Raw genomic sequence first — 72,089 nt, 5'->3', positions numbered from 1 at the left:
GAGGCACGAGTCTTTATGCATAGAGAAATGGAGCGATGGGTGAAAAGGACCGTAACTTATAACAAACTGATACCAGTGTTGGGGATGCAGGATTATTGATCGGGTTTGAATTTTTACTGGGTTTGGAGAGAATTTAAATTTCCATTAGTTATACATTGATAATCAAAAGTTTCAATAACATTGGCAAATTGGTGGAGAGTTTCCGATGCGTTTGATATATAAATCTCAAAAATCCATCAAAAGATAAAGATTAACGTTTAAAATCTTACATGACTACGTGACGGTTCCTCGAGAATCTTCACAATCAGTGGTGACGATATTTTCCTGACCGGGACCAACACGGTCCATTTCGAAAACAAATCGAGCATAACGAATAAGTGCATATTTCCAGATTTTGATCGCGGTAAAGATTGAATAAAATCCACCGCAAGAATTTGGAACGGCTTCGTTGCCAACCTTTGGTTCCCCATGGCTGGGTGTTGTGAGATGGAGCCGGGCTTGCACTCCTTGCATATTCTGCATTTAGCCACATATTTTCTAGCATAATCTGCCATCCTAGGCCAGAAATAGCGAGATTTGAGCCTATCGAGTAGCTTCTCATAGCCGTTATATAAAGACCCATCGTGCTCCTGTTGAAGTATTTGCTCTCTCTTGCTTTCTGGAATACAGAGCTTCCATTCTTGGCGATAGTCGAGCACTTCGGTTTTTTTTTAGTACTAGTTTGAGCAATTGTTGATTCTCAGTATGAAATCCAACTGTTCTTCAGGTGAATTTTTCACCTGTCTGAACATATTGGAGTACCATGCGTCTCCATTGGCAAGGACCTCTGCAACTTCCAGAGAACGGGACAGGGCGTCTGGAATGACGTTATCCTTCCCACGCCTGTGACGTATCTCTAAGTCGTAACCTTGTAACGGGATGCTCCATCTATTCAATCTAGACGACGTGCGCCACTTGCCTCTCATGATGTGAGTGAGAGCAGACGCATCCGTGATCACGGTGAAATGAGCCCTTTCTATGTACGGCCGAAATTTTTCAATGGCACATATAACGGCCAACCCTTCTTTTTCTGAAGCTGCGTAGGCTTTTTGAGCTGGCGAAAGCTTTTGAGAAAAATAAGCGATTATTTTCTCACCTTCTCCATGCAGCTGAGTCAGGATAGCAGCGATGGCACTATCGCTTGCGTCCGATTGTATTTGAAAGGGAAGGTCATTGGGATTGGCTAATACGGACGATGCGATTAAGCTTTCCATCAAGCTCATGAACGCTTGTTCTGCTCTCGGATTCCAGACGATAGTTTTCGGTTTTTTCTTATAGAGATCAGTAAGGGGCGCTGATATCTCACTAAATCCTAGAATAAACCGTCTATAATAATTTGTCATCCCGAGAAACCGGCGTAGTGCTTTCAGAGATGACGGTCTCTCGAAATTAACTATGGCCTCGATCCGGTCCAGGTTTGGCTTCAGTCCTTCGGTTGAGAGGATGTTACCTACCCAAATAACATTTTTGGTTTTATAACGGTGTTGAAAACCATTTTTTGCTCTACAAGAGTCTTATAAAACCAGTATAAGACCCAAATGTTACTGGGGTAGATAGGGTAATTCTCTTAAACAAAAGCGAGACTTGTCTAAATTAATTGACAGATTTGTTGCCTTAAACCGGCGAGCGACTTCTGATAATGTTTGGATATGGGCTTCGAATGTGTCGTTTACCACGACAATGTCGTCGGGGTACACGAACACATTCGGTTCCAATTCACCATATCCCAGAACATCATCCATTAGCCTAGCCAATGTGGCTGGACTGTTTACTAGGCCGAAGGGAAGTCTGGTGAACTGGAACAATCCTCTCCCCAACACCGAGAAAGCAGTGTATTTGCGAGATTCTGGATGCAGCGGTATTTGTAAGAACGCTTTCGTCAAATCGATCGTAGTTAAATACTTGCTTGCACCCAGTCTGCCCAATATTCTGTCTTGGTGTGGGAGAGGATAAGCGTCGCGTTTGGTTCTTTCATTTAGACGCCTGGCGTCTAAACACAACCGTACATCCCCAGTTGGTTTAATTACTGGGGCGGTGCTTTGTGACCATTCACTTTTGCTGGGCTCAATGACTTGTTGTTGTAGCATTTTGTCGAGTTCCTTATTATTGATGCGTTTTTGCATCTCAGGTGATGTCGGATAGGGGTTTATTCGGATGGGGGCCGAAAGTTTGAACTCATCCTTCAGCTCAATCTTATCAGTTGCAAGAGATGTTACATCCAACATTTGCCCCTCAATGGCAATTTTAAATTTAAGTTTAACCTTATCTAATTGAGCTTTTTGTGTCTCGCTCAAGTTTCCCTCTTCTTTCTCACTCACTTCCCATTCTAATTCCTCTATTCTTAAATTTTCTTCCATCTCTTTCTCCCTTCGAGACTCTCGACTCAGAACCACTGGCTAAATCTGGAAAGCTCTCCAAAAATCATTAAAACCTAGAATTAATCTTTTTTTTTAATTTGAACGCCACGAGAGTCTTGATTATTCGGTTTTCGTTATTGAAGGTGATGGGCAAATACACAAAACCTTTAACTTCGACAGTTGATCATGATGCAGTCTCAACATGCACGTCTGATGGGACTATTTTCAATTTCAAAAGTCTTATGAGTCTTATGTCCCCCAAAACTGATCGATGTGTTCCACTGTCTAAAAGGCCGATTATTTCTACACTCACTTTTACAAACGGCCGGGTGTCTCCATCAACGCGAACAAAAAGCTCGTTCACGCTGGACACGGGGGAATAATCGTTATCAGAGACCGGTTCAAACCCACTCATTGAAAGCTTCTCAGTGACATGTTCATTAGTTGAAGGATTTCGATGATCTATTTCAGCTTGCCTCCTCATGCTGAATCCACCACGTTTTTTTGACACACTGGACAAGCTGGTGTTATGACATCACCAAATCCGCAAATCCTACAAAATTTGCCTTTCGGTTTCGTACAATCTGCGTAATGGTGCGCTCTTAATCTGCAATTGTAGCATACGCCCAGGGGAGGTCGTCTGTATTTTTCAGCCATCGCTAAAAGCGTGCTCTTGACAGAGCCCTCCATCACATTATTATTCTCATTCGTGTTCCTGAAGCTTTTTTGAGTTTCTCTTAACGGTTTGAATTTCTCTGTGAACTCATTTTTAGGTTTGCTTCGAGTGAATATGCATGATGCCGTAGGGTAAATCACTACTTGGGCCTATGGACCCCATTCCCGGCTCACTGCACAGAAAGCTAATGATTTATACTGTTTAGTAGCCGTAGGTTTATGATTTATCATTTTAAAAAGTCTCCTATTTATCTCGCACAATACTCAATATTTTTCAACCATTTCTTTCACTCCTAATCGATCCAATTATAGAAAATAAAATGTAGATTTCAAACTTTTTGCTCTTCGTTGCAACACCACTGAGCCGGAGTAAATCATTCCACTTTTACAAAACGGTATCATCAAATAAACACCTACCTGAAAATTGTCACAGTGCTCGATACAACCATTGCTTCAGGCTGTTTATCACCACACAATAATGCTTAACTCACGCACTTCAATCTTTTGTAATTGTTCGTATCACTAGATTTTATATAAACATATTGGAATACATTTAAAAATGTATCCTCAAACCGAATAAAAAATCACCTCGGCCCAAGAACTTCTAGCTGTACAGTGCTGCCAAAAGGCCATAAGTCTTATTTTAGTATGAAGATAATCCTTCATCGTTAATAGGAAAACTGTCTAATACGTTGACGCTATCATGTTATTTATAATTCTCTCGATTTCAAAAGGTGGAAAAGATATTGTTTTTAAGTGTTTGGAAGAAATTTGGATGAGTAAATATATCTTCTTAACCAAATAAAAATGATTATGAATAATACCATCTGGCATCTTGTTGTCGTGGAACGTGCATATTTTTGTTTACATCGCATTTTCTACCATCCTGAAAGAGAATGAGAGTAAGATGTTGAGAGATTGAGTAAAATATTGCGTATGCCGAGGAGATTTGGGGTATGCCGGATAAGCAATCGCCTATGACTGAAATGGGTGCTGCACCATGTCAATTTAAATCAAATAAAAGCTTTTTCAAGCGGTGTTTATCAAGAATAATTATTTTTGAAGCAGAGGTGAACCCCATCGCAATATTACACGGCCCACAAAATTTAGAAAAGTTGCCCCTAGTCATAAATATCAATTAAATAATGCAGTCGTGCGCATGTTAGGCCGGGAATGGGGTGAGAAACCCTATTCGAATTTTGTTACGTGCTTTTGGACTTCGTCTAATCCGTTTCAGCAATTTCATTGACCTGGGCATTCTTACCACGGGCCACACTGTCGTGAGATTTTTGGCACATTGTCCAATTGTTCTCGTCAATAATTCTTCCATACTTTTTCAGTTTGGATAGAGATCTTACTCCGGCACCGCTCATGGCGTTCTTATAGTCAAACCGGAGATTACGCCAGATGATATTGAACTTCCTGCGGTCCGAGATTGAACGAGTCATCGAATGGAAAATTTTCATCATATCGTGAAGATAATCAGTAAATTTTTCCCCCCTAGACTGACGTCTCTCAGTTGCTTGTACTTCCAGCTGAAAGTCCAAATCGGGTGGCAAAAATTCCCGTTTTAATTCTTTTTTCAGCTCATGCCAATTCCGAAAATCCCTATTCTCGGTTCCCTCAATGAACCAGTCTTTTGCGCGCCCCGCAAAAAGATGAATGGCACTCCTGTATAACTCTTTCTCTGAGATGTCCTCAGAGATGCATCTCATTTTAACTTCCTTTAGGAACTCAGTTAGCTTTCTTCCCTGATCTTTTCCATCATACTTTAATCTCCATTCAGCTACCGGAATTCTCTTCAATTCCCTCTTTCTTCTACCTTCTCTCCTCCCTCTCTCCCTTTTATGTCCTTTATTGGACTCTGAGCTACTATCCGAACTAGAGTGATCGGAGCTTTCGGTTACTGATGTAACCTCCGATGCAGATGAGAAGCTTTGTCTGCGATGTATTTTTTTGACCCTCTTTTGGACGACTTTTTCCCTATTTTTGATGGAGCTTTGTCCTTTTTAGATTTCAATTTTGATTTTCCTACGTCACTACTATTATCGGAGCTATCCCCCTTTGAGTCTAGCTTTGAACTATTCAAATTGAAATCAAAGCCTATCAAAGCTATACAACTCTTTTTTCTCTTCTTCCTCTTTAAAAATTCCCCCTATCTGTATAAACGTCTCTGGTTCATTCTCCAGAGACGTATCCGGCTCTTTTTGACGTAGGACTTACGTCTTTCTTCACTATACTGGGTGTCATTTAGATTTTTGGAAATCGAGAGCGTTACGCTGGAAGGGAAGATTTTGAACGTTTCTAGCGCCTTTATCTTTCGATTTATTTTTAAGAATTATATATCAATCGACTTGGACGCTCTCCACCATTTTACCTATTTTATTGAAACTTAAGATTATTAACGATTAGCTACTGAGAATTTCAATTCTTGTCAAAGCCAGTCAAAATTTCATATGTAACCAATCCCGTGCATTCCTAACACGGACATCAGAATGTGGTATGTCACGGTATGTTCGGGTCTACCGGAAGATTTTCTTTGTGTATAAAAGCAGCAGTGCCTACCGTGTGCGTGTCATTATAATTTGTGACAGCAGCCCGTACTGACGTGCTTTTTGCTCCCACATTTTTCGTTTCGTTAGTTCGTTTGCTGTGTTTACCAACACAGCGACAGCATACAGTCACCAGCGATAGAACAGCCGGTGGGTGGGTCTGCGAATATGCATTAAAGAAGTGGGCGCATTTTTTTGTCATTCTGTGCTTGATGATGGTCGGATGCAGTGGTGTCGGTTGCGATGGATGCAATCGCCCATCGCATCGCTCGGGGTTTACGGCTACAGACCGATGATAGCTGTGGCAGCGAGGGCAGCGGTGGTGGATGAGGAAGAAGAGAATTAGAGAGATTTGGTCTGCTCATCCAGGTGATGGGTTTCAAAATCCATATGATCCCGGGATGGGTATGAGTCATGTCATATGACTGACCACATGTTAAGTTGTGCTTGGTACTGAACCACACGTACATTGAAACATGGTTATTAGACTGGCCCAGGAAACAAAAAGTTGTCTAATTCCACGGGGCACCCCCCAGGATTGTGTCTTTGGGTGAGAAAAACAATCTCTGAAAATTTCAGCTCAATCGCTTGTTGCATAAGCTGGCGCATTTGATTTCAAGTTTGTATGGGGATTTCAGCCAAAATGTATAGGAAAATACACCTCCGTCACTCATTCGATCTGGAAATTGGTTCTGATTGCTCGATTGACCTCAGAATTGCAAAAACGGCAGTTGGTATGCTACAGAACAATTTCACAGAACATTGTATGATGATTAAATGAACTTTTATATAGGTTTCGGCTGCTGCGATTCGATCAAAAAACCCAAAAATACACAAATCAGCTCCTAATAAATCAGCCGAAAATTATATGAAAGTTCATTTAATCATCATGCAATGTTCTGTGAAATTGTTCTGTAGCATACCAACTGCCGTTTTTGCAATTCTGAGGTCAATCGAGTAATCAGAACCAGAATATACATCGAATGAGTGACGGAGGTGTATTTTCCTATACATTTTGGCTGAAATCCCCACACAAACTTGAAATCAAATGCGCCAGCTTATGCAACAAGCGATTGAGCTGAAATTTTCAGAGATTGATTTTCTCACCCAAAGACACAATTCTGGGGGGTGCCCCTTGGAATTCGACAAAAAAAATTTCTCTCCATAGTAATCTGGGCCAGTCTAATGGTTATACTATAACAGTTCTCATTCCTTAGAAAAAAAAGTACGCTGATGAAAATAAAAATTCGATTAAAATAATTACTTTCATTTATTTTCAAAAGGCATTAGCAATTAAAGATGCACAATCAGCAATAGTGTTAATATCCATTTTAGATTATAAAATTTCGCTGTCTTACATGTAAATGTTTTAAAGTCCGTAAAAAATAATTTCCAGAAGAATATTTAAATAAACTTTGTTTTATTTTTTGTTTTTCATTTTCTGAGAAATTGTATTATTAAACTTGACGTAGACTCGGAGTGTGGGATCAAAACATTAAATATTTTTTGTGACGTATTAGCAGTACCTCCTCTATTTTAGTAGGGTTACTGCTCCTTGACTTGTTTCTTATTGTTGAGATTTTTTCAGCAGTAAGCACGCATGTTAGCAAAAAGAAGCAACGAAATTGGTGCTGTATTTCTTTGTTTGGAAAACGGGACAGTTCCCCTAAAATAGCACATTTTGCCCAAGTCTGGAAGTTTTATAAATAAATTTTTTAAACTTCAAATACTATCATCAATAAGAAATCTATAGATGCCCTACATTTGCTTGAGTAAATAAGGGCTTAATAGTTAGAAACAAAGCAATTCTAATTATGTATTTAATTATTAGTTTTATTTCCAGAAGTTTTGAATAAACAAATTGCTAATAATTCTACACAGCATGGAAGTTGTCGTTTCCAATCAATACCTATATCCAATCAATACATCAAACTCTATAGATCCAAAAGTTAGAAGTTAAATGTAAATACGTTACGTTTATACAAGTCCTACGTCCTATGTTGAAAACATTACCTATTGCTCGTTTTTCAACCGATCAAACTTATCAACACTTTCTCCAATCTCTTTTTCCGTTCTACACTATCTTTTGCTTCTCTCATTTTTCTTTCCTCTTCGGCAATCTGAATTTCTCGCATGTGCTTTTGCTGTTCTGTGGTTTGTTGAACAAACTTTTTGAAAACCGAAATGAGTTCCTTTGGATTTTCCTTCTTTCCTTCCTCATACTCAGACAGTACTCTCAAAATTTCTTCTGATCTTCTAACCGACTCATTAATTTCCTTTCTTTTAGAAGCTATCATTTGATTCGTCGCTCCTTCCTGCTCTAACTGCTCTTCTATCTCTCTACCTGACATAGTTGTTTCATTCAATGTTTCTATTTCACTTCTGACCTCTTCTAGCACATTGTTCAAATCCGATTCAAGTCGTTCAGTATCTTTTGAATGATTGTCCGTCTCGTTAACTTCCGGATAGAATTTCACGAATAGTTCGGTAGTCAACCTCCCTACTCTCAAGATTTCTTCCTTGATTCTATCTGCACCTGTAGCTTTGGACAGGATATAGTTTCGAACTCGATAATGAACTAATAGCGTTTTTAACTTCTGACGTTGTCGAGCATCTGTCTTCGGATTTTCGAGCAAGCCTCCTATTACCTATATTTTCGCACTGATAGTAACTAATTCTTCATTGACATTCATTGGGAAAAGGCAAACGTTTTCGACTCTTTCTCGCTTTTCAGTCTATCTTTAAGTTTTCTTCGTTTGATACTTTCGTGTTCATCGAAGTGAAACAAAATGTTCCTGATCAGTAGTTCGTATTCAACTTCATCGATCGAGAGATGGGAGACATCCATCGAAGCGTACATTGTTTGTAGAACCATCATTGTTCCACTGCTCGGTGGCTATTTCGGGATTGAAAGCAAGCTATTGTGTGTACGATTGTAATTGATTCGAACACAAGCAAACTTTTTCCGTGAATCATTCACTGTATAGGGTAGTTAATCGACAAAATTGCTGAACTGAAATTTAATACCGTTTCCTAATTTTCGCTATTTGGTGCAAACACTGCAACACTGTAAGGTTTTGAGAGTGTTCGCGCACTAGTAGTATGCTATCTAGAAATTTATCACTTTATGGATGAGAACAAATTGGTGATACCGGATAGAACTACACCATTGATATAATTTTTGGTGAATTTGATAACCTAATTTTTGCATGTGTTAATTTCACTAATTTGATATCCTAATTTTCTTGATCACTCCGATAGAGATTTTCCTTGAATCCTTGACCAGAGCTATTTTAGTTGGGCGTCAATTCTTACTGAGCGGCTCGGAAGGACCTGGCCCAGGGCATGGAACTCTTATGGTCGGCTTACAGGGCTGGTCAAGGACACAAGTAAAACACGTTCTTGTTCTTTTTGATATATGTATATTCTTTTCGACTTACGGTTGTGTGTGTGTGTCTGTGTGGCGTGTAGTTGCGGCCGGCCGATGCTGGAGCTCTTCGGGATCCCGGAGTGGTTTCTTAGGGGAACGGGCCACCGATCGGATGGATGATTCGACGGCAGCTCAGAATGCCCTACAGGCAGCGAAAACGGGTGAATTACCCGATTGTGCCCTTTTGACGTCGATTGTCTGGACGGAATCGACGGTGAGGTCCCAACAATGTCCTCGGAGTCTCTCCCTGGACTTTCGGGAGTCCCACAATTATGAAAGGCTTTCCGGGGGGAGGGTCTCACCAGTATTTCTCAGGCAAACGTTAACGGGTCCTGGTAGTAGGATTATGGGTTAGGTATAAAATTGGATTCTGGGGTTTGATTGCTTATTTCGGCCTCAGTTTATAGCATACCTGATTCTGAATAATGGGTCAAATCCCCGATATGGGATTATACTTGAGCTATAAGCTTTAGATTGTGCTGGGTGGGTTACGAATAACTTTTAAAAACTTTTCTACCTTCTCACTTGGCGCTCTAGATCAGAAAAGACTTTAGCTAAATGCAACCCAGTAGCTCATACCTACTTTTCCCTTTTCCTTTCATATACCGTAGTCGTCGTATCGAGTGTGGCAATCCTTTTTATTCCCTTTGGCTCATTATTTTCATATGTAACGTCTAGTTGTGTTCAGTGTAAATGTATTGTGTTTAACAAATTTTGTTCTTTTTTTAGCTTATGAGTGATTTTTAAATTAATTATATCAACAATACTAACATAACAATTTTAACAAATAATTTTACTAACATTTAGAATAAATATAAGAATTAACAAACTAACAAAATTAACACTTTTTTAATTTTTATTATTTAAATTAGCAATAGTTACGTAACGGTAACAGATGATTGAGGTGTTACACGATCTATTTTGACTCAATTTAGGAAATGGTTATTCTGGAGGTCCCTCGGATCGTGGCTGAAGTTTGAAGTGTCACAAGACCTTTTTTGACTTGAATTTGGCCACATGAGTCTTTCACTATGCCCAGGGTGTCGAGAAAGTTTCCAATCAGAAATCGAACTCCCCATCTCCGGATTGGCAATCTTACGCCTTTGCTAACAAGGCTACTGGAGACTGGATACCCATGTGATTTTTACAGCAGTTTCAATTTTTGAAAAAAAAAAAAAAAAAAAAAATGGGAAGGGTAACAATATCCTGATCGATGTCCATTGGCGTAAATAAGGGGGGGGGGGCAGGGGGGGCCTGGCCCTCCCCAGACCCACTTGTGGCCCCCCCAGAAAATTTTAAAATCGGATCCCAAAATATTAAATTTTTATGTACCACATGTTCCTCATTCCGCCTTGCATCATATGTCTTCTTTGATAAATTTTTCGGCAAAGTATCAAACTTGGCGTTGCAAAATGCCATGTCCAAATAATATGGATTTTTCAGAATTTTAATGCCAATCACTTCCATTGCCATTAATTAATTAAGAGTTTGCAAAGCGTTTAAAAAGTAAAATAAACAAGATTGTTTAAAAAAAAATATTCCTGTTCGACCAGAATAAAAAAAAAACAATAAATGTGACTGTTGATGTATATTATTGATCCCATACTTGTATGCTCTTAAATCCAGTCAATGAGCGTTCAAATGATAATTCTTTTGTAAGCTTTTCGAAAATAGAAATTGGATATTATTCAAGTATACCGCAAAACAGTTGATCTAATTATTTTTAGTAGAATGTCCTTACAAATCCAGATGAACAGTTTTCACTGTCGGTCTCTTGTAACTTAACAGATACTTTTCTAGTCTTATTGTTGAGATCGGAGAAAAGTTCTTTCATGGACCGAATGAGTAGTACCAAACTTATACAACAATAAAAAATAAAATTACTCTAATCTAATAGTTGAATGATTCCAATATTTCTCGCGCTTAAAATCATAGGGGAGAAACTGCATTAATCGATTTCTTTTCTTCGATGTTTTCTTTTTATTAATGTGGCGAATTGCGGTAATTTTCCAAAGATTTTATTGTATGTTGTGATAAAGGTTGATTGCATCTTGCACCGGTTGTAGCTTTTGAAACAATTGAGTAATTAGCAAAATATAAAATCGATTAGGGGAAATCGATAAATACTGTTACGCCAATATTTTTCTAAGCGCGAGTTTTGTTCATTTTAGGGTCTTTTCGAATTACTAACTAACTCACAAAACTTATATTTCCAGAATTATGACAAATGACAAAACTCGAACAACATCTCAAAAATTAGTGCAAATATTAGGATTTTTTTGATGGTCGCTCAGTTATGTATGTCGCTTTGCGAAGCCGCAACTCTTTAGTATTAAAATATTAGAATTATTAAACTCTCACAATGATAGAGTCTGTATTATTTTTTTTATTAATTATCAACAAATCATCTTTGTTTCTACTTCTATTAAATGAGGAATTTTCCTATAGGCCTATAGGCATTCAATCTCACCGTCTCACAGTTTTTTTTATGGAGTGTGAGAAAATAACCGACTTCCTCCTTTCCCTTACCTTCAAAGTACTTTTAAAAATCGGAATATCATACAATTATCATTAAGTTGGGATGAAAGTACGACCCTTTTATTTAAACGTTTTCGAAGCATTCCGCATATCATACAAACGTAAATAAAGAGATCCAAAAACTGCAAAGCTTATTAAGAAAACCTTGTGCATAATTTATTAATGAAAATGCGATTAACATGGTTATACAACAAAGCCACACATCGTCCATTTTGGAAGCCACGTGCTTTTTACGGTAATTTTTCAAGAGCAAGAGCTGAGAGAGCCACGAAGCGCATAAGGGCGAAACACTGGTAGATCATTTGCTTACTTATGCTGAACAATCCACTTTAATGTTAACACTGTACACACATTGTACACACTAAGTTTTTCTTTCTCGAGCTCGGCAAAATCGGGCACCGCTGTACCTCAGTAAATTTCAGAACTGAAAATCGGCAGAAAAATTGGTTTATTACTGATTTTCGGGAAAATATTTACCGTATCTCAGTAACTGAAACGTCACTTTTACTGAGATCTCGGCAAAAATCATGTTTGCTGAAAATCGGCGGTGCCCACCTCGGGAAAATAAACAAAGAATGCTGAGATCTCGGCGAAAAAAATTAAGTGTGTAACGTCAGATTTGGGTTTTTGGAAATGGGAATAGGAAAGCATGTGATAAATTAAAAGACATCGCGATTCAGAATCCCCACCACACATTTATCTATAATTAGTACAATGAATATGAAAAATAGTGAATGTTAACAACAAGAAAAATTAGCGGCAAAGGCATAAAAAACTCCTGGCAACCCGTGCAAGCAGTGCTCTCTATCGCCTAAGAATATTATCTCTTACCAGCTGGGGCCATGCCCCCCCTAGACCGGGACTCTAGTTACGCCTATGTCGATGTCCAACGCTAGATTTGATTCAACCATCGCACAAAACGCATCATTAGCTACATCCTGTCTTATTTTCGAAAGATACAACCAAAACTTCTTTTTGTTGGCTTTGTATTGCCCAGGCACTTTTTAAAATCCATTTTTCACGACTTTTCAAAAAAGCTTTATTACGTGTTCTCAGTAATATTTTTATATGACACTCACAGGCAATGCATTTGCGACTTCTTGGACTACCAAAATAACACAAAGTTTGCATAAATTGCGATGAAATTTTCTCTACTAAAGACTGCGTGTGAATACAGCTTGTAGTCTGAATAGAATACTTAATCAAGTAAAAAGATCGTAATCTGAATAGTCTATAATAATACTCTGTTCGCACTACGCACTGCATAACATACCTAGTAAACAAATTTGATTACAGAAATGCCGTCAAGATACCTAAAACATATGTCCGCAGTACGTGCCCAATATAAAACTGTTGGCATCCTCGAAAAAGACTAATATGATGTAGGAGTTGTGTGCTTTTTCATTCATCTATTTACCTTGTTTTGCTATCGTCCTAATGTTGAGATGCTGATGGATAGTAGGAGTCAGTCTATGGAAGGAGACTTGACAAAAAGTAGAAACGCTAATTAAGTGGTCGTTCGCGAGTTAACTCCAGCCTAGCGGGCAATGCAATTAAACCGGGCGAAGATTTGTTTCTGTCTGCCCCAAGGATAGATCTATTTCCACCTTCGAGTCGGTGTCTGATTCAATCAGCAGGGCAATTAGGAGGAATAAATTAGAAATAAATTAAATTTCTTCTTCGAAGAATCTATGGCTATTTTTAGAGAAATAAGGTGGTGCAGAATAACTATGGGATAACCTGAATTGGATTTATAAAGAAAGAGTGCCTCTGCGGCAAAACGTTTTTGCCTTTCTCGTACAACAAAATTGTACCGACAGGGTATATATTTTTAATTTATTCCTTTCTTTCAGGGACATGTACTCGAGATCAAGGCCCGACAACACTTCCCTAATAGGCTTTGGTTGTTTTCCTCGGACCCGGAGATGTTCAGTTAGCGCATGTTCTCCTCGCACGCCCACACGACATGATCGATGTCCTGATAATCCTCGCCGCAAACAAAGAGATTTCCTTCCGAGAGCCCCACTCTGAAAAGATGTGCATTTAAAGTGTAATGATTGGACATTAGACGACACATAGTTCGAATGAAGTCTCGTCCCATATTCAATTTTTTGAACCATGGACACTTCGGCACCTGCGGGCGAATTGAATACAGCCATCTACCCAACTCCCCATTTGTCCATTTCTGTTGCCAGCTGTTCAAGGTTTCCTGACGAACTAATGTGAAAAATTCATCTAAGGTGATTTTCCGATCGTAAATATCACCTTCCTTAGCCAAAAAGTCCGCTTTCTCATTTCCCGGGATCGAGCAATGAGAAGGGACCCAAGCCATGGTGATTGTGTAGGACCGTTGTGATAAGGCACTCAAAGCTTTCCGTATCCCATCCAGAAGATACGCTGAGTGCCTAACCGCTTTCATTGACCGAACAGCCTCCAAGAAACTTAGACTGTCGGTGAAAATGAAAAAGTGGTTAGGAGGTAGGGATGCGATTTGCTCGAGTGAAAAGTGTATAGCTGCTAGCTCAGCAGTATATGTACACGGAACAAGGCTCTTTGAGCTTGAAGTAGGCGCTATGTAAAACGTCGAAAACACCGAAACCAGTGGAGTCATCCATTTTTGACCCGTCTGTGAAAAAGCTTCTCTCCTCACTGGCGTGCCCGTATTTGCTTGCAAATAATGACCTCCGCACAAAGGAAGTCTGGTATTCCATGAACCTCCTGCTTCATGGACAGATCAAAAGTAACAAAGGAACTGTAAGAGTCTAAGCAGTTAGCACGATTGTTGTCAACAGAAGATGGGCTTACCTCCAGCGTTATATACCAGTGGTAAATACTCATAAATCGAGATTGAGGGTTCGAGGAGCTTCTCGAAGTTGTCAATTACCAATGGATTGAGAACCTCACAGCGGATGAGGAACCGGAGCGATAATTCTGTGAAACTATCTGTTAGTGGCACTACTTCCACAAGTACTTCCAAGTATGATCGTATGTGTCGAATTCATACATCCTATCGCGATACGGAGACAGCCTCCCGAAGGTACATTTCGTGTCGAACCAGACCCCGAGGTATTTAAAAGACATGCTATGAGTGATCTTACTCATCAGTTCAAGCGGGAACTTTGCCGGCTTATGTTTTTTTGAAAAGACAACCATCTCAGTTTTCTCCGGAGAGATTTCGATACCCAGCTTCGTAGCCCAAGTGGACACATCGTCCAGAGTATCTTGCAACGGTCCTTGCAGATCCACTGCGGTTGGCACCGAAACGGACACAACACAATCATTTACAAGCTGCCTTAACGAGCAATTTGGCATGAGACATTCATCAATGTCTCTGACGTAAAAATTGCAAAGAAGGAGGCTTAAACATGAGCCCTAGAGGGGAGACCCATGTAGCTAATTCGTGAAGTTGCCGAGTCACCATGAGAAAAACTCATACGCTTCTCTGACAACAAATTGTACAAATAGTTGTTTAAAATTGGTGAAAGACCACACGAGTGGAGTTTTTCGGATAAGACATCAACGCAAGCTGAATCAAAAGCCCCCTTAATGTCCAAAAAAGGGGCCCTCCTTAGCCGTGCGGTAAGATGCGCGGCTACAAAGCAAGACCATACTGAGGGCGGCTGGATTCGATTCCCGGTGCCGGTCTAGGCAATTTTTTGGATTGGAAATTGTTTCGACTTTCCTGGGAAATGCCAATAAGAAGAAGAAGAAGAATGTAAAAAAAAACTGAGCCCATTTGCTCTTTTTTAGCGAAAGTAAGCTTAATTTCTGAAGAAAGCACCGCAAGACAGTCGTTCGTTCCCTTGCCCCCGCGGAAACCAAATTGTGTATCTGACAAAAAACTATTCGATTCAACCCATTTGTCTAGCCGGAAGAGAATCATCTTCTCCAACAACTTCCGAAGACATGACAGCATTGCGATGGGGCGATACGAATTATAATCCGACGCGGGTTTTCCGGGCTTCTGGATGGCTTTCACCCTCACTTGCCTCCAATTGCTAATCATCCGGAACAATGTTGCACTCCAGTAACTGGTTGAACAGGCTCAATAAGTGCCTCTTCGCGAGGTCTGGAAGGTTTTTAAGCAAATTGAACCTGATTCTATCCATCTCTGGAGCGGAATTGTTACATGAAAGGAGAGCAAGCGAGAATTCAATTATCGAAAAGGGGCGATCCATGTCATCCCTGTCAGCAAAAGCATCACGTAGCTCTTGTTTCACCGGCACCGAATCCGGACAAACTTTCTTTGCGAAATCAAGTATCCACCGCGACGAGCTTTCACGATCTTCATTTACGGACGACGCGTTGCGCATTCTTCTCCCGACGGTCCACAGAGTTTTCATTGAAGTCTCGCGCAATAAACCTTCAACAAAAGTGCGCCAATATCCACGTTTCTTCACTTTGACCAGCTTCTTGAACTGGATCTCGAGTGCGATGTACCGTTTGTGAAAAACGATCGATCCGTGTTTCCGAAATTCCTTAAACGCGTTGGATTTCTCACGATCGAGCTGTGTGCACGCGATGTCCCACCACGGACTATGTGTTTCCTATTAACCGAAGCTCATGGCACCGGGTGGCGTTGTGCATGGAGAGCGCTGTCAATAACCAACTGAGATAGAAACTGGTACTTTTCCCGCGGTGTAAGTGTTTCTATCGACTGTATGCCATCAATGATGGCCTCCCCATATTTCCCCCAATCGATGTGCTTTGTGAGGTCATATGAGAGGTCGATAGAAGCGGATTAATTATGTCCATTGGAAATTAAAACTTCGATCGGCAAATGATCACTGCCATGGGGATCTTGGACCACCTTTCAAGTACAGTCCAACGATAACGAGCTCGAACAAATTGAAAGATCTAGACGGCTATCTCTTACTGGAGGAGCCACTCGTGTAACTTCTCCTGTATTCAAAATTGACATATTAAAGTCGTCGCAGAGGTCGTATATCATTGTTGAACGGTTGTTGTCGTACAGTTCCCCCCAGCCTGTTCCGTGGGAGTTAAAATCTCCCAAGAGCAATCGTGGTTCGGGCATAATCGAGCAGATTTGCGAGATCTCTACGAGATATCGCGGTGTTTGGAGGAAGATATATCGAGGCGATACTGAGGTCTTTTCCTCGAATAGTCACCTGACAAGCGACAGCTTCGGTGCCAGACATCGGCACAAGATCGACTCTATAGAATGAGAGCTGTTTTTTTTTATCCCTAAAAGCACCCCTCCATATCGATTTGCCCGATCGCGGCGGATTAGGAAAATGAAGCTTCACATCTGATGTTAGCCAAGTTTCACATAAAGCAAAAGCATCGCATTGTAATTTGTTAACTAAAAATTTGGAAAATATCTAATTTTGGAAGAATATTTCGATAGTTCCACTGTAGAATTGAAATCATGTTACCCTTATTGACTAAGTTAGCCATCGAAGGACTCGAGGAGGGGCATTTCAGGAGAGAAGGATGATAGATGAGAATAGGTTGAACAGTTTTGACTATGTTCTTCACGGGGTCGGAAGCATCGGTTTAGGGTCATTTGGCCGAATGCCGTTTGGCCGAATGTCATTTGGCCGAAAGGGTCATTTGGCTGAACGCCATTTGGCCGAATAGTCGAAATACGTTTCCTTATGAAGGAAGAAGAAAGAAGGGAGAAGAAAGAAGGAAGAAGGAAGAAAAAAGAAGGAAGAAAAAAGAAGGAAGAAGAAAGAAGGAAGAAGGAAGACGGAAGAAGGAAGAAAGAAGAAGGAAGAAGGAAGAAGGAAGAAGGAAGAAGGAAGAAGGAAGAAGGTAAAAGGAGGAAGGAAGAAGGTAAGGGGAAGAAGGAAGAAGGAAGAAGGAAGAAAGAAGAAGGAAAAGGAAGAAAGAAGAAGGAAGAAGGAAGAAGGAAGAAGGAAGAAGGAAGAAGGAAGAAGGAAGAAGGAAGAAGGAAGAAGGAAGAAGGAAGAAGGAAGAAGGAAGAAGGAAGAAGGAATAAGGAAGAAGGAAGAAGGAAGAAGGAAGAAGGAAGAAGGAAGAAAGAAGAAGGAAGAAGGAAGAAGGAAGAAGGAAGAAGGAAGAAGGAAGAAGGAAGAAGGAAGAAGGAAGAAGGAAGAAGGAAGAAGGAATAAGGAAGAAGGAAGAAGGAAGAAGGAAGAAGGAAGAAGGAAGAAGGAAGAAGGAAGAAGGAAGAAGGAAGAAGGAAGAAGGAAGAAGGAAGAAGGAAGTAGGTAAAAGGAAGAAGGAAGAAGGAAGAAGAAAGAAGGTCAAAGGAAGAAGGAAGAAGGTAAAAGGAAGAAGGTAAGGGGAAGAAGGAAAAGGAAGAAAGAAGAAGGAAGAAGAAAAAAGGATGAAGAAAAAAGGATGAAGGAAAAAGAAAGAAGGAAGAGAGAAGAAAGAAAGAAGAAGGAAGAAGGAAGAAGGAAGAAAGAAGAAGGAAGAAGAAACAAGGAAGAAGAAACAAGGAAGAAAGAAGAAGGAAGAAGGAAGAAGGAAGAAGAAGGAAGAAGGAAGTAGAAAGGAGGAAGAAGGAAGTAGAAAGAAGGAAGAAGGAAGAAGGAAGAAGGAAGAAGGAAGAAGGAAGAAGGAAGAAGGAAGAAGGAAGAAGGAAGAAGGAAGAAGGAAGAAGGAAGAAGGAAGAAGGAAGAAGGAAGAAGGAAGAAGGAAGAAGAAAAAAGGAAGAAAGAAGAAGGAAGAAGGAAGAAAGAAGAAGGAAGAAGGAAGAAGGAAGAAGGAAGAAGGAAGAAGGAAGAAGGAAAAAGGAAGGAAGGAAGAAGATAGAAGGAAGAAGGAAGAAGAAAAAGAAGAAGGAAGAAGGAAGAAGGAAGGAAGGAAGGAAGGAAGAAGGAAGAAGTAAGAAGGAAGAAGGAGGAAAATGAAGAAGGAAGAAGAAAGAAGGAAGAAGGAAGAAGGAGGAAAAAGAAGAAGGAAGAAGGAAGAAGGAAGAAGGAACAATGAAGAAGGAAGAAGGAAGAAGGAAGAAGGAAGAAGGAAGAAGGAAGAAGGAAGAAGGAAGAAGGAAGAAGGAAGAAGGAAGAAGGAAGAAGGAAGAAGGAAGAAGGAAGAAGGAAGAAGGAAGAAGGAAGAAGGGAGAGGGAAGCAAGAAGAAGGAAGTAGGAAGAAGGAAGAAGGAAGAAGGAAGAAGGAAGAAGGCAGTAGGAAGATGGAAGAGGAAGAAGGAACAAAGAAGAAAGAAGAAGAAGGAAGAAGGAAGAAAGAAGAAAGAAGAAGGAAGAAGGAAGAAGGAAGAAAGAAGAAGGAAGAAGGAAGAAGGAAGAAGGAAGAAAGAAGAAAGAAGGAAGAAGGAAGAATAAGGAAGAAGAAAGAAGAAGGAAGAAATAAGAAAGAAGAAAGACAGAAGGAAGAAAGTAGAAAGAAGATAGAGCATGGAAAAAAGAAGAAAGAAAAAAGAAGGAAGAAGGAAAAGGGAGGAAGGAAGAAAGAAGAAGAAAGTGAAAGGAAGTAAAGAAGGACCACTCGTAAAAGGAGGTCATTTTTTTGACTATTCGGCCAAACGACCCGTTCGGCCAAACGCATTCGGCCAAATGGCCTGACACCGTATTTTCCTATACATTTTGACTGAAATCCCCATACAAACTTTAAATCAATTGCGCCAGCTTATGCAACAAGCGATTAAGCTGAAATTTTGAGAGATTGATTTTCTCACCCAAAGACACAATCCTGGGGGGTGCGCCGTGGAATACGACAACATTTTTTTCTCCCCATATGTAAGTGTTGGTTATATTATGCCGAGAGTGTTACCGAGAAATCCGTGTTTAGTGTAGTGTATTTCGTGGAATAAAGTAGGCTAGATCCTAAATTAAGTTCTACCACCACCCTACGCAGCCAACCACCCTCCGAACTACAGTGTCCCACCACCAGAGGACCGATTAAAAGCCTTTTGAACGGCCATTAAGGGTAGCGTAATGTGGCCATTGGGTTACATGGGAGGTCACTGACTGAGGGACGAGGCTATATGAAGCTATATAAACATTTCCCTGTCCAGAATTCTCGACTAAAAAAAAGTATTCGATCGAAAAAGGTGAAAATCCAGAACTAGTAAAGTTATTTGAGGTGGAAGATAAAGTGGACAGTGGAAGAGAGAAGGTGTAGTGGACATCAGAACCCCGCCGTTTTGAGTTTTTGAAATAAGAATCCCGAAGCAACCCGTTTCGAATTTGGGAGCCATACGTAAGCCGTCGTGCACCATCCTCGACTAAAACCGGCATCGTACCCGCCGAAGGCCAATTCGTCACCATATTGGCAGGTCGAGTGTGCGCGTGTTCGTCCCGAAAGCTACGACGGACTCCCAAGCCACCCCGGAAAACATTGTGTCGCCAGCTTGGCGCCGGCTTTCTGGAATTAGCCGCCATTAAAGCTTTGGAAGCAGATTGGAGCAGAAGAAGCAGTGGTGGAGCTGTGGAAGGAAGTAGGGGCCCCGAAGTAAAGGTTAGAGTAGCGAATAAGGAAGTGGGACGAAGGGATAAGAAGAAAGAGAAGCCAGAATAAAGTGTCCTGTTGTAGAAATACTGTGGTTTTCCTACTATTTGAGTGCGAGAAGTACCTGTCCGCGAGTTTCTTGAGGTTAGCGTGCCGACCCTGAGGCCGTTTGATTCAGGGAGTCTCTGTACTGCTTAAGGGATACTTACCCATTAATTACACTTCTAATCTAATCTAATCTAATCGAACACAAACGCAGCCAGTACAAAGAAAGCATCCTGGAAAATCATTGAGTTAGATGACGCCCAATAATTTTTCTTGTCAATATTGAGGCTCACCAGTATACCAGTGGTATGACATAAACTTCAAAGCGGTCAGGCCCACTGCGTTGTGTTTGCCGCAGAGATGATTCTTATGGGCCAAACACAACTGACACGTTTGCGTGCGTTTTGACAGTTTTGCCATGGGAAACCACGCAAACGTATCTATTGTGTCTGGCCCATTAGAGATGTATCGTGTTCAAGTATTCACTTCAACATGATACATATCACGAATCTACAGGGGTTGAAGGATGCGTGGACATACTGTACCATACGCACCGTGTTCTTTTTAAGTTCTTATTTTGGTAGTTGTATATAAATATGCAGTGAAATGAATAACATTATGCTAAGAAATTATATCAAATTTTATATATATTTGAAGAATATAACGTCAACTAGGAGCCGAAGTTTACTTGGGATGTACATTTCTTGTAGATGAAGCTGGAAATTATATAGAATTTTTTAGTTATGAGTATCAGATAGCAGTTTATGTATAAATGTTACATGGCAGGTTGTGAAGCTTTCATTTCTGGGATGTTTTGTAGTGGGCTATAAAAATGTTAAATCATGAAAATATGAAGGTACATAATACTATAATATAAAAATAAAAAGCTTGTAATTATGAAAATTTTATAATAAAAAAATAAGAAACATAAAAATATAATGTAATAAAAGAATAAAAATTGCTATATGAAAATAAAAAATATGAAAACATGAAATGGAAAAATGAAGATACAAAAATATGAGTACTTACTTACTTGATACTTGATGGGCTACAGCTCTTCGATGAACCTACGCCGAATGGAGTATCCTCCACTGGACTCGATCCTGGGCCAATCGCTTCCAGTCACCCTGAACATTGAGCGCCCTCAGGTCCTCTTCAACTGCAAAAAGCCATCGTGTACGCGGCCTTCCACGAAGCCTGCGGCCTCTTCCGGGTTCTCTACTAAATATTATCTTCGCTTGACGTTCTTCCGGCATACGAACAACGTGACCAGCCCACCGTAGTCTGCCGTGTTGTATAAGCTTAATAATATCCAGCCCTTTATACACCTGGTACAATTCGTGATTCATGCGACGCCGCCAGATACCGTTCTCCTGTTTACCGCCGAGTATTGTCCGCAGCACCCTACGCTCAAACACTCCGAGAGCTCTCCGATCAGCCTCCTTTAACGTCCATGTCTCATGGCCGTATAAAGCCACCGGAAGAATCTAGAAGAATATAGCGCGAGTTTTGTTTTCGTTTGCAGACTACGGGACTTAAGCTGGTTACGAAGTCCGTAATAAGCCCTATTTGCATACGCCTTTTCATCTCGCGGGTAACATCATTATCGCACGTCACTAATGTTCCAAGATACACAAATTCTTCTACCACTTCAAATTTTTCACCATCCAGCACTATTTCGCTACCACCACCACTAATGAACCCACGTTGATTGCCAGCGACCATGTACTTCGTTTTGCTGGTATTGATCGTGAGTCCAATCCTCGCTGTCTCCCTCTTAAAAGGCGCAAAAGCCTCTTCCACGGCACGGCGATCAATTCCGATAATATCGATATCGTCCGGAAATCCCAGGAGCATATGCGATTTTGTGATAATGGTACCGCTTCTTTGCACACCAGCTTTCCTAATCGCTCCCTCGAGCGCTATATTGAACAGTAGATTCGAGAGTGCATCACCCTGCTTTAATCCATCTAAGGTAACAAATGACGTCGATATTTCATCCGCAACCCTTACACTTGATTTCGATCCGTCCAACGTTATACGAATCAGCCGTATCAGTTTCGCCGGAAAACCATGTTCAAGCATAATTTGCCATAATTCATTCCGTTTCACTGAATCGTACGCCGCCTTGAAATCAATAAACAGATGATGTGTCTGCAAGTTGTACTCCCGGAATTTATCAAGGATTTGTCTCAGGGTAAACATTTGATCCGTCGTTGATCGGCCCTCACGAAAACCTGCTTGGTATTCGCCGACGAAGGACTTTTCAAGCGGTCTCAATCTGTTGAACCGAATACGGGACATAATTTTGTACGCCGAATTAAGGAGGGTTATTCCTCGGTAATTGGCGCACTCCAGTCTGTGCCCTTTCTTAAAGAGAGGGCAAATGAGGCCGTCCAACCAGCTAGCAGGCATTTCCTCGTCTTCCCATATGTTCGACATAATATGGTGCAGAACTTCATAAAGCTGCTCACTGCCATGTTTGAGAAGTTCAGCCGGGAGCTGGTCCTTCCCCGCAGCCGCATGAATACACAAAAGCACAAAAACATGAGAATATGAAAAAATTGAAAATTTTATATTTTAAAATTTTCAATATTTCCACAATCGCTTCTATGCATATTTTTTTAACTTGTAATTGATGTTAAAGTATAAAATTTAGAAAATATGACAATATGAAGATCTGAAAAAAGATAATATAAAAATATTAAAACACAAAAATATATAACATGGAAATATGAAAGTATAAAAAATTAAATCATAAAAATATAAAAATACAAAAATATGAAAACGGAAACCTGAAAATATAGAAATATATAAATATGCAAATTAAATTATAACAACATGAAAGTATAAATATATAAGAAAGACAAAAAAATATGAAAATTAAATATTAGAAATTATAACAATATGAAAATATGATAGCATGAAAAAAGAAAATACACATATATGAAAATACAAAGGATTTAAATATGGAATTTGAAATTTAAAAATACAAAAGTATAAAAATATGAACATATACAGGTATAAAAATGTGAAAGCATGAAAATATAAAAATATAAAAGCGTTATAATGTGATATAAGCATAAAAATAGGAAAAATATAAAAATATGGAAAATATGACAATATAAAAATATTATAATATGAAAATGTAATAACAAAAATATGAAATATAATAGTTTAAAAATATTAAAACATTGAATATTAAATGTGAAATATTAAATATTAAAATGTAAAAATATGAAATTATAAAAATATGGAAATTTTAAAAATAAAATGTAAAAATATGAAAAAGAAATAAAATGAAACATGAAAAATAAGTATAATGAAATATGGAAAATAAATATAATATGAATATATGAAAATACGAAACCATGGCATTGCTACGGTATATTTCGTGGACTGGAAACTAGTGATACTCATGTTTCCTTTGACATCTCTGTCCAGATTGCTATCAGAAATCAAGGTGGGTGTAGTCCTTAATTTCAATCTATGACAAAAATGACAAAAGCATTAGAATTTCTATTCCTGGCCACGCTTATCTGTACCGTTACTAGGGAGAGAAGGAATAAGTACCACGGAGTTGGATATTGGGAAGGTATTCGTTGGGTCAGGATGTGCCTGTAGCTGGCAATGTGACCATGGTAGAACTTACCCTGTAACACACCACGAAGAGGTATCTACCCAGCATTACGGGTAATTAAGGGATACTGACCCATTACTTTGGCGCCAAACATAAAATTGACTTACCATCACTTTCTTGTTGGCAGCTCGGAAAATCGCCCTTGAAATAGCTGGTCACTACAGAGGTCTCTGGGAAAACATCCAGGCCTTCACAAAACAGTTGACATTAGATAGTATTTAGGAGGTGAATCTGTGACTTAACTGGTTCGGAATCGCGAATTGCGAATTGCAAACATGGGCTAGTCTAGTTAAAGAATTGAAGAGTGAATTCCTACCTGTTGATATCGATTACCAATACGAACGCTTAGCCAACGCGCGAAGACAAGGTCCGCGGGAGAAATTTCAGGACTACTATCTGGAAATGGTTCGAATCTTTCGTAGTATGTCCAGACAGTGGAATGATGACAGAAAATTCGACGTCTTGTTCCGAAACACCAGGATCGATTGTAGAACAGCAATGTTAGCTGCGAACGTAGCTACCATTCCTAGAATGAGAGAGTTTGGTAAAAAGTTTGACTCTATTAACTGGCAAATGTACGCTAGAAAAGACACTCGATTTGAAAGGCCCAACAGAAATAGAAGAAGTTAGTCAACAATCACAATATAGAGGGCGAAATGAGTCAGAAAATAGGCTTCAATCTAATTACAAAGAGATTATGAGAGAGTTTGGTAAAAAGTTTGACTCTATTAACTGGCAAATGTACGCTAGAAAAGACACTCGATTTGAAAAACCCAAAAGAAATAGAAGAAGTTAGTCAACAATCACAGTACAGAGTGCGAAATAAGTCAGAAAATAGGTTTCAATTTAATTACAAAGGAGGGTATCAAGGACGTAATTTTAATTCTAATTATAAAAAAATAGGCAACCAGTATGATGTCACAAAACATAGGAAAGAAGGAGACAGCATTCAGCAAAAATTCCAACCCGAACCTAAACCAACTCCAATGAATTTTCAACCGCAAGATAGAAGGCAAGACGAACAAAAACCAAGTTCCATTGGAATTAGCGCGTTACAGAGGATTGTTAAGGCATATACTCCTATCAAGCGTGGTTTATGTTTGAATTGCCATGATAAAGGACATAGCTTTAGGGAATGTCCTGAGCAAAGACACGATTTTTGCGAAAAATGTAGATTCCCTGGTTTTCCCACATACCAATGCCCGTTCTGTCAGTCAAAAAACCTGAAAAAGACTGGTCAGTGAGGCAGAACAGTCTTTTAAACTCAGAAAGTCCTCAGTCTAAATTGTCAAATGATCCAACTGCTATTCTGCGTCAGTTAGGCTATTCAGTATTGATGGCATTCCCGAAAAGCAAGACGAGATTGTCACGTTGCTTGTCAAACTAAGTGGAGACGCCAGGCCATTTACAAGAATAGATATGATGGGAATTGAGCTAATTGGTCTTCTTGACAGTGGAGCTGCACGGACTGTTCTAGGGATAGGCGCGAAGAGAATAACACGGACAGAAAACTGGTTACATTTAGCCAAAAATCTGATTGTTGTTTTTAAATCGTCACATTTTATAGAAAGTATGACAAAGCTTATTGTTTCAATAAGGTTAGTTGAGATAATATCAATGACGAAGTATTATTATTTCTACAATACTTCTGAAACGAGCTTTTTGATGAAAGCTTGAAAGAAATTGTTTATACATTTGAAAATAACCTCAGTATGATTTTGTAAACAAAATTTAATTATAAAAATGATTAGGTGGATATGAAGTTAAACTTGCTGTTCATTGAATGCACCATGCTTACTTTGCGAATGCCGTATGATAAATGCCACGCACTTTTATGTCAAACCGCTGTTAGCTGACGAAGTATAAAATTGTTTTGGCGTTTACGTTTTGACAAGGCAAGTGAATTGAGCAAATTGTTAAATACAAATTGTACGTTTACAAACCTTCATTCCACTCACTCGAACGAAATGAAATTTTAGCATGTTCAACCTTCAGCAAGTCGATTGAGTTGCCGAATTACTCACCCTGTCGAGAAGTAGCATTAATATAAATAAATGGTATAGTTATAACACGTGTATTGTAATTCTTTTTCCCAACTAGGACATTGCTGACTTGAAGCATTTCCTCTTTGTTCACTACAAAAAATTTACAGGGATTCCAATATGTCGCAAAATCGCTTAATCAGCATTATCTAGGAATTATCCTGGTTAAAATATATAAATATGTACATTCAAATACTATGTTAATAATTCAAATTTGTGCGGTTTGTTTTAATTCATTTCTACAGATTTGATGTAAATACATGAAGGTACCATCAGATGCCAAAACATTCTCGGTTTTTTGAAATGTTCAGCTTGTTTTTAGTGTAAATAATCGGACTTGAAAAAACACCAGTTTTGTGAAATATGCATATTTGTTTAGAAATACTACCAGTGATTACAGGAGTGAGTTAACTTTGTTATTCATTTAGGTACGTATTATACACTTTTCTTATTACTTATTTTAAATACGGTTAATAATACAGTACCTATTTGGATTTAATTATTTCAGAAATGTCCCGACCGGAAAATCTAAAGAAGCTGAATCATTTAGCGGCTATGGCTGCACAAAATATCTGGACGATCTGGACAATCGCAGCAATGTCGCCTGATAGAAATATTTCCAATTAGGTAAGTGAATCGAATTAATTCCGAATTTCCAATACCAACACTATCTTGTTTCAGATCGACAGATTATTGATTCCCCTACTACCATCTAACTACGGCGCTAGTTGAAATTTTATTGAAATCAAAACCTCAATCAAAAATACCAACAATAAATAAACAGAAAATAAAAATACAGTAAAAAAATGAAATTCAGCAAAATATTTTGAAAAGAAGAGCCCTTTAATTTGAAAATAATTATTATTGAAAGAAAAATATTTCTCTTGTTAAAACAACAATATTATTTTTATCGGTCGAAGCTTTCGAAAAAAGCTTTTCAAAGTTCATGCTTTTCAAGCTTGTATATAAACAACAATATTGGATTGTTGAAACAATAATAAATCTTATTACCGCCAAAACAATGTGAAATTCTTTTTGAATTTATGTAAGTTATTATTGTTTTTAAAACAGTTTTTTCTGTGTGAATAAAACAATTAAATCTTAAAATGGAACCCACTTCGGTCACTCTGCAGACAGCCTCTGGAGATGACTTAGAAGTCCTCGGATGTGCTTATATACCAATCACATTCAATGGTACTACAAAAATCTTGCCGGTAATACCGGTAATAATTATAATATAATATAACCTCCGCGACATAACCGTCGGTGTGTACTTGGGTACGATTTTTGGCAAAAGTTTGGCATTAGACCAACAATCCATGACCTACCAATTGATGCTCTAGACAAAACGAGTTGGATATTGAGAAAGAATTAACAGACAATCAAAAGGAGGAATTAGAAAAGGTTAAAAAGGAGTTTCTAGTAGCGATACCAGGCGATTTTGAAAAACGAACTTACTAGAACACACGATAGAGATGAAAGAAGAGTTTGAGAAGGCAGATCCAATTAGGAAGAACCCGTATCCCTGGAGTCCAGAGATCCAACGGAAGATACATCTGGCGTTAGACAACATGATTCGTGACGGTATTGTAGAGGAATCAGATTCTGACTGGGCGCTACCTGTGGTTCCAGTCAAGAAAAGGGAAAGCGAAGACGTTAGGCTGTGCTTAGATAGAAAAGAAAATTGAATGAACGCTCAAAAAGGGACGCGTACCCGTTGCCACATCAGAACAGAATACTGAGTCAATTGGGAAGAGTTAGGTTTCTTACTACCATTGACCAAATTCCTTTGTGTCGTGGGTCAAGAAGGTACACAGCATTCTTAATCCCAGGTAGAGGGCTATTCCAATTCACTCGGCTACCATTTGGATTGGTAAATAGTCCTGCTACGCTGAGCAAATTGATGAATCGTGCCACGGTGCGCTCGAACCTGCAATATTCGTGTATTTGGACGATATTGTAATCGTGAGCCAAACATTCGAAGAGCACATACAAAAACTGAGAGACCTAGCGAAGCATTTGAGGGAAGCCAATCTGTGCATTAATTTACACAAATCAAAATTTTGCTGCCATGAATTGCCGTACCTTGAGTACATTTTGTCCCAACAAGGATTGCGGCCTAATCCAGATCGCGTTCAAGCGATCCTAGATATCAGGTTCCTAAATCGGTAAGACAGCTTCGTCGATTCCTCGGTATGATAAATTATTACCGTAGGTTCATCGCAAACTACAGCGAAATCACGGCACCTCTCACTGACTTATTGAAAAATAAGCCAAAGAGGGTGCAGCCGAAAATGTATTCCAGGTCATCAACGAGAAACTTATCTCTGCTCCTGTGATGACCAACCCAAATTTTATGCTCCCTTTCGCGGTCCAAACGGACGTGAGCGACAACGCTACACGCTTAAAATCAATAACACAGAGATATGTTTGCATCACACAAAACGGACCTAATGCGGAACATCCTCTAGATGAGCGATAGTTACACAGCCACAAAAATAGCTCGTGTGGTTTTATTGAAGCTTGGATTTCAATATTTTCAACAGTATTTGGTTCCTCATGAAACAAGGAATCTGTACAAACGTTAACATGTTGAAAAGAACCGTTATCACGACCGTACGAGGCATTTTTGTGCCTGTGTAGCTGTCGCTCATCTAGAGGATGTTCCGCATTAGGTCCGTTTTGTGTGATGCAAACACATCTCTGTGTTATTGATTTTAAGCGTGTATCGCTGGTGTGCTCACCCAAATACACGACGGAGAGGAAAAGGTCATAGGTTACCACTCCGAGAAGCTCAAAGGAGCTGAACTAAACTACCATGCACGCTTAAAATCAATAACACAGAGATATGTTTGCATCACACAAAACGGACCTAATGCGGAACATCCTCTAGATGAGCGACAGCTACACAGGCACAAAAATGCCTCGTACGGTCGTGATAACGGTTCTTTTCAACATGTTAACGTTTGTACAGATTCCTTGTTTCATGAGGAACCAAATACTGTTGAAAATATTGAAATCCAAGCTTCAATAAAACCACACGAGCTATTTTTGTGGCTGTGTAACTATCGCTCATCTAGAGGATGTTCCGCATTAGGTCCGTTTTGTGTGATGCAAACATATCTCTGTGTTATTGATTTTAAGCGTGTGGAGATTCGCCATCGTAAGGGGAAAGAGAACATAGTGGCAGATGCGCTCTCCCGATCGATCGAATCGCTTGATGAGGAGCCCGAAGACGGGTGGTACAAAAACTTATTTGATGCTGTAGAAGAGAATCCTGAAAACTATATGGACTTTAAAATAGTAGACGGTGTACTCTACAAGTTTGTAGCGTCCATATCCGACCTACTAGACTACCATTTCGAATGGAAACAATGTGTGCCCGCTTCTAAACGAACCCACATTATGAAGCAAGAACACGACCAAAACCTCTACATTGGATTTGTTAAATGTGTCGCAAAAATCAAACTCCGATATTATTGGCCTCGCATGAGTGCCGATATAAAAAAAACATATTTCTAAATGCGTATCATGTAAGAGGCAAAGAATTACTTCTCGACCATTCCAGCTAATTTGCATGGATTACATTCAATCACTTCCCAGGAGCAAGATGGGAAACACTCACTTATTAAGTAGTGGTCCTGGACCTGTTTTCTACGTATTGCCTACTTGCACCTGTGAAAAAGATTTCGAGTGTATTTCTATGCCAAATACTGGAAGAGCAGTGGTTCAGAAAGTTCTCTACTCCGCAAATCGTTATCACCGATAACGCGACCACATTTTTGTCGAAGGAATTCGAAAAATTTACTCGAACGATATGAAGTTCAGCACTGGGCCAATGCGCGGCATAGAAGCCAAGCAAACCCTGCTGAACGACTAAACCGAACGATCAATGCTATGATACGATCGTATGTAAAGCAAGATCAAAAGCTTTGGGACACCAGGATCTCTGAGATGGAATATGTGCTGAATAACACATACCACTCGACAATAAAATTCAGTCCACATTGTGTTGTGTTCGGTAACGAAATAATCAGCAAAGGTTCTGAGCATAAGCTACATAGAACCACTGATCTATCAGTAGAGCAGAGAGTGGATAAGCTGAGAGGAGTGAGCAAAAGGATTAGTGAGTTGGTAAAAGATCATCTCCAAAAAGCTCACATAGATACAAAAAGACGATACGATCTCCGACATAAACGTTACTCACCGTCGTTCGACGTGGGTCAACGTGTATTCAAGCGAAGTTTCCACCAATCGTCGGCAGGCAATCAGTTTAATGCCAAGCAAGGGCCGCAATACTCGCCTTGCGACATTATAAGTTTATGGAGCATTTCATTTTTTTACGGAGCACTGTTTTTCGTTTAAGGAGCATTTCCTCAAATTAAGGAACATTTTTCGTTGGTTTAAGGAGCATTTCTTTATTTTAGGGAGCATTTTTCATAGTTTAAGGAGCATTTTTTATTTGTTTATGGAGCATTTTATTCATCCTAAGGAGCATTTTTCTTAGTTTTCGGTTGAATAGGGTTACCAAGCAAAACAATCAGCAATAAACTCTAGGGGCTATACAATTGTGCATAAGATTCTAATTTATGATAGCCAATTTCAAGGTACCTTTTGAACTATTTTATAATAATTCTTTTGTCAATATACTGCGCAATTATCATTAATTACATAGCAAATCTTTGCTTTTTCTAGGAGCATTTTTAATTGTTTATGGTAATTTTTTTTCGTTTCTACGGTACGCTTTTCGAATATCTACGGAGCATTTTATATATTTCAAGGTAATTTGTTAGATAATTTAAGAAAAAATGATCACTTTTTAAGAAGCATTTTTCAATTTTTAAGGTCAATTTCATCTGTTTAATTGGGATTTTTTGGGCTGCCCCTGTGAATGCGATGTGCTTACATTAGGTAAGCCAACTTTCCAAAGGTTGTGGCTGATTTGATATTCATGCCTACCACAATTAATCAACTAAGCAGCACGTTATTTACCACATTTGAGAATAATATGTTCGGGAATGTTGCATGGAATTGACAGATACAAAGCATACAGTAACAATACTGACGTAATACTGTCATCATTTTACATCACTTCAGTGGGCTTCGTAATCATCATTTTATTTTTCCTTTCTCTTTTATCTGGCGGAGGTTTTGCATGGGACTGTTGATTTGGCCCGATTCGCATAAGAATCCCAAGTTGATTTTCGATTTTGATTTTGGAAAAAAGCCTAAAACTGTCCATCTTGAAGAAAAACTTCGTTCGACAGAATTCTGTTGCGTCCTTTCGTAGCTCAGTGGTAAGAAGCCGGGATATAAAGGTAGATTGGGTTCCAATTTTGGTTTGGTTCACTCGATTGCTATGATTCAGCACATCAACAGCGTTGTTACCTGCGTTCCAATCGGGGGATATCCTATGCCAGGAGAGCCGGAAAGCGTCGGTCTGTTTACTGTGGTCAGCAAAAAGTTTGGAATCTATCAATCAGTCCAGAAGGGCGTAATCGAAACCAATCATTGTTTACGCCTCAAATGTACAAATGGCCATTGTGGGACATCGCACACATTGCGTGTTATCGTTAATCCATTTTTACGCATTGAGCAGCATTGAACCGGAAAATCCCCAGCGCCAGCCAGCAACAACTGGGGATCGGATTTAGCTGACCGGCAAAAGAGTCAAATGTAGTTAGGCGTAGTTGACCGAGTGAAATGGTATTGCGGTTCCATCTAGCCCGGAACAGCGAATCTATAAATTTCTAATTCACACATCAATTATGGAAATTGAATTTACTTATCCCAAAATCAGATCCGTTAATCTCGCATTTTAGCTTCTACCAACACTTCCTATTACGGCTTCGTGGTTACCCGGACTGGATTCAGTTTCAATACTGATGTATTTTAGCTCCCGTTTGCTCATTGACACTTGTCTTTTTCTTCTTTTTTACTCGGATTTCATTCCTCAACTGTGACATTGCTGTCTCATTGCCTATTTAGCACTGAGCATAACCACGGATATCAAGGGCGAGGTTTCTGAGCCAATTAACGCAAGTAACAAATAACGGCATACTTCGATGGATTTTCTCAAACTTTCCCACCAAAGGAGGGTCTGCATTGCAGTCGTGCACCTTCCCACTGAGCTGCAGGAAGCCACACATGGCGGGTGTTGGATTTGGTGATAATAGCACAATCTGATTAAAAATTGGGTTCGCGTTTCAATCCGCTCCGAGAGCGACGGGGGCTTATCAGGCACACCAAGGGTCACCCGTTCTAGCTGTACAGGAGTGCGTTGGCATGATGATATCGTAGCGATATCGCGCCAACGTGAACTATGATCGGTCATGGCAGCTAAACGTGTTTTGATTTTGTATTTTTGGATGCGAACTGGGTTGGACATGCTTCTTAATCCTGCCCCAGTAAACTACCTGCACATTGTTTTTATATGGGATGACCCGGATAAGGATTCATAATCATTATATTATAGCTGATAACCACTAACAAAAGTGCGAACTGTGCAATGTTCAACGGGATGACGTGTGAAGCTTCTACCCGGTCAACCTTCCCTCCTGATGACCCCTTCGTTCCGTCTGATTGGTGGAAAAAGAAGCTGTAAAATAGCACTCTAGCTCTTATCGCTATCAGTTTGACTATATTGACTGATTGGTACTAGTAGTGTGCAAACACAAACAGGAGTGTCTTACTCACTGAACGGATCGCTGAAAGTGCCCATTCGTTCGCAGAATGACCGAATCTGGATGGTAAAGCTTTAATCCCCACAACGATTAGTTGAGTGTGAGCCAGCTGATCGGAAGGACCTTCGCAGAGATCCCTGTTTGCTGCGGCCAACATTTCTAGTTCGCAAGACTATCTTCACAACAAAACTCCATCGCTTTGGTTATAATGCTGTGATTTTGCTGGAGTGTATCCATCAAGTGCCAGAAAGTTTCCAGGAAAGCCAACCGAAGTTGTAAATCAGTGGTTACCGTTTGTTTCTATTTTCTTGAAAAAATGTCGTCATGTCTGCGTGGTTTGGGCCTGTGCCGTGGTGCACATTTGCTGAGAAGCAGATACCAGCAACCGTTGCTGAAAAATAGCCGAAGTTTTTCGGTTGTTGGCAATCCAGGACTGCAATCTTACCTGGCGGAGCAAGTAAGTAGTTTTTTTATTTCGCATAACAAGTGGCCATGTTAGTGGATTTTTGGTTAAGTCAAGAAAGTTATATTTCGTGAGATAAATCTTGACATGCTGCAGTGCTACTTTTTCATTCTACATCAAGTAGTCAGTGTTTTTATTAAATTTGACTATAATCTTATATATAAAAATGAAATGGTCTGTGTTCGTATCCGCATAACTCGAAAACGGCTGGATGGATTTTTTTCATTTCTTCAGCAGAAACATTCGTTATAGTTTCCGACGGGTTTATATGATATTTCCTAATACGAAAATTACGAGTAAAGTTGAGCAAATCGTGAAAAACTAAAATTGTGATTCCTATGCGAACTTTGCATGGGCAGTTCGGAACGCACATTCTCGCCTACTATGCAGGACAACGTCTGCCGGGTCAACTAGTGTTTAATAAAAATAATTTAACGTTTTTTTTATTTCTCGAAAACTTAATACAGTCAAACCTCCATGAGTCGATGTTCCATGACTCGATATCGACTCATGGAAGCAAATTATTCCACACTAAAAAATATTTTCTTGGTTACTGTGATGGTCCCTCCAAAGAGCTTTCCAAGGTTTTGCTACTCCACATCTCGATTTTTCCATGAGTCGATGGTCCCTTCAATATCGACTCATGGAGGTTTGACTGTATGCTTAGAAGTGCTGGGCAGATTTAATGAATAATTATATTTTTGTAAAAATAAAAGATCAAATTTAACAGCTTATGAAGTTTTTGTGTTACATTTTGTAAATATTATTTTTAAGTGTTGCGACCAATGTAGAGTTTTGAAATATTTTTCAAATTGTGCGAAATGATGAATTTCAATTGTTTTAAACCGTATACGTAATATAAAATACATTTCAAGCTAGACTACGGTTTTAATTAGATGATACAAAGTATCTTGATGTGAAAGTTAATACACCTAATTTCAATTGGAATTAATGTTAATGACGTGTTATACGAAGATGCTTTTAATATAGTGATGAAGCTCGTAATCTGAGGCTATTTCATATGTTCGAAATAGGAAAGTTGGGGGAATATGTTCGGTTGGAAGCACCATTTTGTTTTTGGTCCATAGCTTTGGTCTTTGTTGAAATTGTGTTGGCTTATGTACATCAATGAAAAGGCGTACTGATTTTTCGTTGATTTGAATGGTAAAATGTTTACAATTTTGTTAATTGATCATATTTTGACATTTTTAGGGTTTGGTTGTGGGAACATCAGATAACTCGGGCATCAATAAAAAAAATAGGGAAAACCGCCAAATGTTGGACGGCCAAATCGAATTAACCGAAAAATATCTAAATAGCCTTTTTGCGCATAATAATAGTCTGAATAGCAGATTAGGGATGATGTGTGACTGGTGATTCTTAAATAACTTCGAAACGCAATATCCAATCGAGGGAAATTTCAATGGCAAAAAAGTGTTTCTAGAATGAATAAATCCAGCTCACCCTAACAGCGGACGCTATAAAAAGTAAGACAAGAACTGTGTTCACACAATAAAGAAATAGAGATAATAAAAAAATAGTAATACATTAACCAATAAATAATTTGAATCAGTTATAATCTAAAAGAAATGAAAAATCCAAAATAATCCACCTAGCGGTGATGGTGCCTTTCTCGTGTACTATAAACCAAGAAAATTCATAATATTAACAAGAAAAGCACATAAGAGAGGTTTGCACTTTAGGGGGATAGATTCAGTTATTTCCATCAATTCTCATTTATTTGCGTTTATTTGAATGCATTGCAGCAGTTTTTTGAAAAAAAAAATCGATTTTGAATTTTTTTTTCCAAGGGCCCTTGGGAAAAATGGGGAAAAAATCAATGTTTTTTTAATAACTCCGGAACGCAATGGCCGATTGGGCCAATTTTTAATAGCGAAAAATTAGGAAGGATTCTGCGTCGGATGCAACCTGTTGCATGCCATTTTGATAAAGCTAAGTATAAAAAAGTGTGTCTCACATTTTTTGTACACACACACACACGCACATACATACATACATACACACATACAGACATCACCTCAATTCTTCGAGCTGAGTCGATAACATTGGTATGCGACGCCGCCAGATACCGTTCTCCTGTTTACCGCCGAGTATTGTCCGCATCTTACGCTCAAACACTCCGAGAGCTCTCCGATCAGCCTCCTTTAACGTCCATGTCTCATGGCCGTATAAAGCCACCGGAAGAATCAGAGTAGTATACAGCGCGAGTTTTGTTTTCGTTTGCAGACTACGGGACTTAAGCTGGTTACGAAAGGGGCAGCAGGGACTATGTCCAAGGGCATGACGACCCCTCCCCATGGCCACTGCGAGTTAGGGGGCCTGTCTAGGATGTGGTGGAGTTTGACAGTGGGTCACGGCAAGCGACAAACACACGCGCGAAAGTAATGCAAAATTCACCTCGCGGGTAACATCATTATCGCACGTCACTAATGTTCCAAGATACACAAATTCTTCTACCACTTCAAATTTTTCACCATCCAGCACCATTTCGCTACCATCACCACTAATGAACCCACGTTGATTGCCAGCGACCATGTACTTCGTTTTGCTGGTATTGATCGTGAGTCCAATCCTCGCTGTCTCCCTCTTAAAAGGCACAAAAGCCTCTTCCACGGCACGGCGATCAATCCCGATAATATCGATATCGTCCGCAAATCCCAGGAGCATATGCGATTTTGTGATAATGGTACCGCTTCTTTGCACACCAGCTCTCCTAATCGCTCCCTCGAGCGCTATATTGAACAGTAGATTCGAGAGTGCATCACCCTGCTTTAATCCATCTAAGGTAACAAATGACGTCGATATTTCATCCGCAACCCTTACACTTGATTTCGATCCGTCCAACGTTATACGAATCAGCCGTATCAGTTTCGCCGGAAAACCATAATTCAAGCATAATTTGCCATAATTCATTCCGTTTCACTGAATCGTACGCCGCCTTGAAATCAATAAACAGATGATGTGTCTGCAAGTTGTACTCCCGGAATTTATCAAGGATTTGTCTCAGGGTTAACATTTGATCCGTCGTTGATCGGCCCTCACGAAAACCTGCTTGGTATTCGCCGACGAAGGACTCTTCAAGCGGTCTCAATCTGTTGAACAGAATACAGGACATAATTTTGTACACCGAATTAAGGAGTTTTATTCCTCGGTGATTGGCGCACTCCAGTCTGTACCCTTTCTTAAAGAGAGGGCAAATGAGGCCGTCCAACCAGCTAGCAGGCATTTCCTCGTCTTCCCATATTTTCGACATAATATGGTGCAGAACTTCATAAAGCTGCTCACTGCCATGTTTGAGAAGTTCAGCCGGGAGCTGGTCCTTCCCCGCAGCCTTATTGTTTTTCAGCTCTTTAACAGCTTTTTTAACCTCATTTAGTGTAGGTGACTCCACAGCTTGTTCATCGTCGCTAATATTTATTCTGTTCACAGATGCACCGTCACTTCCTCCATTCAACAAAGTCTCGAAGTGTTGCTTCCACTTCAGTTTTATCTGTCAGCAAATTCCCTTGTTGGCCGTTGCACATGACGGGAGATGGCGCTGTCTTTCTCCGCACGCCATTGACAGACTCATAAAACCTCCGCATATCGTTCTGCTCCATTTTTTCCTGCTCCTCACTAATAACTTGTTCTTCGTACTCTTTTTTCTTCCTGCGGTGGGTTCGTTTTTCGGCTGCTCTTGCTTCCTTGTACCGATCTCTATTCGATCGGGTACCCGACACCAACATCCGGCTTCTGGCAACGTTCTTCTCGTCTGTCACTCTCTGACACTCCACATCGAACCAACCCGTCCTGGATCGCCTCTGTGCAGTGCCTACCACTTCTCGTGCTGTTGTGCTCACCGCTCCATGGATCAACTCCCATAGATCGTTGATGTTGTCGTTCGTCTCATCCGTTCGTCGAGCTTCTGGCGGTACTCAGCCGATACTCCTTCCGCCGACAATCGCTGGATATTGTAACGCATCGTTCGCTGTGATCTTTCGTTCGATACAGTTGACAAACGTGATCGAATTTTACTGACAATGAGATAGTGATCAGAGTCAATGTTCGGACCTGTGAATGTCCGCACATCGATAACATCCGAGAAATGGCGCTCATCCACCAGAACATGGTCTATCTGGTTGCAAGTTTCACCATTTGGGTGTCTCCAAGTGTGCTTTCGGATGTTCTTTCGTGCAAAGTAGGTGCTACTGATGGCCATCCCTCTGGCAGCAGCAAAATTTACTAGCCGTAGGCCGATGTCATTGGTAGCGGAGTGAAGGCTCTCCCTACCGATTATGGGACGGAAAAAGTCCTCTCTACCGACCTGAGCGTTAGCGTCTCCGATAACAATTTTCACGTCATGCTTTGGGCACTCTCCATAGGCTTTATCAAGACATTCATAAAACGTGTCCTTCACGTCGTCGGATTTATCGTTTGTCGGTGCGTACACGTTGATTAGGCTGTAATTGAAGAATTTGCCCCGTATCCTCAACACACAGATTCGTTCGCTAATGGGTTTCCACCGCATCACTCGCTTCATCTGCTTGCCCATCACTACGAAACCAACTCCATGCTTTGCTTTTTCACCGCCGCTGTGATAGATGTTATACTTGAATGCAGTGTTGGTTGGGGGATCCACGGCTCGGAATTCACGTTCTCCGGATCTGGGCCATCGGACTTCTTGAATAGCAGCCACGTTCACTCCAACCTTCTGCAGTTCGCGAGCCAGAAGGCTCACTCGTCCAGGTTCATTTAGGGTCCTGACATTCCAGGTACCGGGTTTCCAATCATAGTCCTTATTTCGTTGCCGGGTCGGTTGCCAAAAATAACGTTCTCTTTTTCTGGAGATATTTTTTCTCTGGAGATATTTTTCGTGGTATTTGAGAGGCTTCAGTAAACTACCTTACCGGGGTCGCGTTACCTACATCGCGATGATGGGGCTGCCACCTTAGGTATAGCTGACGCGATACAGCATTTCGTTAATCAGACGCTGTTTGAGCCGCCCCTCCTGGTGAACAGACGCTCGAGGCGTAACTTCTCACTCTAGCTGATGTCAGAAGGACAACAGTGCCCAGGCTGCACTACCAGCTAAGTACACAACCCTTAGCAGGCGGTCTTTTGTCATCGGACGACCCGTGGAAGCGTGAGATAGGGACTTGTGGGGACCAGAGCCCTGTTGGGCGCTCCGCATTCAATTTTGCGACAAAATATGGGTTATGAAATAGGAAAACGTGGTGGCGTATTTTATGCAACCGGCGCATTGAATTAATATTTCCCCTACGAAAGTATATAAATGAGGCACTCATACTGCGAATAATCGCATTACATGAATAGGAAATTCAGCGAAGTTGGGACAAATATGCGATGCCAGGCAGTTTAAGGTAGAGGTGTGCGCCAGTGCGGAAATCGTCGTGCGGCGTCACGCCGAAAGTCATTTTAGCCGGCAGCGTGAAATTTTTTTTATTGCAATTGATTCCCAAAAAATCATGATTTTTTAGCTTTTGTGAGAAAATGTAATGAAGCTCGCCAGAAAAATATCCCAAACGTTTTTAAGAAGCATTCTCAAACAAAAATATGAAAAGTAAGCGGCTAAAACTTAATACGCAGAAATTTATGCTATTCTACGCTAAAATTGTTCTCTTCCTAACAAGTTCGCGTACAACTTGCAAGCAATATTGACGATTCACGTTAAATATTGTATACATTTAGGCTATATCAAGCGTGGAATTACGCTGACGCTACTAATAGCGTTTCATTTATGTGCATTATTTTAGTGTAAATTTCAGAGAATTTTTCTATCTGTGATTCTTTCGCGTTTTTGCAAAATATATTTTTTTAATTTGCTCATGATTTTTTTTTCATTCAACCTAAGGACTCTTTTGAATTAACCAGTGAAGTTCTATTAGATTTCCACCGAAAATTCCTTTGAATTCACATAAGAAGTTCATCTTAATTTGCACAGCAAACTCATCGGAATCCTCACGGAAATTACATATGAATTTCACCGGGATATTTTTTATCACTACCACAGCAAATTTATCTGAATCTTCACGCGCAAATCCTTGGACCTTTCACTGGAAGTTCTCCTGGTTTTTTTTTTAACGTAGAATTACATTTTTCGGTAAGATAGGGTGGTCATTCTAAAGTTTCAAATTTGGGACAATCACGAAAAGAGTTTCTGCCTTTCTCGGACTCGTAGTCAAAAGATATTTTAGTTACTAGATAAAGATTGTCGCTGTCGTCGCTGTCCGGAACATCTTTTGCTGGCGAGGATAGGGGAGCTAAATGTCAAAGAAGGAAAATCCATACGATTTGACAGGTATGTACCACACATGTTTCGGACAGCAGAACAAAGGGAACCGAAGCGACAATCTTTATCTAGTAACTAAAATATCTTTTCGTAGTCCCATAGTGTTATATACCAATTGAGCTCTATGAAATATCTGTCTGTTCTTGTGTATGTATATATATGTGTGCATGTGTGCACAAAATATGAAAAAAATTGTAAACAACCTTAAGGGGCTGTCCACAAACCACGTAGACCGAAATTTCACCTTTTAAAACCCCCCCGTCCCCCCTAGTAGACTTTCGTAGACTTTTCCGAAACACCCCCCCCCCTCCCCTTGAAGTCTACGTAGACTTTTCCAAATTTTACAAAACATTATAGGGTATCTGTTCCCATATTAATAACAGCCCGTATATTAATCCCAACCGTCGATAAACCAAATAAAAAATCAATTTATTTACAATTTCTCACATCGTATGTACATAATAATGGATGGAACACATTCTTGAATGTTTGGAATATTATTCAAGATTTTGTTTAAGTAATGTTTTAATTCACAAGAATCAAATTATTAGAAGATAAAATTATAAAGCACTTTTATTTTCATTTTCCTACCTCTGAACTGATGGTTTGATGCACTGCTCGATTGCTACTAGCAGATTCATCTGTTTTCACGCCGTTGTTTTCCACTCAATTTCAAGCTAAAACAATTCTATCCCTTCAAAATTCACTTCACAGCACATAAAGCACATCACATTTTCACTATGAATATAATTATATTTTAAAAACCAACGCGATTTCCTATAGTTTGATATAGGTTTATTTCTAACAACGTCTAAATTATTCTTGTCCGTATTCCAAACTGTTTACATGGCTTGCAGTGCTCTCAAGGGTTGCCGACCTAGATTTTTATTTCAAAGCGCTTGAATGAACTTTTCACTATGAAATTCAACTTTTATATTTGTAAAATAAATTATATCGAAAAGATAAATTATCACAAACACAAAATTGAACTGATAAGATGGAAAACTGGAACAAAAACAGCAATTTTGTAATTATATTTCAACTCAAATACAAAACATTGAAGAATTCGGCATCACTGCAATCATATCGTTACGTATATACACAAGTAATAGTGTGCGTATTTTATGTTGGACACAGTATTATTGATATAGGTACAGGCATAGGATTAACTGTTTTTGAATGTTATTGAAATAGGTGCATGGCGGTGATGATGTTTTTTAGCAAAATACTTCTATAATGTGATGAAAATTTCATTTTTGAAGTTACCAAATTGTTTTCAATTAAAAACTACATGAGCCAAGCATAATTATTCTCATGTTTCTTGACTATTGGGTGAGAAATCAATGCATTTCATATGCGCATTGCCTTATTGTTATTGATATAGGAACAGATACCCTATGTGATTTTAAAAATATGTAAATCAACCACGTTTCATGCAATTCAGCTATTTAAATCCATTTCCATGTGAACATTACAATAAAACTCGAATTTCAAGCATAACTAAATCAAACTGAACAAAATCCAACAAAACAAATATCAATTTGAAAGGAAATCAAATTTAATCTTCTGTCCATAGCTCCTGAAATCAAATCTCAAAGCCAAGTGATTTGATATCTGTTGCATTCTATTCCTCCTAGAGGTGTGAGTCACCATCGCCGACACTTTTGCATCGGCGCGCCACTGCTTAAAATCTGTCACGCATCTTTCCTATAATTCTGTACGCCGATGCAAATTTGTAAAAACCGAAGAATTTTCAGAATTTCGAGAAATTTCGAGTTGAAATTCCGAGAATGTCAAGTCTACATTCCAATAAGTTTTGCGTGGAAATTTCGTACAAATACGTACCTTGAAAGCTTCCAGGTAATATTCCAAATAACCCTCCGTGATAATTCCGATGATATGATTTTCTTGAAAAGTTCATGCAATATCCCGCTGAATAATCATCTGTTGAAATCCCAAGAATATTCTTCTAAATTAAAAACAAAACCGTTTAAAAGAACCCGAACAATTCTCCGTTAAAATGTAGAATTATTTCCCGAGGTAATTTTAAATTTAAACGGGCATTCCGATATATTTCCCGTGGAAATTTAGAAAGGTTTCCTATTATTTTTTTAAATTTCTCTCGCAAATTTTTTCTTACAAAGAATTTTCTGAATAATATTCGGTGGAAATTATGGAGAATTTTCAGTTTATTTTTTTGCAAATATCTCATAAATAATTCGAATAAATTTTCATGAAAGTTACAAAGGCTTTTCTACAAAAACTGCAAACAATTTTTTGTTGTGGAAACTCAAACAGTTTTTGGTGGGGAATTCAAATAATTTCACGTGGAAATTTTCAACAATTTATTTAGATATTCCGGAGCTTTTCCATCGATAACTACAAAGAACTTGCATTGGAACTAGAACTGCCGAAGAAATGTACGAAGTATTATCCTCGGGAATTTCGAAGAATTTTGCTAATGTGTCCAAAGAATTTCTTGCAAAAATCCCGAAGAATTTCCGAAATGAAGAAACAATTTTCGGGGACTTCACAGAAAATCTTCAGTGGATTTTCTCACGGAAATTTTGGTTTCTCACGGAAATTTTGGCGAATGCCCTTTACAAGTTCCAAAGAATATCTTTTGAGCATTTCAAAGACTTTTTTTTTTGATATTCCAAAATGTTTCCTTTGTAAATTAAAAAAAAAAAACAGTTGAAGTACGACATAATTCAATTTCCATAGTTTCCAAAGAAGTTCCTGCCGAGAAATTAAAAAAATTCTAGTGGAGTCAGCAATAAAATCCAAGTGAAGATTTTGAAAATCGAAAGCTTTTATAGAATACTTTGGAGAATTTCCTGCTCAACACAGAAAAATTTCTTGGTGAAATCCATTACTTTTACTCAAGTGAAATTTATTACATTTTTATGGAGAAATGCAAGAGATTGGTTCGGTAAAGTTATGCAAAAATAAAACGTAAAATACTAAAAAAAAATCAAACGAGTGAACTTCGCACAAAGCTGCTGTAAAATCGTTTAAAAAAAATAAAAAAATAAAAGCCTACGTAGACTTTTGGTATACTCCCCCGTCCCCTTTCGTAGACTATCGTAGACTTTTTCGAAACCCCTCTCCCCACCCCTCAAGAGTCTATGTGGTTTATGGACAGCCCCTAACTGATTTCCTCGCAACAAATTTAATTCGGAAGGTGGTACAGCCTTGTTGATTGAATTTGATAATGATCGGTCATTCAGGGTTGTAAATATTCGGCAGCACTGGATAAAGGTGATGTGTTTTTATTATCATCTTTTTATTTTCTTCCTGCTTTGAAATCAACCTTCAACCTCACATTCCCGGAGAGGCAGAAAAGTAAACAACAGAACTCACATCACCCACTGCGCCGCGAAGATGAAATTTACCACAGCAAAATGTACACATTCAGGTGATTATAGAATAAAGCCCGTGATGAACTTTAGATTCACCACACGTTTATCTACATAAATACATTTTCAAAAGCCCAAATCTGGCGTAAAAGTTTTCGTACAGTGCCGAAACTCAAATTATGATTGTGCAGCATAACGAAGTAATCGATCTACCATTACTTCAGCCCCATACGCGTTATGGTACTTTCATCTCGTGCTCTTGAAAGAAAAATATTGGAAAAGCGCGTGGTTTACAAAATGGCCGATTTCTGGCTTTATTGTATAATCACCTTCAGGGCTGAAATAATGGTAGATCGTTTGCTTAGTTATGCTGAACAATCATAATTTGAGTTTCGGCACTGTATGAAAACTATTACGCCAGATTTGGAAATTGGAAATGTATGTAGATAAACGTGTGGTGAATTTGAAATTCACCACGGGCTTCATTCTATAATCACCTTAAGGTGGTTATACAACAAAGCCACAAATCGGCCATCTTGGAAACCACGTGCTTTTTCTAGTGATTTTTCAAGAGCACGAATTGAGAGAACCACAACGTCCATGGGGATGAAACATTCGTAGATCGTTTGCTTACTCACGCTAAACACGCAAATCGACTTTAATTGCAGCAGTGTACGAAAATTGTTACGCAAGATTTGAACTTTTGATTTTTTTGAACTTTAGGAGTAGAAAACCGTGTGATGAATTTGAAATTCACCACATGGCTTGATTGTATAATCACCTTCACCCAGTAAATTTAAAAAATTCACCACACGTTTGAATGGGCCACTCACAGTCATACGGTAATATTAATGACACACTGGTGGTACAAGTACCATGGTGCAAGTATCTTGAAATGAGTACCATACCAATTATTGTCTTTATTAAAGATAGTCTTGGAATAATTTTCTTGTTCTCTTGTACCATGGTACAAGTACCACAGGTGTGTCCTTAGTATAAGGCGCGAACTGAGCAGCCTGTCAGAGCGACTTGTGAGTGGCTGAATACGAAATTGAATGGTCGGTGTTGGAAATGATTTTTCGGCTGCACCCAGTCGCACTCACCACGGTGGCGATGAAGGCGACTGCAGATTATACTGAGATCCATGTTTTTCACTGCATTGACTGTGAAATATTTCTACCCTGATTGCATTCAAAAGATATGAAACACCCAAATTTATCCCCCAGAAGTGATGGTGATAAAATCGTGGGATTACATCTTAAGGTGATTATACAATCAAGCCATGTAATGAATTTCAAATTCACCACACGGTTTTCTACTCCTATTATCAAAAGTTCAAAACCAGCGTAGTATTTTTTGTACAATGCTGAAATTAAAGTCGATTGCTTAGCATGAGTAATCAAACGATCTACAGAAGTTGCGATCCTCATGGGTGTTGTTGTTCTCTCAATTCGTGCTCTTCAAAAATCACTAGAAAAAGCACGTGCTTTCCAAGATGGCCGATTTGTGGCTTTGTTGTATAATCACCTTAATGCCTTAAGGCGTATTGCACAATCGAAAGTGACAACTAATAAACATGATAGCCGAGCCCGAGACATTAATTTATTTGATGTCAATCATTTCAGTAAAACGAACATTTTTACTATTTTAAGAACATCGCATGATTTATTCATGCGATTTAAACAAAAATCAATAGCAATCAACTAGAAAACCGTCGATGAAAATTTGTTGCACATAAATCTGTGAAGTCTAACTATAAGAAAAATTAATTGATGTTTGTGCATGTATTGTGTGCACACACATTAGGGTGGCTCAAAAACACTTTTTCAAATTTTTTGATGGGCCGCCCTCTTATTCGGTTTTATTTGGTGCCCTGATGCTCTGGACAAAATTTCAGCCAAATCGGTCAACGTTTGGGCGGTGCTAAACTCATTGGAAGTTTATATGGAAAAATGTATGCAGAAACATCCTAAAACAGTGATTTGCAGTTGGACGGCACAATTTACGATCAAGAACTTCGTAATTTTCTAAGGTGACGGTTCATAATTTCCTCGGCAATCGCCACGGTATTTCCTCGGGAAAAGATTCGAAATTTCCCCGATAAACGCTCCGCAATGTCCACGGAAAACGGTCCAAAATTTTCTCGGGCAATACTTCGGAGTTCAAAGGGAACCGTTTAGACATTTCTTCGCAATACACTTTCTAGTTCAAGCTCTATCTGGAATAAGGGCGAATGTCGCAAGAGAGGATTCTATTCGTCGACTTCCCCTCTTTTAAATAAAAGTGACAAGAAGCTGTTTTCTTTGTAGTTTATCACCTCAGAACGATAGAAAACAATGCGAACTTGCATTCTGAGGTGATAAACTACAAGGAAATCCTCTGCTTGTCACTTTTATTCTAATGTGGGGAAGACGACGAAGATAATTCTCTCTTGCGACATTCGCCCTTTTACCAGATAGAGCTTGAATTGTCATTTTTCAATTTCATCATTTTTTCAGGATAACTTAGAAATTTCCTCGGAAAACGCTTTCAAATTTCCTCCGAAAACTTTTCGATATTTGGAAACGATATCTGGAAACGCTTTGAATCTTTTACGGAAAACGCTTCGAAACTACTTGGGGAAACACTTTAAAATTCCCTCGGAAAGCATTTCAAATTTCCTCAGGACACGCTTCGAAATTTCCTAAGGAGACTATTCAGAATTTCCTCGGAAAACGCGGAAATCTCGAAATTTCGAAATTTATTCGGCATTTCCTCGGGAATCACTTCAAATTTTACTCGCTTAAAATTTTACACGCTTAAGAATTTCCTCGGGAACTTTCCTCTTTTCTAAATTCATCATTTTCATCATTTTCTAAATAAGAAAATTTTATTTGGATATATTTGTGGCAGCACTCATAGAATCTTGGATTCCATTTACTGTAAAAATATGTATTATAAAGATCTTTTCGTTTGAAAAACTTCAGTTCATGATACGGCCAGTATCAGTCAGCCAGTACCAAATCGAAATATGATGGAGATTGTGCAACTTTGCTACACACACTCAAGCATGTTTGGCCAAGATTGACCACGCTCCCGTTAGCTCAATTAAAAATCAGGCCACTTTTATTTTTTTCCAACCAAGCAGCCAACTGTCCAATGGTTGCTCGAACAACTTCATATGCAATCATATAAAGCAACAACCGAAGCATTTTCTTAGGGGCTGAACCAATGTTGGACCAAAATGTTTAAGCGTGTGTTCGTTACATTATGCAGAACACACACGGTCAAGCTAATTAACCAACATTGACTCCACCCGCGCGTTTAGTCACGGATCCACAATGTCCAACAAACAGCGGCACAAACACTCAATTTATTTGACCAACAATATCACACACGATCGACCGACTTCCAGTAATATTAAGGAAGAAGCTATTATTATTTAATCAGACTAAGGCCGAAGTGGCCTGTGCGGTATATAAGAGCCTTCTCCATTCGGCTCGGTCCATGGCTACACGTCGCCAACCACGCAGTCTACGGAGGGTCCGCAAGTCATCTTCCACCTGATCGATCCACCTTGCCCGCTGCGCACCTCGCCTTCTTGTGCCCGTCGGATCGTTGTCGAGAACCATTTTCACCGGGTTACTGTCCGACATTCTGGCTACGTGCCCGGCCCATCGCAGTCGTCCGATTTTCGCGGTGTGAACGATGGATGGTTCTCTCAACAGCTTATGCAATTCGTGGTTCATTCGCCTCCTCCACGTACCGTCCGCCATCTGCACCCCACCATAGATGGTACGCAGCACTTTCCTTTCGAAAACTCCAAGTGCGCGTTGGTCCTCCACGAGCAAGGAAGAAGCTGTTTGTATTATAGTCAGATTTAGTTCTAGACCTACAAAAAGATTTATATAATGCAGCTTCAGTAGGGGCGTACACTAATCACGTAAGAAATTTTTCTGGGTTTTTCAACCACCCCTCCCCCCATGTAAGGTATTCCCCATTCAAATCATTTTTGGCAGACCCCCTCCCTCCATAAGTGCTTACATAATAAGTGTACGACCCCAGTAGTACTGCCTAGCATTTAATGTCCACTTAGACGTGACTTTTACTTGCAATAAGCCCCAAGCATAAGCTTCCATTTACATTTGGATCCATAACTTATTACATTAAGAGTATGCTCGTTTTCAGTGTCTTGGTATTGACGCGAAAAATCGGGTTACAATTTAAAACAGTACTAACTTGCCCCAAAACGAGTCAGTACGAGACACTGAAAACGACCTTACTGTTGAGGTCGAAATACGTATATGTCAAGGTACAATTAAGTGGTGGAATTAAATGGGATTTTAGAAACTCTTCTTATGACAAGTGAAGAAATAATTTTTTTTAACAAAATTGAAGATGTGATTGAAGTTCAAAAGGCATTCATATATAAGTAACAGAAGCGTAAACAATTACTGTTTTGAACCATTTTCTACAAACACTTTTTTTGTGAAATACCAGCCCACCTATTATCAATATTGAGTAACGGTAACATGAATAAATTATCTTTCGAAAAATCCGAAGTTGTTAAGGTAAAAAAATAATTATAACAATTTCAATTTAGGGTCAATACAATCCGATGCATCAGTGAAAATGGGACAAATCGAGGATTTATTATATTAGGACCAGGCAGCACAAAACAGTACTGTCCCGTTAAACACGGTGCCTATGATCAGCCGAGTTCTGGCTGTAGATAAGATTTGTAGGAAAATATATAGATTTAGCATTATCTTAAGTGTTTTTTTTTCGAAGGATTACCTTGATCGTCCTCAAATCAATTTTCCATGATCTGTTTTGTTAGCCAGTGTGAACCAGACAAGGGCGGATTGGCTTATAAATAGAGATAAGAGCAACAATAATAACATAACGTTGTTCGTATTTGTAGACAAGGTAACAGTGCGTATTGATTGATAAGGCTAAATGTCGCAAACGCACAAATCTATCACAATGATAAGCGTGAGCCGAATTATGTAAGCCTTGTAAATGTGATGATTAGACGTTATTTTAAAGTTCATGTTTTGGGATTGATAATAGCTATTCAATAAAGTTATTGCACGACCTTTCCATTCAATCTGCCGCCACAAATTAATGTTTGATAATTGTGTTTCAAAAATAGGTTTTAGATAATCAGCAACCCCATATGAAATCGATATACGATCACTTTAAGTTTTACAATATTTGATAGAATCGTTCCTATTCGAAAATAATTGCACCTGAGGAGGTTTGAAGCAGCCTAGCGGTAAGACGCGCGGCTGCAAAGCAAGAACATGCTGAGGGTGGCTGGGTTAGATTCCCGGTGCTGGTCTAGGCAATTTTCCGGTTGAAAATTGTCTCGATTTCTTTGGGCATAAAAGTATCATCGTGTTAGCTTCAGTGCTTATGCTTCTACTGTCCTAATCGATATGTTGAAGATTAGCTTGATTACGCTACTGAGAGGCTGACAGTTGGATCATATGTACGGATTCGCATTTTAAAAATATAGAAGTCTCCAATGTTTTTCGTCAGTTCAATATCATAACACTGAACACCAATTTATGTAGTTTAAAAATCAATCGATTGTTGTTGCTTATGTACGTGGAGCGGTTGAGTCCAATATATCTCCAGCACATTGCTACAGTACTTCGTCTATATTTAGGAAGTTCATGTTTTGCGTTCATGTCATGATCAAATTTTTTTTTCGAAATAAATACACAAACGTCAACCATTTTTGGTATCATAAGGAGTAATCATACTTTGAAGATTAGATTTTGGTATTTCAAAATTGATCATTTTTATTTAATGGATTTTCATGTTTTAGGTCTTTTATAATGGAGAAAACTTGAGTCGGTCCTCGGACGATAGTCAAAACGTGGCTTAAAACGTGTCAATTGATAAGCAAAAATCATTGTTTTGCATTTGCATTCCCGAGTAGACGAAAATTTATAATTTATTTAAAATTTATTCGGTTAGCTTATTTGGCCTTTTGTTTATTTGGAAAGCTATTTGAGTTTTGCTTTGTGCGGAAGGCAAAACGATCGGCCGGTTACCGTAATTTTGTTCTGATTTGGGTGGGTTAGTAAATAAATCAGAAAGTGATAGTTTGTTTCTTGTCCAGTCGTGTTTCCCCAGTAAGCGAGTTTGCAGTAGCCATCGAACAAGTAAGTGCAGAGCGTGTTTCAGTCGTCGGGAGAATAATAAAATATCTATTTCGTGTTCGGTGGCTCATGCGCATGTATTGCGCTTTGCTCCGGTCGAGACAAGTGCAAAAATTTTCAATTGTTGGCAGTAGTTATCGGGCAAGTAAGTACAGAGTACTGCGCGTCCGTTCGGTCGTCCAAAACGTTTCTTCTCCGTTTTTATATGCCACCGGGCGTGCATAGTTTAATATTTTTCTCGTGGCGAGACAGCGAATTAGTGTTATTTCCTATCCCATAGATCGCATCGATTACCGATGTGAATCCAGATAAATTATCCTTTGTAACTAAAACGATATCGTATCCCAAGACAACCGCTGAAATAGTCGGACTAACAATCCTTCCCTTCCTATATGACCGTAAGGACGTGGCAGGCGCCGTTATTGACTTTAGATATTTGAGCTCCCGAAACGTGTACATTGGGTAGCTAGTCTCAAGCCCCATTTATTGTGTTCTCTGTACAATTTCGCAAGTTCCAGTCAATCTCGGAGTAGCAACTACGAATTGTGCGGTCATAATGCTCAAGCTCATGCTCATTTTGTTTATTTGGAAGGCTATTTTGCTGTGAACTAAGTGCCAAGTTAATTACGATGCTAATGAAATTTAAAAAAAATAGGATTGTTTTTTTTTGACAACAAATTTTAATCAACCACGTGCATCTGTTACATTAGAAATTTATACATAGTCAAAAAGGCACTTAGAGATCTAGCGCTTCCGATAAAGTCAAGCAACTTATAGCAGCTTCTAGCTGTTGCAGTGCTTAATGAACACTAAGCAGCGAGGCGGCAATATCCCAGTTAGTGAGGGATGCAAGAAAAGAAAAAAAGTGGAATAGTGGCCTGAGTTCCGTCCAGGTTGACATTCAAGTGGTTCTCAACAGGTCAGCCTTGAAAGCCTCAAGACTACACATATTTTCTGCTTTAAATAACTATTCTAAATTATTATGGATAACATATGATCTCGTCAATAAAATTCAAAGAATCATCATCATCATTAATGCTCTATGTGCATTTTGTGCTTTCTCAATATGAACCCACACAGCAAAATCAAAAAGACTTTTCAAATATCGTTCATTTTAACTCAATTGTAATTGTAATGTAATTTATAGCAAGTCTAATCAGTTGAAGTCACATAAATAATATTTTTCTTCTAATAGTTACATGGCTAAGTCATTGGTAGTCAAAACCGCATCTCATGCTTCAATTTGCTTGTAAAATTAAGTGGTGGTGGTTTGATAAAATATTCCAGCTTCCACAAATAAAGCGCTACAGTGCGTTATTGTGCAATAGAATACATTAATACTTTTAACAGGCTTAGCTTAGTAAGAAGCAACATCCTACTGAAAATAGAACAAACATTTCGAAGAAAGCTAGTAATATTGAAGAAATTTTATATAGATACCATCAAACAAATTTCTGTCGTTTAACTTCAAACTTCTTTTCACGCATGGAAGTAAGCACCTGGATGCTGTCAGTAGCATTCAATTCCTTGAAAGAAAATATTTTCAGCGAATTGAACTGCTTTCAAAAGTTTCATTGCATAACAACTCATACCCATCCGTCAAGGTTCCAGCTCTTCTCTTGCGCTTGTTTACTGCCTACTCAATGTAAACTCACTTCCTGGTACTCGACTGATTGCAGTGATTATCTATGCTTTATATATAGTCATCGCAATCGACAGTTTGTATAACATCAATCAAAGCTTCCCACGCTCCGCGGCCGTCAGCTAGCTATCGTCGATTGTCGATTGTTTGTAAACACATCGCCTGTAGGCTGTTTCCGTGCTGATGTTGTTGCACAACGGTATATGGACTTTGAATCTGCAGGATTTTGTTGCATAAGGAAAAACATGCTTATTCGAAAGTGCTAAGCAAAACCGTCATCTTTGGGAAATGTACCGTTTATTTTTTATTGTGTAATACTTAAATAAGTCAAAAGAAAATACATAGTATGATAAGCTTTACTTTTATTTTAAATCAAATGATTTTGATTTTTCAGAGATAAAACAACAAATTCCACCAACTTCAAACTATGTTCCACTTTTCTTTTTGAGTCACCACGCGTCTCCATTCGTAGCTATTAGGAATCAAGGAAAACAAGTTACATACCAACATACCAATCTATGACATTCAGTTTAGAAATTTGTACCATTTATTTAAAGCTTTGAAACAATCTGTCGGATGCTTTTTACTTGTTCAAACTAAAATTTCTGCTTCAACTTCAAGCTTCCTACATGCATTTTTCGATTATCAACTTTGCACATCTCCTCTTCCACTGTCTATAGTTTTGATGCGATCGCAGCAGGCCTTCCGAAGCCCAGCGGTGAAATTCGCGACCAAAAAGCAGATCATACTAAAGACGGTTTTGAATAGTTTGATGCGTCTGCATAACAAATGGAATGAAAACCGAAAAAATGGCATAGTGGACTACGAGTCGGCTATGTTCCAGCTTGGAAAGGTAAGGTCAGCTAGAAGAACGCAAATGGGAGCAAGTTCCCCTGCACTTCTTTTTCCATACGTTGGTTTTTTTTAAACAGATCCAACAAAGCACACGGGATCGAACAACGATGCAAAAAGGACATGATCCATTATGTCGTTAATAATTTTCCAATGTCTCTTTTTTATCATTTTATGAGTGCCACTTTGATTGTTATATTTCCCCCATTCCCTGGCAAGACTACCCTGTCCAATAGTAAGTGCTGGTTTTTTTCACGATGATGGTTCATTTGCTCGATGGAATGTGGGCATCTCCGGTCGGTATCTCCTAGTGCCCCTAGTTGCAAGCGGCATTCTTCCCGTGACTTTAATTTATTGGACGCCATTTGTAACCGACACTGTGGGAGCACGAGACGTCCACCCCGATCCGGTCCCGGGCGGAAAAGAATGCATAAATGTATAAAAAATTTAATGACACCAACTTGTTCCTTTTTTTCTCACACCGCCATAAATAGTCAGCAGTCAGTGGCGCTCCAGTAAATTTATTATCGGTAGGTACCTGCGGGTTGAAGGTATCGCACTGTTCGACGTCACGTTCGCTGGGGGTAAGTCCGATGGGTTTCGCAGCCACCAACCAAGTCAGGCTCCACAGATCGTCGGACAAGAACAACATTGTTTAATGAATAAATAATCCGTGGAAGTGGTAGCTAGCTGTGTTTCATTCAAGATCATGCATTATATTTATTAAAATCAGAATAACTTGTATAATGCATCTTGAATTTGAATTTTGAATAAAATTAGATAAATTATCGTTTGTAAGAGATGGCTATGTGAGAATTCAAGCCAGCATAACAGATCTAGCATTTTAAATAATAATCGATTGCTACAAATATCTGATATGTAGCGATTATATATCCGCGATTCATCACTTTATTTACAATAGTAAACATAAACGGACCTGATGATGAACGCATGGAAATGATTCATCTGGCCTGCTTTCAGCGAGATTAATAAATGTTTATGTTTTTGTTTGTATTTCATATAACTTCTGTGCAACGGATGGGGATGGTTCCACAAGCAAAAATACTTATGCGAAATATACGGAACGTACAAAGAATCTCCTTCCAGGAGAAAGTTTGCACAAATTATATAGAAATCAAGCCCACGTTTCCAAGATTGACCCAATGGATGGGAAGAAGTGCCCGCCCTCTATTCGGAAAGTTTGAAAAACATCCTAAAAACTGTCAAACCCCCCAGTCATCCTGCTCTTATTTACTTCATCGTTCGCTCTCATGCTAGCTTTTTGGTTTCAGCATGGATCTGGTCCAACCAATTCGTTGCCCGACGATTAACACCCTTATAATCGGCTGGATTTATTTGTCTTTGATGTGCTGTCGAACGAAACGATGGCAAATACCAACATGTTCGCTCTTTGATGAGTAACTTGCTTCTTTTTGCTCCCAGCATACTATAAAGAGTGTTATCGGAAACGTCTTTATTGAAGTTTGCTCTGCGATAGCAATACCAGTTCTATAGGATTTTTGCTTTTGAAAGTGTTACCTGTTTCCAGGCAAACGGTCATTTAGATTTAATGGCAGAATAAACCTAGTATATTATCAGTTTTAATTGGTGCCATTATCGGTTGTTGTTTAAGGAAGATTTTCCAACCCTCAGACCGTTCGTCGCTTATCGCAGGTAGTTAAAGGCTGTAGGCTACATCTTGTAGCTAACTCATGGTTTATCGATGCAGTGCGCCAAATTTCTATTGCTTTTTGTGTTGTTTGCCAGATAGAAACAGGAAAAATAAAATTTAGGAAAGTTACCAGCAATGATCACACCATAATTAGGCTACCTATTTTTAGCTGACTGATTGGTTTGCTTGAGATATTGAATATCAGGATAGCAACCCACTAGAATCAGGTGGATGTCATCCATATCTCGCACAATGGACTTGTTTTGCAGCCAACATTGCGCGACTGGTCCCCACTGACATTTCTGGATCCCAAATGGGAATCAAATCAGATGTTGGTAAACAACACAAATACAACCATAAATTTTACTTTGAGATGTTGGCTGCAAAAACATGGCGTTATAATTTTGTTATAATTTTCCCTGTCAAAGTTGGAGGAAAGAAAATTTCATGATCGTCATAACATGATTATAACATAATCTGTTATGTTTTTTTCTTACGAAAAACTCAAAGGTGCAGCCCAATCGGGTTGTACGCAAAGGTGACGTAGGACTACGTAGCTATTCGAAATGGATGGTATTTGCCATAATAATTTGTGTCATTTTATTAACATTGAGCAAACTGCTCGGAGGCCAACTGAATCAAGAAGTCGAATAGTTGTTCCCAGTTGGATGGACTTTGAGTCTCTAACCGTGGAATTAACATGACTCATCGGCCGCTGAAGCCACTCAACTGGCTTTCAGTTGGGGACATCACAATCCTTACTTTGCCACGTACGCTTACATCGCGGGAGAAAACCAAACGTTGCAAATACATATATTTGTGTTTGGTTTCACGCCACTTCTGATTCTGCTTATTTCTCTTTAATTTCAGCCATTTTTGAGGATGGTGTCCTACAAAAAGGTCTTTATACAAAAGAAGGTTGATCCGACAATCCGATATGAACTTTCTTCAAAGTGCAAAACTCAATCGTAACTATCAAATTTGATAGCGCGGCGGAGGGAGATGATGCAATTAATTTGAACGGGTGGAATCACTAACAGCAACCAAGCTACCACTCTAAACCCGGTGCCGCCGGAACAATCCATTTTCGCAATTGACTCTTTCTTTCCATTAAATGCTGGTCCTGAGAAGAACCAATTTTCTTTTCCCAATGCGTCTTTCCAATAACTAACTGCATCCAAACGCTTGTCAGCACCTTGCGTTGAAATTGTCCGACCGCCACTTGATGATTTTTCGCTAAACCTCCACCATTTGGAAAATTTTTTAAGCAATGCCACTGCTACCCACGCCTTCGTGCTGCTGTGTCCGCTCCGCTGCATCAAATTTTGTTGAACCGCTCATTCCGCTCTTTCCGCGGAATCCCGATCAAAATGGCTCGCGCGCGCCGGAAAGCAGCTTTCTTGTATTCAATAAATTAAGCCCGTTAGCCCTGCCCCTTTGTGATCTGTATGGGTGTAAATAAAAGTGCACTCATAACGATTAATGAAGGGGCGGGGCTTATGAAATTTCTTCATTAGATATAAGAAAGCTGCTTTTCGACGCGCGCGAGCCATTTTGATCGGGATTCCGCAGCAGACTACGGACCGTTCGTAGAATGACAAACTCTAAGAATCCTATGAAATTTTCTCGCAAGATTCTTAATTTGGTTATAAGATGTTGTTTATCTAAGATGCGTATTGTTGCGAAGAATAACAACAAAAATTTGACTCAAGACGAAGTTTCTTCATATTACCAAACATTATCTTTTGGCATCTGTCTGTCCAAGCGACGTTCGACGATGGGTGGTTGCTGTAGATAGTTTCCGCTGAGGTGGGATCTTCATCGATTTTATACAAAAGCTACCATTTTATACAAATGATGACAATGGAAGAGTAGTAATGGCCGTCGTAGATTAAGGAAGCGGCAGGAAGATTAGTCCGCAGAAGATGGTCGAAGGCCAGTGCATCGACCGAAACGTCCGGACAATCTGGCAAACATTTGTTTTATTTCTCGCTGAAATTCAATCGATCAGCAACCGAAACATTTTATACAAATGAAGGTTGATCCGACTATCCGAAATAAACTTTTTTCAAAGTGCAAAACTCAATCTTCACTAGCGAATTTGATAGCGCGTCGGAGGGAGATGATGCAATAAATTTGAATGGATGGAATCAGTAACAGGAACAAAGCTACCACGCCAAACCCGATGCCACCGAAACAGTCCATTTTCGCAATTAACTCTTTCTTTCCATAAAATTTCCAATAACTAACTGCATCCAAACGCTTGTCGGCACCTTGCGTTGAAACTGTCCGACCGCCACTTGATGATTTTTCGCTAAGCCTCCAAAGTTTGGAATAATATTTCTGCATTGCCACTGCCACCCACGCCTTCTTGCTACTGTGTCCGCTCCGCTGCCACGAATATCGAACCGCTCTTTGTGGAATTTTGATGAAAATGACTCACGTGCGCCGAACAGCAGCTTTCTTGTATGAAATAAATTAAGCCCGTTAGCCCCGCCCCTTTGTGATCTGATATGGGTGTGAATATAATGTGCACTCATAACGATTAATGAAGGGGCGGGGCTAATGGAATTACTTCATTAGATATAAGAAAGCTGCTTTTCCGCGCGCGAGCCGGGGGTTTTTTTTTTAAATTCTTTATTAACGTGATTTTTTAAATTTTAAAGTTCATCAAGGAGTATTTTGATGGGGATTCCGCAGACAATGTCGGAGAATGTTATTTGCCACTGCCTTGCAAGCGGGAAAAAATGCAACTAAAATAAATAAGAGATTTAAAAAAAATAGGTTTTACGTAAAGCAAATCAAAACAAGGCACGTTACATTTTTTAGCGAAACGGAAAACGCATCCTAAGTGAAAAAAATTGTTTTGCACTTTTTTCCCAATTAATTTTGTCAAAAACCCAAAAACCAAATATACAAGAAAGGCAAAGTATTTTTTACGCTAATCACGCCATAATCTAACACATGAGATTCAAAATAATTATTACCAATGGGAAAAAGTACATCTTTGTCGTCATTTTTCAACGAATTATACCTGAAAATCCATCTTCCACTCGAATCTCACGATCTGTTTGTAAAAAACCGTTCTCAAATTGACATTTAAATTTGTATGGCTCAAATTCATCTGGGGGATTTCTAGGTAGTAAACATAGTCACTACATGGAAAGTAATAAGTAGAGCTCTTGTTAATAAACAGAAAAACATATAATTTGTTGGTGGCAATATAGTTGCCACTGCCTTATAAATGGTTAAACCGCTCTTTGCGGAATCCCGATCAAAATGGGTCGCGCGCCGGAAAGCAGCTTTCTTGTATTCAATAAATTAAGCCCGTAAATTTGAATGGATGCAATCACTAACAGAAACCAAGCTTCCACGCCAAACGCCGATGCCACCGAAACAGTCCATTTTCGCAATTAAACCTTTCTGTTCAGAAAATGCTAGTCCTGAGAAGAACCAATTTTCTTTCCCCAATGCGCTTTCCCAATAATATAATAAAAGCATTGCCACTGGCGGCACGGGATCGCAACAGTGATATTTTTATAGTCAACCTTTTCTTAATATAAAATGCTGGTTCGTTGAGGTTGAATGATCTGCAGCAACACACCGAGGATCACAACCAATGCGATGGATTTCCGTTGAAAATGTTACCAGCGCCTCCGTGATGCTGTGTCCGCTCCGCTGCGATCGCTTTGATGCGTCCGCTCTGCGTGAAATCTTGTTCAAACTGAGGATTAGATCCAAACCCGCAAGTGATTGATTTTTGATGTCTGTGGTGGTGGTGATGCATGTACGTGATTGGTTGGTTTACCTATTTTCTAAACTTTTTATCAATTTTTGATAATAAATGGTTAATCAGTATTTTCATATAAATACAGAGAAGCGTTGACTCATCCTTGATCGAATGGTCTAAAAAAATCGAAATCCATCGAGAAACGGCTGAGATATTAAAGTTTAAAGTCTATCATATTTTCGTGACGGTCCCTGATTTTCGCAATCGTAAAGTGTACCCCAATGTAGAAAAGACAGACGTAGTCCTACGTCAAAAATGAATTTCGTCAGGCTTTGTTGAAATCTTGTTATACACAGTTAATTGCCTACATTTCGGCTATTAGTCATCTGGCGCGTGAATTTATAAATGTTGAAAATCAAATTCAGAAAATGATTAACCGATTCAATACGGATGGGTCATATATGACCCAAGACGAAAATCAGCTGTCAAGAATCAGTTTTAAGAGATAGAGCCTTGCTTTCTTCAGTAAAAATGTTCAAAATTAATTGTTCCATCCAGCAAAAATATTGCCCAGGTCAGGTTACGGGCTAGAGCATCCAAACTATCCTTGAGTTTTAATTTTGATGTTCTAAGGAATCAGCACCATTTTTTAACATACTTATACTTGATACTTGATGGGCTACAGCTCTTCGATGAACTTACGCCGAATGGAGTATCCTTCTCCACTGGACTCGATCCTGGGCCAATCGCTTCCAGTCGCCCTGAACATTGAGCGCCCTCGGGTCCTCTTCAACTGCAAAAAGCCATCGTGTACGCGGCCTTCCACGAAGCCTGCGGCCTCTTCCGGGTTCTCTACTAAATATTATCTTCGCTTGACGTTCTTCCGGCATACGAACAACGTGACCAGCCCACCGTAGTCTGCCGTGATGTATAAGCTTAATAATATCCAGCCCTTTATACACCTGGTACAATTCGTGATTCATGCGACGCCACCAGATACCGTTCTCCTGTTTACCGCCGAGTATTTTCCGCAGCACCTTACGCTCAAACACTCCGAAAGCTCTCCGATCAGCCTCCTTTAACTTCCATGTTTCATGGCCGTATAAAGCCACCGGAAGAATCAGAGTAGTATACAGCGCGAGTTTTGTTTTCGTTTGCAGACTACGGGACTTAAGCTGGTTACGAAGTCCGTAATAAGCCCTATTTGCAGCTGCAATACGCCTTTTCACCTCGCGGGTAACATCATTATCGCACGTCACTAATGTTCCAAGATACACAAATTCTTCTACCACTTCAAATTTTTTACTATCCAGCACCATTTCGCTACCACCACCACTAATGAACCCACGTTGATTGCCAGCGACCATGTTTTGATCGTGAGTCCAATCCTCGCTGTCTCCCTCTTAAAAGGCACGAAAGCCTCTCCCACGGCACGGCGATCAATCCCGATAATATCGATATCGTCCGCAAATCCCAGGAGCATATGCGATTTTGTGATAATGGTATCGCTTCTTTGCACACCAGCTCTCCTAATCGCTCCCTCGAGCGCAATATTGAACAGTAGATTCGAGAGTGCATCACCCTGCTTTCATCCAACTAAGGTAACAAATGACGTCGATATTTCATCCCCAACCCTTACACTTGATTTCGATCCGTCCAACGTTATACGAATCAGCCGTATCAGTTTCGCCGGAAAACCATGTTCAAGCATAATTTGCCATAATTCAAACCGTTTCACTGAATCGTACGCCGCCTTGAAATCAATAAACAGATGATGTGTCTGCAAGTTGTACTCCCGGAATTCAAGAATTTATCAAAGGGTAAACATTTGATACGTCGTTGATCAGCCCTCACGAAAACCTGCTTGGTATTCGCCGACGAAGGACTCTTCAAGCGGTCTCAATCTGTTGAACAGAATACAGGACACAATTTTGTACGCCGAATTAAGGAGTGTTATTCCTCGGTAATTGGCGTACATAATATGGTGCAGAACTTCATAAAGCTGCTCATTGCCATGTTTGAGAAGTTCAGCCGGGAGCTGGTCCATCCCGTAGCCTTATTGTTTTTCAGCTCTTTAACAGCTTTTTTAACCTCATCTAGTGTAGGTGACTCCACAGCTTGTCCATCGTCGCTAATATTTATTCTGTTCACCGATGCACCGTCACTTCCTCCATTCAACAAAGTCTCGAAGTGTTGCTTCCACCTGGCAGTTTAATCTGTCAGCAAATTCTCTTGTTGGTCGTTGCGCATGGCGGGAGATGGCGCTGTCTTTCTCCGCACGCCATTGACAGACTCATAAAACCTCCGCATATCGTTCTGCTCCATTTTTTCCTGCGCCTCACTAATAACTTATTCTTCGTACTCTTTTTTCTTCCTGCGGTGGGTTCGTTTTTCGGCTGCTCTTGCTTCCTTGTACCGATCTCTATTCGATCGGTTACCCGACACCAACATCCGGCTTCTGGCAACGTTCTTCTCGTCTGTCACTCTCTGACACTCCACATCGAACCAACCCGTCCTGGATCGCCTCTGTGCAGTGCCTACCACTTCTCGTGCTGTTGTGCTCACCGCTCCATGGATCGACTTCCATAGATCGTTGATGTTGTCGCTAACGTTGATTGCACTCATCCGTTCGTCGAGCTTCTGGCGGTACTCAGCCGATACTCCTTCCGCCGACAATCGCTGGATATTGTAACGCATCGTTCGCTGTGATCTTTCGTTCGATACAGTTGACAACCGTGATCGAATTTTACTGACAACGAGGTAGTGATCAGAGTCAATGTTCGGACCTCTGAATGTCCGCAAATCGATAACATTCGAGAAATGGCGCCAATCCACCAGAACATGGTCTATCTGGTTGCAAGTTTCACCATTTGGGTGTCTCCAAGTGTGCTTTCGGATGTTCTTTCGTGCAAAGTAGGTGCTACTGATGGCCATCCCTCTGGCAGCAGCGAAGTTTACTAGCCGTAGGCCGTTGTCATTGGTAGTGGAGTGAAGGATCTCCCTACCGATTATGGATCGGAAAAAGTCCTCTCTACCGACCTGAGCGTTAGCGTCTTCGATAACAATTTTCACGTCATGCTTTGGGCACTCTCCATAGGCTTTATCAAGACATTCATAAAACGTGTCCTTCACGTCGTCGGATTTATCGTTTGTCGGTGCGTAAACGTTGATTAGGCTGTAATTGAAGAATTTGCCCCGTATCCTCAACACACAGATTCGTTCGCTAATGGGTTTCCACCGCATCACTCGTTTCATCTGCTTGCCCATCACTACGAAACCTTCAGTAAACTTCAGGCTTACCTTACTGGGGTCGCGTTACCTACATTCAGTAAGCTACCTTACCGGGGTCGCGTTACTTACATCGCGCTGATGGGGCTGCCACCTTAGGTATAGCTGACGCGATATAGCATTTCGTTAATCAGCCGCTGGGTACCAGGCAGACGCTGTTTGAGCCGCACCTCCTGGTGAACAGACGCTCGAGGCGTACCTTCTTACTCTAGCTGATGTCAGAAGGACAACAGTGCCCAGGCTGCACTACCAGCTAAGTACACAACCCTTAGCTGGCGGTCTTTTGTCATCGGACGACCCGTGGAAGCGTGAGATAGGGACTTGTGGGGACCAGAGCTCTGTTGGGCGCTCCTTCCTTGATGTCAACCCACCATTTTGCAGCCCATTGGCATTTTTTAACATATTCTAATTAAGTAATTGAAATGGAAATGCTTCATGATGATATCCGGCGCCTGTCTAGCGATATAACAGATCTTTTCCAATATCTACGATACTCCAAACAGTTATTGAATTCAGATCTTAATATTCAAATCGATCTACAAAAGATCTACGATGTTCCCACTATTTTTATGAGTTGGAACAGCTCCACGGTACGCTATTACACTATTACAGACACACCACATAATTCGATCGACATCTACGACACTCCAATTTATCCTTGAGTACAGATCTTAAAATTCAAATCGATCAACATGAAGATCTTCGATGTTCCCACTAGTTTTATAAGGTGGAATAGCTCCACGATACTTCGCAACACCATTTCAAACACACCACAGAATTCGTTCGACATCTACCGCACTCCCAACTATCCTTGAGTACAGATCTGAATATTCAAATCGATCAACATAAAGATCTTTGATGCCCCCACTAGTTTTATGAGTTGGAATAGCTTCACGATACCTCGCAACACCATTTCGGACAGACCCAGGGCCGGATGTAGGGGGGGTCCAGGTGGGTCGTTGCCCCAGGCCCCAATAAATCTTATGTACCAAAACAAACTTTTTTTTGTACATTTTGGGGCCCCCACAAACAGTCGACCCCGGGGCCCCCTTCTGGCTAAATCCGGCCCTGGACACACCACAGAATTCGTACGACATCTACGGCACTCTCAACTATACTTGAGAACAGATCTTAATATTCAAATCGATCAACATGAAGATCTTCGATGACCCCACTCGTTTTATAAGTTGGAATAGCTCCAGAGTTTCTCACTACACCATTACAGACACACTGGAGAATTCGTTCGACATCTACGATAATCCAAACTCTCCTTGAGCTCAGATGTTAATATTCAAATCGATCAATATGAATATCTTCGATGTCCCCACTAGTTTTATGAGTTGGAATAGCTCCAGGGTTCCTCATTACACCATTATAGACGCACCACAGAATTCATTCTACCCTTGTCTGTCTTGTCCTAGAGTACAGATCTGAATATTCAAAATGATCGACATGGAGATTATCGATGAATAAACTATTTTTATGAGTTGGAATAGCGCGGAATTTCGTTACACCATTATAGACACATCACAGAATTCATTCGACATCTACGACACTTCAAACTGTCTTTGAGCTCAGATCCTAATATTCAAATCGATCAACAAGAAGATCTTTGGGGTGTCCACTATTTCTATGAGTTGAAATAGCTCCACGGGACTTCGTTACACTATTATAGACACATTATAGAATTATAGAACATGTACGACAATCCAAACTGTCCATGTGTTCAATATTCAAATCGATCAACAAGAAGATGTACGATGGTCTAGCATGAATTTACCGCCAAAAAATTGTATGGTGAAGGGCATCTAGGGAAGAGACATATAGTACGTCATGTAGAACTATTACCATTTTTAACACCCCTCTCTCCTTTGTCACTTTTGTCTTGTAATGAACCCAGTAAGGATGTGACGTACTTTGTGAATGGTCACCTTACACAAATTTTATCAACAATGAGAGCATTTCTCGAAAAAAAAAACATTGACCTGTTACCAGTCTACTAAATAATTTTTCGATGAAGAAGATTATTATTGAGAAACTTAACTATTGATTCCTTTTGGTACACTGCTTTCAAAAAGTTTACTCCTAGTGTGCTGCATGTTTGGAGCAGTGCACCAGAGCATATCATGTCGATTCAACAGTTTTACTAAAGCGCCTTCTGTTGACGATCTCGCAGAATCACATCAAATGGTTGTAGAAGAACTAAGGGATAGATTTTTCTTAGCAACATATTTTAGCTATTACATTTAATTCATTTTGGGATAATTATGGTGAAAAGCGTTTGGAATGAAATTTTGTGATATTATTCATACGTAAATTACTTTACTCTTACATATAATGTTAGTCTTAGTAAAATCCACTTTAGTGCAATACTGAAACCAATTATATTGTCGTCTCATGATACCCCTTGGTGGTTTTAATACTTATAGAAATGGTAAACATATCGTATAATATGTATAGTATGTATGAAGCAAGTAAGGGGCCGTACACATATTACGTAAGCACATATGCGGGGAGGGGGGGGGACTGTAAATATCTTACGCTCCATATAAATAAAAATTCATTTGTATGGAAAAAATCTTACATGGGGGGAGGAGGGGTTGAAAACCCCAGAAAAAATGCTTACGTAATAAGTGTACGACCCCTAAGTAAGAGAGTACCAACGCTTTCGGATGCAACTTACTATAATTCTGATCGATTACGAAGTAGCAATAATTCACATGTACAGCCGGTCATCAAGGGACGCTGTGATCCCCGTAGACCAAGACCAAAAATGTGGATGCGATGTATGTGATCATAATACTGTGTACGTAATGATGTCCTTTGGAGCAATTCCAACTAACAAGCAAGTTTGGGAACCTATGCGTCACTCTGTTATAGAATTCTGAAGTTTTGAGAATACTGTGATTTTTATATAATGGTAAAATGATGTTCCATGATGGTTCTCCAACTAACAAACAAGCCTCAGAATCTATGATTCACTCTGTTGGTCTTCTCCAATATCTGAACTCATTTATGGTACCGTCAACTGGGGGGAAGATGATCATTGAGGTGGAGATGATCATTTGATGTGTCAGTCAAAAGTGCCAATTTTTTTATGAAACGGTAGTCAACAATATTCTCCGTTCAAGTAATGTTACCGCTAGGTAGAAATCCGAGTTTTTCGATTATAATCATGAAAATGTATTTTGTGGAAGAAAGAGAGAGATAGTCATAAATGATGCTATTTTCGTTTCAAATATTGACTTCTTAGACTTCTTTACGTAGTAAATTCAACTTTCATACAGATAACCTAGTGTATTTTGACTTCTAGGTCATAATGGTTTTGGTAGAGCTGTCTTGATCAACTTCACCCCAAACCAGATTATTCAAAAAATGTGTGATAATTTAATTTATTTTAATATATGCGAACGCATTCCAGAAAAGTAAAGTTGTTGATTATTGCAACATATAGCAGTACATGTTTTGAAAATATTTGTTTCGATTTAAAATATAAACACACATTGTTATTGCATGTTTTGTCTTAAAAATGATCATCTTCCCCCCAGTTGACGGTACCGTAGATATTCTGGGAATTTATTATTTGTATATACTGGTGTAATGATAATGATGTTCCATGGGGTTTCTACAACTGACACATACGCTCAGGATCCTATGAATCACTCTGTTGGCCTCGTAGACCTCCAATATCTGAACTCAAAAATCGTTTGGAGTACCGTAGATATTCTGGGAATGTTGAAATTTTCATATACTGGTGTAATGATGTCTCATGGGGTTTTTACAACTAACATATAAGCTGAGTAGCGTTTGAAACACTCTGTTGGTCTTGTAGACCCCCAGGATCTGAATTCAAAAATGATTTGGAGTACCGTAGATATTCTGTGAGTATTGTATTTGGTATATACTGGTGTAATTATGATTCATGGGGCTTCTCCAACTAACACATAGGCTCGGAAATCAATGAATCACTCTGTTGGTCTTAAAGACCTCCAATATCTGAACTCAAGAATGGTTTGGATTACCGCAGGAACTCTGGGAATGTTGTGATTTGCATATACTGGAGGAATGATGTCCCATGAGGTGGCTCCAACTAACATACAAGCTCAGGACCCTCAGAATCACTCTGTTGGTGTTGTCACTCTGTTGTCAATATCTGAACTCAAGAATGGTTTGGAGTACCGTAGCTATTCTGGGATTGTAGATTTTTTTATATATTGACTTAATCATGTCCCATGGGGTTTCTACAACCACTCTGTTGGTCTTGTAGGCCTCCAAGATCTGAACTCAAGAATTGTTTGGAGTACCGTTGATGTTCTGGTATCACTGCAATTTGATAAAAATAGTTTAATTATGTCTCAAGTAGCATTACCAACTTCAAATTAGGATTGGGGCCCCGAAAAACGCTTTGTTGTTTATGTAGATCATCAAGATCTGAACTCAAGGAAGGTTTGGAAGCCCTAGAAGAACTCAAAAAAAAAATTTCGCCCATATTTCTACTGTTTCATGGTTTGCATACGTTTTTGAAGCAGAATGTCCAAAATTTATGTTGAAATACAACGGAAAAAAATCGGTTAAAGGCAAGAAACCTATAATGTCTGTTCGGAGTCACTGCACCTAATACGTACATAATTCTACGTCAATTTTGCGGTCGTGTCTCTGATACAACCTTCTACTTTTTTTTCTGTCATTTATCAAATTTTCTCGAAAGTAGATTAGTGTTTGTGAGAACTTTTTGTTTTTATTCATTCGGTCAAGGGTTCGGTTTTTCGGGGCCTTCTTATTTTCTCATAATCTCCAATTAACCTACTTTGATCTCACTTCTTTGTAACAGCCTCCAGCTTTACACAGCATATTTTTTAAGGATTGGCTCATATTCAATATCATATTACCAAACTTCTCGTTTCCATGAATGGCTGCTGCTTATGAATAGTTCAATGTTTCTCATTTTTCATGTGCCTATCATATTTTTTTTACCTGCTTCATCCTTTTGTCTATTCGGTCATCGAAACCGCCCACGCCGGAAGAAGTTTATTCATTAATGCCCGCTTGCTCCACACGCCGTTCTATCACGTAGAGAACGTGGGGAGCTACGCCAGTTGCGGCAGAAGAGATACTTTCCCACTCTGACTGCCCCCACGATGGAATATAAAAGTGGGCTGCAGTCCATGCATCAGAGAAAAGCAACCGAACGGATTGGATGACAGAGCAAACTTTGTTATTAAATTGTAGCATCGATCATGGAAATTGAATAGGTTTCCACCATGCAAATGCTTTCATCCACTGCTCTTGAGCATGCTTATGTTGGGTTGTCCGTTCCGGCACAACAACGGGGTGTAGTAGCTTTGCACTCGAATCTGCACGCTTCTCCGGAGTTGTTTGTTTGACAATTGGATCGCGATAAGGACGTTCATCATCGACAAAACAAATTTCTGCCTGCAGTCCCCGGCAGTCAAAGTAGGCACGTGCAACATAACAGCAGTGAGCAGTCAGTATAGCAACAACGGTAACGAACGTGAGAATCGGTGTGGTCCCATCATCGTCGTCGGTTGCTCGCATCTGTGTTACCTACCTATGCTGAACCTTGTCAAACGGGCTGTGGAGTTTTTCCATTCATGTCTTATTTATGCAACTCGTTTCAATCAATTCGTAAGCATTTACTGACTGCCATTACATCCATGTTGTACCACTGCAGTTTAATACACCTGGCATTTGTCTGTTCGTTCCTGCCAGTTAGTTTAGCAGTTCAACTGTCGGGAATGTGTGATTTATAGAACTTTTACAGGCGATGTGGTCGTTATTGTGGATTTCATTAGCAACGAACTATTTCCGGTAAATTGTAGAGTTTTTTGCTTGGATTACTTTGATCACAATGAACTGAACTTTTGTCATAAAAAATAATTCTTTTTGGAAAAAGTATGTACCTACTTGGACCCAAATTTAAAGGAACGTATGATGAATAGTTTTCAAAAAAAAGATAGAGAGATATTTACCAAAAACTATTATTGAATTTACAAAACCAATAAGGAAATTTTCTTCAAAAAGCCATTTAAAATTTAGGTTATTTTTTTGTGAACAAAAAATTTCTAGGAATCTATGGAAATTTGACAGTGATAATTGTATGCAAAAAGGGTAATTGGGCTTAGAAACCTCGCAGTTAATAACTGTATATGTGCTAAATGAGCACTGTGAGGAAGGACGGAATGTCAACAAAAAAAGACAGTTAAAGAGAAATAAAACATAAAACTAGTACAGAAACGTTCAGGTAATTGAGTAACAATTTCAAGATTCATTTCAAAACAAACAAAAATATCAGATAGGTACAATCAGCTTGCAAGACGGAAGTGTATTTATGAGGTTACTGAGCTCCTGAAAATTATAATCTTAACGTAAGCAAAAACAAAAAGTCGAAAGCACATTCTAAAAATTCCACCGCGCCAGCTGGCAGATAACGTACCGTTGATTATTAATTTTCCTCTAGAGCTAAACAATTGGGAATGATGACGTTAGGGTTTGCTCTTTTGCTTCACGTTTCATCGGCCAAATAAGAATTTATTCGCTTCTCCATATCATCACGCGAGCAAGTAGTGAACATCACATGATAAGGGCATTCCATGCTCCGGCCATGGGAAAAATACAACCAGCTGATGACATCCAAAACAAATGACCGGATCAGGGTGGATTTCACGAGTTCTTTTTTTTGCGCCATAACACTGTCTCCGAGAGCAGTAACTCTATTACGGGAACGAGACGCATCGATAAGGCCATCTATGTACGGTGTCATGACAGTTTACGGTTCACCATGATCCCGCTTTAGTATGCGTTGGACGTTGTTAGGCTTAGTCGGAAAGCCTCGAGGAGGATAGTCATTCAATCTGACTAGCAGTGGAGTAATAAACGAAGCATATGTATGCCATTTCGAGTGGCACCAACATGCTATTTTGATCCGAATTCTTCGGGATTCAACCGCTGTGCGGCGGATCGTGCAAGAGCCTTGTTCTGTCGAGTATGGGTCGAGAAAAGAAGGAATGCTTTTTTTTCCTCGGCAAGGATTCCGGTCGGCCGAAGAGTAATTAATCAAATTACGACCTATCATTGAACACGAAGCATCCTATCAATTGTGATGCAGTGTAATAATGAAAGGCCTTGTGCGTCTATTCACTCTCTAGAACAATACGTTGAATGCTTTCTGCAAGGGGTACATGGGATGATATGGAGTAATAAAGATTAATGACTCATTAATTAATAATGAAATAGTAAATCTATATTTAGTTTGATTCCCTTACGTACTTCCTACTTGTCGTCGCTAAATGTCATTTCTGATAGACAAAACCAATATCGAAATAATCGTCACTTCGACGTTTGGCTTCTCCATATTTTAATGGGATTTGTGCTGTGGGTTCGATTCGGATGTTTTATGCACTCGAGAAAAGTATTTTGCTAGTCCATCAAATGTTTAAATATCATACCCATTGCCCAAAGCAAAGTGAAGTATTCAGTATTACCATTCCATTTTCAGAATCACAAATTAAAATAGCGCAAGTCAAACAATTCTCACTGCTCAGAAAATATTATCATCATTATGCAATAATTTGAATCTGGTAAATTTAATCAGGACCAAGTGATTTTTCCGTTTGTTGGAGTATTTCTCATGCGGAAAACAATGGAAATGTTTGAAACGATTCATATTATGATCAAAGATCACGATTTTGCCTTTGCTTACTCCATGGGATACTTGAATACCTGAATAATTGACATTCATTTTCCCTCTTCCTTCAGGCAACTGGACGATCATCGCGTCTGTCCGCAAATCGCACGCTACATTCCATCCACGATCGCGAGCGCGCCACGATCTCCGAGCGTAGTCAGCTGAAGTACGCTCGCCGAATGGTGGTCAAGCTGGGCAGTGCGGTTATCACCCGTGAGGACGAACACGGGCTGGCGCTGGGACGACTGGCATCGATCGTCGAACAGGTGGCGGAGTACCACGTCGAGGGTCGGGAATGCATCATGGTGACCAGCGGTGCAGTTGCTTTCGGAAAGCAGAAACTGACCCAGGAGTTGCTGATGAGTATGTCCATGAGAGAAACTCTTTCGCCGACTGATCACACCCGACAGGACGCTGGAACGCTGTTGGAGCCACGTGCCGCGGCAGCCGTTGGTCAGTCGGGTTTGATGTCACTGTATGATGCTATGTTTGCGCAGTACGGCATCAAAACTGCTCAGGTCTTGGTGACGGAACCTGACTTCTATAACGAAGAAACCCGGAAAAATCTGTTCAGCACCTTGTCCGAATTGATCAGCTTGAACATTGTGCCCATCATCAACACAAACGATGCCGTTATGCCACCGATGTTCATCGTAGATCAAGAAGTCTCCGCAACTGGTAAGAAGAAGGGAATCAAAATTCGAGATAACGACAGTCTTTCAGCCCTACTGGCCGCTGAAATCCATGCCGATCTGTTGATTCTCATGTCGGATGTCGACGGCATCTACAACAAACCACCTTGGGAAGATGGTGCTCGTCTGATGCATACGTACACGCAAGCTGATAAGGATCTCATCAAGTTTGGTCAAAAGTCCAAGGTAGGAACGGGTGGAATGGATTCCAAAGTCAACGCCGCGACCTGGGCTTTGGATCGTGGAGTGAGCGTCGTCATTTGCAACGGTACACAGGAGAAGGCCATCAAACATATTCTCACGGGCAGAAAGGTCGGAACGTTCTTTACGGATTACTCTGCGGAGAAAGCGACGCCCGTGGATGCGATGGCTGAAGACGCTCGTCTTGGAAGCAGAATTATGCAGAATCTCTCAGCAGCCGATCGGGCATTATGTGTGAACACCTTGGCCGATTTGTTGATTTCTCGGCAGTCGTACATTTTGGAGGCGAACGCAAAGGACTTGGATGAGGCGAAAAAGACAGGTCTCGATAAGCCGCTGCTTTCACGATTATCTTTGACTCCGGCCAAGCTTGAGAGCTTGGCGATAGGTTTGAAACAAATCGCTGATGACAGTCATAAGGTAAGAAGTTTCATCATGCTTATCTTTCTTTTCTTACCAATTTACATAAAATTTCACAGAATGTAGGACGTGTTCTTAGGCGGACAAAACTAGCGGACGGTTTGGAACTGAAACAGATAACAGTTCCAATTGGAGTACTTTTGGTCATTTTTGAATCCCGTCCAGATTCTCTGCCACAAGTGGCGGCCCTCGCCATGGCCTCCGGTAATGGTCTGCTGCTCAAGGGTGGAAAGGAGGCAGCGTACAGCAACAAAGCTTTGATGGAGCTGGTGAAGGAAGCTCTGGGAACGGTGGGCGCTAAAAATGCCATTTCTCTGGTGTCGACACGCGAAGAGATCAGCGATCTGCTTTCCATGGAGAAGCATATCGATCTGATCATTCCCCGAGGTTCGAGCGAATTGGTTAGAAGCATTCAGGAAAAGTCTCAACATATCCCAGTCATGGGGCATGCCGAAGGAATCTGTCACGTGTTCGTTGATAAGGATGCAAGTCCAGAGAAGGCGCTGAAGATCATTCGTGATTCCAAATGTGATTACCCAGCAGGTAAGTGCGCCTTCTTTAGATCTTTTAAAAGTTTGAATTTGATTTCAACTTACATTTTGCCAACAGCTTGCAATGCAATGGAAACCTTGTTGATTCACGAGGATTTACTTGCTGGCAACTTCTTTACGGACGTTTGCAACATGCTGAAACGGGAGGGAGTGAAGATCAACTCTGGTCCGAAATTGAACCAGCTTCTGACGTTCGGGCCACCGCAAGCGAAATCGCTGAAACACGAGTACGGTGCTCTTGAATGTAGTATCGAAGTGGTGAAAGATCTGGAGGAAGCAATTGATCATGTTCATACTTACGGAAGTGGCCACACTGATGTCATTGTGACTGAAAATGGTATGTAGTTGAATTTGAATATCCCGTTTCCAAGGCTTCTCACGTAATTTTCCTGTTTCCAGATTCCGCTGCTCGTTACTTCCAAAACCACGTGGACAGTGCGTGTGTTTTCCACAATGCGAGCAGTCGCTTTGCCGATGGTTTCCGGTTTGGCCTGGGCGCTGAAGTTGGTATCTCGACGGCTCGAATTCATGCTCGAGGACCCGTTGGAGTGGAGGGGCTTCTAACTACTAAGTGGGTTTTGGACGGAACGGACCACGCCGCTGCCGACTTTAGCGATGGCTCTCGCAAATGGATCCATGAGTCGCTGCCGATCAACTGACTCAAACGTATATTTAAAGCACTTCTTAATAAGCTTAAGTACCTGTAGGATTGATAAGCTGCCCATTTGATACAATTAGTAGGATGCCTTCATTTTTATAACGTAATTGACAGTGAGTTTTCCTGCATATGTATATTATTTTCATGTGAGAGAAAAGACTCAATAAAAGTGGCTTAATGATGGAGCAAAATTGTAATTCAATGCGGGCGATGTAATTATTGGGTACATCCACCCAAGTCCATGAGTCGTGTCCGTCTAACGTGTAAATTGAATTAATGATCAACTGTAAACAAGCGAGAGGCGGAATAATTAATCTTCCGTATAATTAATGATGGCGGGTTATTTATATGTTATCCAGTTTTTGGACAGAGCTTACTGTATGCTGACACGAACTTTCACATTCACTGGACAAATCTAGTCGGCATTTGTTGTTGCAGCCAGGCTTGCAGCTGAAAAACGTTTTGCAGCCTGCAGCGATATAATGGGAATGACGTTTGAATGGGTCATGGTTTAACGAGAATTTTAATTGATTCGCATCAATTCTTAATTGTTTCTGTACCGACCATTGCATAACCTGATTGATGCGAGAGGGGTAGCAAGCTTTGTTCGAGCTGTGAAATGGCACGAAAGAGAGTAATTACGATTTGAGGTCATCGTATACAGGCTTCACTGGTCGTTTGATCAGGATATTCATTCACATCAACGTTGAATGTCGGAAACGGCAGTAAGGGTATACGGTATTCATGTAGGTTATGTTTGAGATAATTCGTTGAATGTTTCTTGTATATGTAATAGGCATAATAATCTTTCCATAAGAATGCAGTAAACTAGATGGTAATTCGCCTACTTTGATCATTTTTGACTTTTTCAAAATTTGTAGTTTCACCACAGTAAACCGTTAGTTCAATACAACCGAAGATTCAAAAGTCAATACGAATTATTCAGTTAGTTTCATGTGCATTTTTTCTCCCGGTGTCCGAAATTTAAATCATGATGTCCGAAATATGAATCCAATGCCAGCTACTGTCCGAAATTTGAATTAAACAGAAGCCGGACGTTTTCATGAATTGCCAATATTCCTGGCTACAATGCGGAATGATTAAACCTTGACGCCAAAGGATCTACGTCATAGATGATATGGTGATTTGAACAGTTCTATTGAAAATCCATGATTAGACTAGTTATGCTTCAGAAAGTTTCTTTTTTAACTTTATTTATGTTAAAAAAAATACTTTCTGTTACCTCAGAAAGTGCTTAAGTGTCTGGAGTTCAAGTTTGCACGCTACTCAATTTTCAATTTTTTAATTTTTTTAATCTTTCGTTTATTCGAAAGGCTCATTTGCCGTGAAGCATTACGGAGCCGAATACATTTCTTGATTCTTATAGATAGTGTTAGTTTTGGGGAACCGAAAAACTCGCGGTTTGGTCGAGGTTAGGGAATACAATAATACAGTAGGAAAAGAAATGATTTTAGGGTACTTAAGTAATTACGATGCTGATGTTCACAAAGTTGACATTCTCCGCGATGTTTCACATCTGTAACTTTCAAAAATTGGTGGACCAGGGACATGTATTCGAGATCAAGCCCCGACAATACTTCCTTAAAAGGCTTTGGTTATTTTCCTCGGAGTTGGAGATGTTCAGATAGCGCAGATCTGGGGCCACGATGCTCTTCGCACGCCCACGTCCATTGCGTCGTACGACATGATCGATATCCTGATAGTTTTCGCCGCAAACACAGATATTACCCTCCGAGAGCCCCACTCTGAAAAGATGTGCATTTAAAGTGTAGTGATCGAATATTAGACGACACATGGTTCGAATGAAGTCTGGTCCCATATTAAATTTTTTGAACCATGGACGCTTCGACACCTGCGGGCGAATTGAATACAGCCCAATTTTTTAAAGTACTCAAAGAGTCTTCTGATTTTATGTGAATTATAAGGGTATGCGATAAGAAACTTTTTCCTAACGAAACGAAACGAA

At 39.8% G+C, this 72,089-nt stretch overlaps 1 protein-coding gene across 1 annotated transcript; it reads left to right on the top strand.

The window, feature by feature from the left end:
• Nucleotides 1–32,498: 32,498 nt before the first annotated feature.
• Nucleotides 32,499–70,304, top strand: LOC134224938 (delta-1-pyrroline-5-carboxylate synthase). Its single transcript, XM_062704589.1, has 5 exons — nt 32,499–32,864; nt 67,652–68,893; nt 68,953–69,436; nt 69,503–69,781; nt 69,844–70,304. Exons 1-5 carry the CDS (start codon nt 32,724–32,726, stop codon nt 70,101–70,103), a joined length of 2,406 nt encoding a protein of 801 aa, XP_062560573.1. The 5' UTR covers nt 32,499–32,723; the 3' UTR covers nt 70,104–70,304.
• Nucleotides 70,305–72,089: the final 1,785 nt, after the last annotated feature.

The sequence above is a fragment of the Armigeres subalbatus genome, chromosome 3 (assembly GCF_024139115.2).
Source record: "Armigeres subalbatus isolate Guangzhou_Male chromosome 3, GZ_Asu_2, whole genome shotgun sequence".
Classification (NCBI taxonomy): domain Eukaryota; kingdom Metazoa; phylum Arthropoda; class Insecta; order Diptera; family Culicidae; genus Armigeres; species Armigeres subalbatus.
The sequence above is the reverse complement of the archived record's forward strand: the minus strand, read 5'-3'. Positions and strand labels throughout refer to the sequence as shown.

Bases quoted from the DNA above. Each gene is read 5' to 3' on its own strand.
- LOC134224938 (XM_062704589.1), top strand. From the start codon at position 32,724: ATGTCGTCATGTCTGCGTGGTTTGGGCCTGTGCCGTGGTGCACATTTG. The intron at 32,865-67,651 runs GTAAGTAGTTTT...CTCTTCCTTCAG, and splicing joins AATCTTACCTGGCGGAGCAA to GCAACTGGACGATCATCGCG. The intron at 69,437-69,502 runs GTAAGTGCGCCT...TTTTGCCAACAG, and splicing joins CAAATGTGATTACCCAGCAG to CTTGCAATGCAATGGAAACC.